The sequence below is a fragment of the Rhinichthys klamathensis genome, unplaced genomic scaffold (genome assembly GCF_029890125.1).
Source record: "Rhinichthys klamathensis goyatoka isolate OS25496 unplaced genomic scaffold, OSU_Roscu_1.1 h1tg000019l_1, whole genome shotgun sequence".
Classification (NCBI taxonomy): Eukaryota; Metazoa; Chordata; class Actinopteri; order Cypriniformes; family Leuciscidae; genus Rhinichthys; species Rhinichthys klamathensis.
The window spans coordinates 6,752,369-6,824,457 of NW_026606570.1; the positions used below are offsets into that span (position 1 = coordinate 6,752,369).

Sequence of the window (72,089 nt, forward strand, 5' to 3'; positions counted from 1 at the left end):
GTGGGAAGCATGATGGTGTTGTTTAGCTCTATGAGTTCAGCCAGGCGGTGAAAAGGATTATCAAGTTTCAGTCATGTGATTTCACACCCGCCATGGAATCTTTCCATCGGTGTGTTGTTGCTGTGCCAAAATACTGTAGGCTGTGCTAAAATGAGAACACAAAGGCCTGTGCTGCAAAACACGCTGATACACTTAGTTTGGCATCAGGTTTCATTCATGGGGTAGAATAACTCGCTTGCAATACAACATTCAAAAAGAGTTCAATTTGCGCATTCACCTCACTCCGAGTTCATGATCATTTGATTTTCGGAATTTGTTGGACAAAAATATGTAGGCTACTTTAATATAATGAAATAGACATACACAAAGTTCTTCTGGTGTGATATGTTGTATTTCTTGTGAGAATGTGATGTAGAGTGTTTCCAAAGATTCACACCTGTTTTATGTTGGTTACTTGTTCTGTGGTGAGAGAGAGATAATATCAACACCAACGGCTGTACCTGCTGCTTTGTGCATCTGGATGAAATAAAACTGCACTTTCAAAGAATGTTTTGATCAGGTATATGCTAAATATGCTTGATCTCTTCTAAAAGTTTTTGGCATGAAACAAAATAGCAGCATTAATTGGCCATTTTTTGCAGATTCAAGTCTTAAGTATAGAAAAGCTTGAATCAAGTCCTCGAATGAGACCTTAGGGCCTCAACTTATGTAAATAAATATCTCTTTTTTGTTTTATTAAGTATACCAAAAACAATTATGCAATATTACACCGTCTTTTAGATTTTTTATTATTCATATATTTATTATTGTGAATATAATATATTTGGTCTAATAATTTCTAGTTTGATTTCAATATCAAAGCTGGCTAAGATTTATTTTCCACACACATTTATTACTTCATTAATCACTGAACATATGAAAGACCAAAAAGAGCAGAAATGTCCAAGTCATCATCTCTGATTTGAGTAGGCTACAAGTATTGGTAATACTTGTTGGTGATAATAATAGTAATAATGGTAGCACTTTACAATAAGGTCTAATTTGTTAACAGTAGTCCATGCTTTAACTAAAATTAACTAACAATGAGCAATAAAACTTTACAGCATGTTAGTTAATAACAAATTTCTAGTTCAATGCGCATTATCTAATGTTAAAGGATACAACTTTTGATCTTAATAATGTATTAATAAATGTTGAGATTAACATAAATAACTGTTAACAAATGAAAACTTATTTACAGTGTTACCATAATGATCATAATTATAATGCTCCCTTGAGGAACACACACAGGACTTCTTGGTTTTGTCCACTATGACGACGTGTGTGTGTGTGTGTGTGTGTGTGTGTGTGTGTGTGTGTGTGTGTGTGTGTGTGTGTGTGTGTGTGTGTGTGTGTGTGTGTGTGTGTGTGTGTGTGTGTGTGTGTGTGTGTGTGTGTGTGTGTGTGTGTGTGTGTGTGTGTGTGTGTGTGTGTGTGTGTGTGTGTGTGTGTGTGTTTTTCTGGGCAGGTCTCAATATGGAGACAGTCCTCGAGGGCTGCTTAGTGATTTGTTGACTCAATGATTGCTGCATCCGCAGCCCCTCTCCCAGCGAAAGTTAGGCCAGAGCCCATTGCAGACAAGGAGCCCGAGCCCACCACAATCCCAGCCCCAGAGCTGATGCCTGAGCCAAACATCTTCCCGGAGCCTGAGCCCAGTGAAAAATCTGACCGTGAGCTGGCAAAATCGTGGCACTTGAGAGTGCAGGTGGAATATGAGGAGATGAGTGGAGTCCTGTCCCTTCTAAAAAGGCAGATGTAAAAGCACTGAACTCAGCACCCCTTATAAATTTGGAGGAGAGTGCTACTGGTTGCACTATGCCTGTTTCGTCACCCGGTACCATGCCTGTTGTGTCATGCACTGAATTATACCCTCCCACCTCCTCTCCCTGTTTCGCATCAGCTAGAGAGGCCCTTCCTGAGGTGTCTAAATGTCCCGCGTCAGCCAGAGAGGCCGTTCCAAACCTTTGTCAGCGAATCGTCCCTCTACCCCTTGCCTTTAGCTCAGTCGGCTTACCTTTCTGGCTCCACCTCAGTCCTCCGGCCCCCTGGCTTCACCTGGTCCACTCGTCCCCACGGCTCAGCCTTGGTCTCCAGGACCTTCTGTGTCGCACGGTCTCTTCAGCTCCACCTGGGTCTCCACCGCCATCAGCTCTTTCTCAGTATGTCGTCCCCCTGGTTCCGCCTGCCAAGTCTCCACCATGGCTCTTCCCTCCCTCGACTCCTACGTCCTGAGATTCCTGCTGGGGGTTCCGCCCTGGCTCCTTCTACCGTTGTCTCCTCCCTGGATTCTCCCGCGGTTGTCTCCACCCTGGCTCCTGTGGTTTTCCCGTGTTCCAGCCCTGCGTCCACCTCCTTAGCCCCCTCCCGCCCTCCCTCTGTTGGACTTTAATGTAGTAACATACATAGTTGTGTTTTTTTGAGATGGGGGAAATGTTACGGGTGATCTGGTCTTGTGTTTGCTTTGGGTGGATTTTGCACTTGTTTTGTGTCCTGTGTCTGAGTTCATTTCTATGTTTTTTCATAGCCTTGGTTTTATAATTAGTTGGTCCGTTCTCTTTTTACTATGTTGGTTGTTTTGTTCATGTTTTTGGAGATAGTTTGTTTTGTTACATTTTGAGTTTGTTAATAAATCGAATTCCTGCTGCGACTAAATCCACCCTTTTATTTTACCTGGCTGCAACCACTCACTGACACAGACATGAACTGGCTGTTTGTATGTGTTGATGGCTCTAGGTCATTCCTCTGCTCGGTGGCTCGAGCCCCGCTGTGTTGTCATTTGAATACAGATACACAGCCAGACAGCACATACTCAGCAGCTGCTGCAAACCAGGAAATTGTGGGCAGGACAAATGAAAGAGAAAATGAAAGCAGCCGACACAATGATACAGCTGAAATTCAGGTAAAGACACAAAACTGAACGGTTAAAATGAGTGTGTTCTTCAACAATGCTGTTAGTAGATGCTTGTCCTACTTTACAGAGACCGCATTATAATGTTACAAATGCATTCCAGGATAGAGCTAGAGATCGTGTGCTGTATAACAGCAGATGTCAATGTATTAACATGAACAGGCTATCACATTACAGAGTGAGGTCAACAGAGAACGCTCAGCACTGCTCTGTTTTGCCATGCATGTTATTTTAAGAGCACTTGATTGTTGTCTTTTATTTTAATTAGCATTTTGATCATTCTCACATGTGCTAGAATGTTAGGGTTAGGGTTAGTGCTTCGCCAATCGCACACGCTCAGTGTGAAATGTGAAGAAATTATGAAATGTGCATATGGGTCATTCTCCAATAGGCAAACGAGAGGCAGAATTTGAACACAAAAAATTGGTTTAATGCTATATTCAGTCAAATGTAAGCTTATTGGTAACACCACTCTAATAAAGTGTGACATGAAATTGTCAGAAATGTGTGAAAATTAATGAGTAAGAATAAACTTTAACTCTTCAGATAAACCATCACTGATCTTTACACACAAAAAGTAGTCAAAATTGAATTCCCCCTTTTCTTAAAGAGGTGATATCCATTTTTGTAACACCATTGACTTAAAGTTGGATGACACAACTTTTTCTTAAAATATAATAAATTATGTATTTTTAAAATGTAAAATTTGAATTAATTTAAGTGTACATCTTAAAATCTATGTTCGCTATATAACCACTGTGTTAAAAATGTCCTATTGTTGCAATTGCATTACGGGATAGCTCTTTGTTTAAATAGGAATATGTAGATTGTGTTAGTTAAATATCTATTTTAAAACATAAATGTATCTTTTAACAGTGCTCAAGGCAGTTTTACCTTACAAAATACAAATATGCATACATTTCATGATCTTTTATGGTGGTATTTAAAGTTTAAAAAGAGGGACGCCATTTGTCACAGCAAATGAAGAATGACCCATACAGTGATTTATTGTTATTAAGTATAAAGACAAAGAGAACTTCAAATATTTACATATCATTTACAATTTCACCTTTCTCTCCACAGGGTACAGTGACTGCCAATATCTAACCATTCAAAAATATGAAAGTCCATCAAATTCAGTAATACCAAAACCAATAACCACAAGTTATATTTCAATATGCATCTCTTGTTTTTAATCTTGCTCTTTCTGGAGTCACACTTTTGTGTCCAGTCTTCTGAAAGCAATAGTCCTGTTGGCAATAACATGGCCACAAACGGCCTTCCTTTTCCATGGAGTAAAATGCGCCTGCCAAACTACATAGTGCCTGTACATTATCATCTGCTTATTCATCCCAATCTCACCACATTGAGGTTCAATGGTTCTGTGAAGATTGAAATTGATGTAAAAAACAACACAAACTGGGTGGTGCTACACAGCAAGAACCTGAAGATCTTCACAGCCACGGTTCTGGATGAGCATGAGGCCCATCTGTCAGACAAGGTGCTCTCTGTGCTGGAATATCCTCCACATGAACAGATCGCCATCTTCTCCCCAAAGATTCTGACCTCTGGGGAAAAATACTTCCTGTATTTGGAATTTGGTGCACCATTAAGTGATGGGTTCTATGGATTTTATAAGAGTACATATAGGACAAAAGCAGGAGAGACAAGGTACAGTTCAAATTTCTGAAATGTAAAGTAAAGTTTCATAAATCATACATAGACATATTGCAAATAATTGCTAAATAATCAAACTACTTTTTCTCCCTTAAAGGGTCCTGGCATCCACCCACTTTGAGCCCACATCTGCCCGAATGGCATTGCCATGTTTTGATGAACCCACTTTCAAAGCTAATTACACTGTCAGAATAAGGAGGGGTCCATCACATATAGCTTTGTCTAACATGCCATTAGTAAGCTCATTTCATACATATACTTTACCAATGTACTCTTTATTTTACAGTATCCCTGTTACAAATCTTACATGTACTTACTATATTAACAATAGTAAATTATGCATTGGCCTAATTGCAAGAAACTAAACCAAATCCTAAACCTAATAATGTAGTAAGTACATGTAGTTCATTAATGTTACTCAGTTCTAAATGTATAATTACACTGTAACAATTAAGGACACCTTCAAATTAACCTATTTTGAAAAATGATTTAACAAATACAACATGGCCTATCCTTTTAAAATTTTGAAAATATCCTTATCTTTACTTTACAGGAACAAACTGTGGAAATCGGCAATGGTCTGTTTGAAGACCAATTTGAAGTGAGTGTGAAGATGAGTTCATACCTGTTGGCCTTCATTGTCTGCGACTTCAAATCTGTTAGTGGGATAACGGCAACTGGAATTAATGTAAGTAACTAAAACTTAGAGAGGGTTAAACAATATGAAGTGGAAACATGTGAACACAGCAACTTTGTATGAAGTTTTTATCACAGGCTCTCAGGTGAGACAATCATAATGAATCAGCTGTTTTGTCTTCTCCCAAAGATTTCTATCTATGCAGTTCCAGAGAAATGGCATCAGACGCACTATGCTCTTGAGGCTGCTTTGAGGCTTTTGGAGTTTTATGAACAATATTTCAACATACTCTATCCCCTGCCAAAACTGGGTGAGTACATCTTGCATTTTCCTTACCTTTTACTTCTAATGTTTCAGTGCATATGTTACTGTATATGATGTGCCTTTGGATATTTACATTGTTGTTTATTTTATGATGTGTGCCAGATCTGATAGCTATTCCAGATTTCCAGTCAGGTGCTATGGAGAACTGGGGTTTGACTACTTATAGGGAGACCTCTCTTCTGTATGACCCTGACATCTCATCAGCGTCCAATAAGCTCTGGGTTACCACAGTGATAGGACATGAGATAGCCCATCAGGTTGGATATAAAATATATTCTTAACTTCATCTGTTATTATCTTTCTTGAGCTAAAACAATAAATTACAGGAGTATTACATTTAAGTCCCTTTGCGTTTTTTTTTTCTCCAGTGGTTTGGAAACCTGGTGACTATGGAGTGGTGGAATGACATATGGTTGAATGAAGGCTTTGCACGATATATGGAATTTGTCTCTGTTGGGGCAGTATATCCAGAGCTTAAAATTGTATGTCAGAGCTTTAAATATTTCTCTATGTATATAATGTAATGGATAACGTAAAGTTGGGCAATTATTATTGCAAAATAAACCACAAGAAGTAATCAAGATTGTTTCACCCTGAGGTGGCTTATTTTGCAATGATGACCCGCTAACTGTACATTATCCATATTATTACACAGCTTTATAATTTTACCTATATCATCTTGAAGCTTCTGCCAAAAAAAAAAAAACTCATTATAACCAAGCTAACAGGGAACGTTCTCAGACCTTTAGCTACAGCCCGTTCTCATCCCAAGGCGTCATCTAACTGACGCTTTTGACCATGCGTCAACATGCCGACGCACATGGTACCCCTTAAGCGTCAATATGAGACGCGCCTCCTAGTGGTCTAACCCTAACCCTACCCCAGACCTAAACCTACCCATAACGGTCATCTAACTGACGCTAAAGGGTGCCATGTGCGTCGGATTTAGACGCATGGTCAAAAGCGTCAGTTAGATGACGCCCGAGGATGAGCGTCTCATATTGACGCTTAAAGGGTACCATGTGCGTCGGCATGTTGACGCATGGTCAAAAGTGTCAGTTAGATGACGCCTTGGGATGAGAATGTGTTGTCAGTTAACGTTCTTCCAGTAACATTAGTAGAATGTTTTTTCAAAGCTGTTTGCAACGAACAAATCAAACAAAAGTAATTTAAATAGCTCAACACAAGACATGTTTCAAGTGGTTCCTGAAATTCAACTGAAAAAGCAACTTCTGCAGTCTCAAAATTATTCAACCCCCTGAATAGAATCCCTCACAACAGCACAAATCTGCAACACAGGTGTTGTCTCAAGCACACCTGATGCAACTAATCAAGGGCTTCATTAGTTTCACCAGGCTTGCTTGAGCTAGAACACATGAAATATCTGAACTGGCTGGTTTGTTGAGTGTCACGTTTGACTGCATATTACAAATATGGCTAAGTCAAAAGAATGGTCCAAAAATTTTGAGAAGATGTCATCGCCCAGGGGCGTCGCTAGGCCCTTTTTAGGGGGGCCTAAACTTCTGCCTAGCCCCCCTAAAAATGTGGGATTAATGTAGGCTACACAAATTCGTGTTCGCTTCAGTCTTGTTATAATCAGATTCTGCGCGTTCTTCATCTTCAATCAGCAGCGGCGCTGAGCAGAGAGCACGTCAGAAACAGAGGACAGGGTGTGTGTGTGTGTGTGTGTGTGTGTGTGTGTGTGTGTGTGTGTGTGTGTGTGTGTGTGTGTGTGTGTGTGTGTGTGTGTGTGTGTGTGTGTGTGTGTTCATGTGTGTGTTCATCTGAGCCTCATTGGTCTGTCACTGCTCGTCAATGTCAGAATATTTGAGATGACCAATCAAATCAAAGTAGGCAGGCTTTATGTTCACAGACGCTGCTGAGCGCGAATTTTAACAGTGCGACTCGACGCGTACGGTCAAGTGCGAGATAAGATGTAAGTAGCTAAACTTAACATTTCATATTTTACTTTTTTTAGGTCATAATTGTTAAACGAATGACAAAAAATAATCAGGCAAACTAATATAGTTTTGTCTAATTTCGCCATTTTGAACTGAAAATAGGCCTATGTAACGTGACTCATGTAATGTAATAATTAGTTTACAAGAAACATTAACAAAGCCGTTTTCATCATGTTAGGCACAAGATTAATAATGAATGTGTGCATATTGAGAATATAATACAAATTGTAGCCTTTAGTAAATTAAAAAAGCCCAGCTTTAGGAGGGGAAGAGAAAGGGATGAAGAGACTGAGAAAAAAAGAAAGAGTGATGGAGATGAGAAGAGAGCAGGTTTTGACAAATAATCTGCCCACTGACATGGTTTTAAAGCTATTTCTTATCCTTTTTTTGGTCTTCAAACGTCTTGAAATGCACATATCAGAGAAATAAAAAATTTGAACCCCCTACCAACCTCAAATGTAGGACCTCTGTGATTATAAAGCCCTGTCTACGGCCCTGTATTAGGCATAAGATCAATAATAAATGTGTAGCCTACATATTGTGAATGCATTTAATAAACTTAATTACCTTTAGTAGCTTTCAGTAAATAAACGTGTCTGAGAAAATGATTCATAGGCAAAATCAACCTATCAGTTGACTTGACCCTATGTTTACTTTCTTCACTGACAGACAAAAATGAAAAGCCTATATCAGTCAAAGCTCAGCTTTAGGAGGGGAAGAGACAGGGCAAGATAAAAACAAAGAGAAAAAGAGTGTGATGCTGATGAGGAGAGAAAAATAATCAGCTGCCCACTATCCAAGTTTTTTGGCCTTCAGAACATCTTAAAATGCACATATGTAGATCAGAGAAATCAAAATTTTCTCGGGGAGACCCCGGACCCCCCTATTTGCCCTACCTCACATTTGGGACCACAGTTATTATAAAACCGTGCCTTTACATTGTAATGAAAAGGGTTAATAGTGATCTTTAGATCCTAAACTAAAGTGTTACCTTTTTATATATTTAAAAAAAAAATCATATTGGGGGCTTAGCCCCCCTAAAATGAAAATCCTAGTGACGCCCCCCTGTCATCGCCCTTCACAAACAAGGAACAGGATACAAAAAGATAGCGAAGGCACTAAATGTTCGTTGGAAGCATAGTTCGCAAGTTCAAAAGTTAAAGGACCAGTCGTTACACTACCTGGACAGGACAGAAAAAGGAAGCTATCAACGGCTGCAACCAGATTTCTGAGAAGGCAGATTCAGAAAAACCCTCGAGTGTAAAAGACCAACATCAAGACTTGATGGCAACAGGCACTGAGGTTTCAGCTTGCACAGTATTGCATACTAAACGCATGCGGTTTCCAAACCAGAACTCCAAGACATACACCACTACTAACCCAAAAGCGCAAGAAAAGTTGGCTCCAATTTGCTCAAAATCATATAAATAAGCCACAGAAGTTTTGGGATTCTGTTCTCTGGGGTGATGAAACTTTTTGGCCCTATGGATCAGCGGTATGTCTGGAGGAAGAAGAATGAAGCATATGCTGAAAAGACAGTTGAGCATGGTGGTGCTCGCCTGCTCGGTGATGCTCTGAGGCGGCTTTGTATCGTCTGGCACTGGAAACCTGCAGCGTGTGGAAGGCAATAGGATTAATTGAGGTATCAGGAAATGATGTCTGGTTATACATCTCGTTTGCAGAAGGTCATAACAGCAAGAGGGTGTTCTTCTACTTGGTACTAAAGATTCTTGCCATGAAGAGGTTGAATAATTTTGAGACAGTAGAAGTCATTAAAAGTTGCATTTTCAGTTGAATTTGGGGAAACAACTTGAAACATTTGTTGTTTTGAGCTATTTCAATTACTTTTGTATGATTTGTTCATTGCAAACAGCTGATAGTCTGTAAATTGTCCCAATTAACCTGATTTGCAATGGGGGTTGAATAATTTCGATTACCACTGTATCTGGTCTTTAATAGTGTTCTAACTTTATATACATCATTCATGGAAGGTTTCTTTCTGTAAGGTTTTAGTTGGACGTTCATCAAAAATAACATTCTCATAATGTTAGCAAAATGGTAAATGGAATGTTTCCTTAACGTTCGCATAACCAAGATAAAACTTTTTTCATAACTTAATATGAACATTAGCAAAATGTTCTTAGAACATAGTTTTTGTTAGCTGGGAATATACAAAACAATCCTACTTTGACCAAAGTGAATCAAGTATTCTAGAGCAGAGTAATAAATGAATACATAAATATCAACACTAATATTCTCTAGACTAGCTTGTTTTGAATAGGGTCTCACATGCTTTCTTTTACATGTTAGGAGGACCACTTCCTGGACACCTGCTTTGGAGCTATTGGACGGGATTCACTAAATTCTTCCAGGCCAATTTCCAGTTTAGCCGAGAACCCTACTCAGATAAAGGAAATGTTTGATACTGTGTCATATGACAAGGTTGGAAAATGTTAAACGTTAAAACATTATCACTATTGCAGGTGAAGATGAGTGCCAACTCTTTCATTTTTTTTTCAACTATTACTGAATATTTTAGGGAGCATGTATTCTCCATATGCTGAGGCATTTCTTGACAGATGAAGGCTTCCAGAGTGGCATAATTCGGTATCTTCGGAGGTTCAGGTACAGCAATGCCAGAAATGAAGATCTGTGGGACAGCCTTATTAAAGTATGTCACTTCTTCATCCACTGCCTTTTTCTGTCATACATTTAAAATGTAGCATCGAAACAAATACTCATTCTCTCTTCACGCTCTGTACAGACATGTTCTGAAGAGGAATTCACAGCAGGAGAACACTGTTACAGCAGTACTCAAGCTACTAAAAATGCGGTAAAGTGTCACATTATAAATAAAATATTAGATTTTTGCTATTTAACATTCACAGCACTCTGAATAGACACCACAAAAGACATGCTTCAAAATGTTTTCTTGCACCTTGATGGTGATGCTTAACAGTCTGAAAAACTCTTTGTTTAACTCTTTACATTGTAGTATCGTTTTGCTGGGGAGCACGTAGACCTGAAGGAAATGATGTATACTTGGACTCTACAAAAGGGCATACCACTGGTCACAGTGAAGCGGCAAAAAAGGAAACTTTATATTGGGCAAGAACGCTTCTTAAAGATTGTCCTGCCAGATGATCCCTCATGGCATTCACTTCAAGATGGGTAACAACACTACATAATCACATGTATACATTGTTTGTTTACAGTTCTCGCTGTCATTTGTGTTTTACAGTTATATGCCATAATTACAGGTAAAGGCAGTGAAATGTCTCTGATATGACTCTTCGTAACAGAAAACAATTCTTCTCCATAGCTATCTGTGGCACATCCCTTTGACATATAAAACAAGTCACTCTGACCATGAGATAAAGCACATTTTGTACACAAAATCAGGTAAGATTTGGTGAAAAATCATTCTCAAATGTATGTACGGTATATATATATATATAAACTGGGTCTAGTTGCCACATGAGGAATTTGTTAGTTACAGTAGTTGGATGTTGTACTTGGTGAAATCAAGTTCACCCGTACAGTCAATAACTTTTTCCACCAATCTCTCAAACCCAGATGTGTTGACGCTGGATGAGGACGTAGACTGGGTGAAGCTCAACACTGACATGAATGGATATTACATGGTTCATTATGATGAGGAGGGCTGGAACGCCCTGACGGAGCTTCTGAGAGTAAACCACACTGCTCTGAGCTTTAACGACAGAGCCAGTCTCATTCATAACGCCTTCCAGCTAGTCACGTGAGTTACTGTGCAGGTCCACTGCTCTCCTTATAAAGCACGTCTCATCACAGGGAAAACAAGAGGAGCATAATTGTATTATCCTATGAGCTCATTTGTAATGTTATTTATTTTCATAATTTCCAGCGCAGGACGACTGTCACTAGACAGAGCGTTAGATCTGATCAGCTACCTGAAGTCTGAGACCCACAATGTTCCTCTCCTGCAAGGGCTTGGCTATCTTCAATCATTCTACAAGCTGATAGAAAAGAGAAACATAGCTGACGTTACTCATAATCTGAAGGTATGACACAAACATTTCCTGGAGTCTAATTTCATTCCTCATTCCTCCACATATCCGTCAAAGAGTCTTTCATTTCAGTAAGGCAGCTTGCAGAACCACACGTTGAGTTCAAATGAGATCCTCTTCTGATCCTATCTGGTTTTGTCCTGCAGACGTACATCTTGCAGTATTTCAGAGATGTGATTGACAAGCAGTCGTGGAGTGATGACGGGACGGTCTCAGACCGGAGACTGCGTGAAGAGGTTCTTTCCCTTGCATGTGATTTTGGTTATCCACCGTGTTTGGAAAAGGCTAAACAGCTCTATGATAGCTGGGTGGAATCCAATGGTGCAATCAGGTGACTTGACAACACAGTATTTGTTTCTGCACTTATACCCTCTAAAAAAATATCACATTTTTATCATTTGAAATGATTATATAAGCAGATTTCTTAACACCTGACTAATGTTTTACATACAGCTTACCAACTGATGTGTCTGAGACGGTTTATATGATTGGAGCCCAGGATGACCGCGGTTGGGCCTACCTTCTGGAAAAGTATGGTGATTCCATGTGTGAGACAGAGAAAAGCAAGTTCCTCTCAGCTTTAGCAAGCAGCAAGGACTCTGAAAAACTATCAAGGTAGCCTACATTGTTATCGACGCATTTACACTAGAACCCCCACGGGTCGTTGTATACCGAAAACCGCCAGCGTGTAAAATGTACCCATGCACATGACTACTGTTTTTAATCTGGTTTTATTTTTAACAACAGGGAATTTTAAAGGGGTCATATAATGGTACATGCACTTTTACAAGTTGATTGTACTGAAATGTGTGTTGGCAGTGCCTGTAAACAACCATCATAAAATGATAAAAATCCATCCAGTGTTTTTGTTTTAATCTTCTTATATGTTTACCCCTGCCTCAAATTGAGCCGTTCGATTTTGTGACGTCACACGCTCGGAAGCCCCTCCCACGATTGTTGATTGACAGCAGCGTTTCAACACAGACCCGCCCTCGCTCGTGAGCGAGCTGTCTCAGTCATAGTCTGCGCAGACCGGCGCGGTCATTGTTGATATGCTGGAGCACTGTCTATGAGCAGAATGGCGTCTAAGCGATTGTGGTGTTCTGTTCTTGGGTGTAAAGGCCATTGCACACTGAGTCCGAAATTCGCGTCCGAAATTATCGCACGTTAAAAAATAAATACGACCTCACGTTATGTCAATCACGCTTGCACACCGCCTCCGAAACTTTCGTGCGTCATAAAAAAAATCGAACCGGGTTCGATTTTCTGCGTTTTTCGCATCCGTTGCAAGCCGTTTGAATGGTGTTTTGACAATTCACAGCCTCCGAATCACGAATACGAAAAAACGCATACGAAAATTTCGGACTCAGTGTGCAATGGCCTTAATAACGAACACAGCAGTCATTTTAATGTTCCTAAATCCGAACTGCTGAAGACGCAGTGGCTGAGTTTGTTTTCGAAGGGAATATTCCCCACGAGCCACGTCAATGCTTTCATGTTTGCGCGAATCATTTCACACCAGACTGCTTTATAAACGAGGGTCAGTATGAGCTGGTTTTGCTAAGAAGCTGCTCATGAAAAAAGGATCGGTACCAGATATTCGTGTTCCTGCTGAACCTCTAGAACAACTGAAGTGAGTGTAACGTTTTATTAAACTTTATATTAATATTTATATTAATCTTTGCAAATCGCTAGCTGCACGCTTCACAATGAATGCGTCTAAGGTTTACACTCAGGGTACATTACGGCATGTTTTCTATGTATGATGTTCTCAATATAATTCATAATCCCACGTTTATACTGAACAACGCGTTATGGTTATTGTGTTATTGTGTTACAAACGGTGTACACACAGAACAGAGAGGCGGAGTGAGCAAAGCTCATTATCATTTAAAATCATATGCACTGAAACGGCGTGCTGAAAACAGAGCTGTTTTTGACCAAGTAAAATAAGTGTTTTCTTACAATACTAATGAGAATTTTTAAGTAAAGTATATTACAAACTTTTAATTTAGACCCTAAAGAATCATACTAGCTTGTACAAAAATGGCATTATATGACCCCTTTAAATAACACAATTGTAGTAAAAGTAAATGACTGGGAGACTTTTTATTGAAAATCTGTTATGTACATTTGAAAAACAGCCATGGGTAAATTTTACCCTGTGGCGGTTCTAGTGTTAAAAAGTCATATGTATTCTGATTTTGTGTGTTAGGTTTAACATCACACAATGCCTTGTATTTCTCAATTTTTTTTCTGTAGATTATTACAGCTTGGAATGGATGGAACTGTAATAAAAACACAGAATTTACCCAGTCTCATATACATGGTGGCCAGAAATCCAATGGGTCATTTTCTAGCATGGGATTTTGTGAAGAAACACTGGAATGAACTAGTAGAAAAGTAGGTGCAATCCACTGCTTTTTATTTCGGTTATAAAGCTGTTAAATAGCACTAGTTGTGATTTGGTCATTATGTTGTTCATCATTATGAAGAGACTCGTATCTCATTATCAAAGGTTTCCGCTGGGATCTTTTGGAATCAGAAGCATCATTGTTGGCACTGTAACTCAGTTCTCGTCCACAGAGGAGCTGAGAGAGGTTGGTTGTTTACTTGTTGTTTAGAGGGAATGATCAGCTAGTTTTGATGGTTCATTTACAGTGTTTCTATTCATTTTTTGTGTGTTAAGGTTGAGGCTTTCTTCAAGTCCGTCACAGAGCAGGTATCTCAGCTGCGTGTCACACAGGTAGCCACAGAAAACTTGGAGAAGAACATTGTGTGGCTCAGAAGGAATCTGGAGACCATGAGGACTTGGCTTCAGCAAAGACTCAATTAAAACGTAAAAAGCAGATCAACATTTCAGACTAGTATTATATTAGTATAATGGTTTTGGTATATTAATCAGTGGATACTGATTAGCAACTCCATATGACTTTCCAAGTTTTCTATTATTTTGCCTTTTTTTAGATTGTATTTTAATTATATTGGGTAACGGCTTGAATAATGCATGATGTGTTTGCTTTTTCTAGTTTACTTTTTTAAACAGCTATGCAGTTTCAAACCACTAAGGGTTTTGCCTTTGTGTTTTTCTTTGCCTTTGATATGTCTCTTGACAGCTGTGCCACATTTTGTAACTAATGTTAATAGGAGACTGCCTATTAATTAGTGGCACAAAATCATACTTGAAGATGCTGAAAATGAATGAACTGAATAAGGTTTGAAACAAAAAAATAAAAATAAACACGTTTTATATATAAGGGATGATGTCTAGCTTAAAGCCTCTAGTCTAGCCTAAAAACAAAAATGTGTTCTTATGAAACATGACAATGATAGGAAATGGATTAAATGAAGTATATACATGAACATTTTTTTAAAGATGGCAGTCCATTTCATTTTAATTTAGGCCTACTAAAAAAAAAAACATTTAGGAGATTTATCACTTGACCTCCACTAAGCTTTTGTTATCATCACAATCACTTCCATACACCGCAAAATGATGTATCAGCAAGAATAATTAGATCAAATAACTGGTAAATAATTTGGAATTGATTCAATACACTATAGAACATCGCTACATTTTGCTTCAGATCAGCTTTGTCTGCCTTGTTATCTGTTATGCTCAAAACACTGTTGAACGTTGGTTAAGGTATATCGTGCAGACATTAAAGGGGTATTGAGCTGCATTTTTATTTTGTTTTAAATATAATGTTCTTTGAGGTCCAGTTATAATATTAGCAAGATTTTTACATAAAAAAAACCATCCTAATTTAAAAGTACAATTCTGTTTTCGCATCATCTTGGAGGGTCTGAACTTCTTCACCCGCACTACCCCCTCCCCGGTGCGGGTGTGTCAGTTTCCCTGAACCAGAGAGCGGCTCCCGGACTCCTCCTAGGACAGGTTCTGCGCTGGTGACCAACTTCTAAACAAAACAAACATCTTTTCTCAGACATGCAATGTGGAATGGGTTATCTCACCAAAAACATGACATATGGATGGACAAGACCAAGAGGGCAAAATTTGGGGCCTATCAGGAGCAGCCTGTACATTAGTTCAGTCAAGCACCCTTTCCAGCATGCTGAGCACTCGCTTTAAAGCACCTGTGTCACTCAAGGCCATGTGTGTGGGCGCTGTGGCGATCTCAGACTTTGTGGTCTGGGCACTGGGGATGCATGCTGCTGCGTTCACTGCAGTGTTTTCCACAATAGTTGTCTCTGCGTGGCTGACAGCAGCGGTCGCTACTTAAAAACGAGCAGTCAGGAAGAGAGTAAGAGTGTGGTTTCTTTGTTCTCAGCTCCCTTTGATGCTCATCATGGCTTCTTGCACCTCTGATGATGACCACTTGGTGATAGGCTTGCACCTACCCTTATGGGACAAAAATATATGGGAATATACTTCAAAATATAATGCAATATATTACATAATACATATCCATATATGGGAAACTATAGTACTTGTATTTTTCAATATATATCCATTGATCCATTGGCTATATATTAATCCATTTAAAATATTTATAAATTAAGACAAAAATAGCATTACATGTACACAAAGTTTTATCCTTTATTGTGTACATATATTGCACCTACATGCTCACATATAAATGTAAATGTACATTTCACACACACACACACATATATATATATACACACATTCACAGAATGAGTTACAACAGATTTCTAGTTCCCAGCATGCTTATAGGGCAAATGTTAAAATTAAGTGTAATTTAATGTGTTTTGCTCAATATTAATATAGGGGATATTTGTTAGTGTTTAATGTTCTATTATTTTGGAATTTAAAAGGTTTTCTGGTATGTGTGAGTTTTTGGGGTTACATTGTGCTGAAGAGTAGAGCCTGTGACAATTAGCCTAATACCTTCAAGACTATGTTTTTAAAAGTAATGGCTGTTCAATCCTCAGCACAGTGATAGTCTATTGGCTAAATACTTCAGTGCATGCAGGTGTGCTTGTGCTTTTGTTAACTAGTTTGAAAAATGTGAAACATTTACAATGTAAATAATAAAAAATAAGAAATATATTACATGATATCTTTCTCTATATATGTGAGTTTATGCAGCATGAGTAAATATATCTGCAATATTGCACATGCAAATCTGATCACATCTGTATATTATGAAGTGTATTACTGAATATAAAATTACATTATGATATATTATCACATTTTTTTTCAATGAAAAGTGGCTATTCCTTATGTATTATTCAGTATATTGTAATATATGTACACAATATATCATGCTGTATATTTTTTAAATCTGTTAAAGGGATAGTTCACTTTGAAATAAATTTTTAGTATGTTTTAGCTTACCTCAAGGGCATCCAAGATGTAGGTGTCTTTGTTTCCGCAGTAGTTTCAATTTTGATATTTTTAGGTCAAACCGTTCTTGTCTGTCAGTCATATAATGTCTGAGGCAACATCAGGGCAGTTTGATCATTTTCTTTACATCATACAACACTATCTGTCCTGATTAATCCTTTACCCTTCCCCAAGACTGGTGTAGACATCTTACTCAATTTTAAGCAGCACAACTGTTTTCAACACTGATAATAATCAGAAATGATTCTTGAGCAACAAATCAGCATATTAGAATACATTTCTGAAGGATCACTGAAAAAATGATGCTGAAAATTCAGCTTTGATCACAGAAAAAAAATACATTTTAATTATATTTACATTGAAAGGTATTTTAACTTGTAATAATATTTTGCAATATTACAGTTTTTTACCGTATTTTTGTATTAAATAAAAGCAGCCTTGCATGGTGAGCAAAAGAGACTTGTTTCAAAAAGGATGTCGATTAGCACTGCATTATTCATATACGGTAGGCCTACTTTATTGTCAATAAATAGCTTGAGACACAGTAACACTCAGACTGTAACATGCCAACACTCTCGTCTAATGTAGGCCTGTAGGATAGGCCTGAATGAAACAGACATTACACTAGTGTTAGCGTTACATAATGTTTAGATCGCCTCGTTTTGGATAAGAATAATGACAGGTCATACATAGACTATCTTGACTATCTCCTTGAATTTAATTCACATTGGCCTCTGCGTGAACACACTACGTCCCCCGCGTATTCGGCCAGATTAGCTGTAAACAGTAGCAGTCAATGGAATTTCCCCATAGAGAGCCAAGTAAATGTGTGAGTGAGGGCTCCTTTTACTGTCGCTAGGAGGCAATATTGCTTTACTTCAGTTCACACAATACACTCAAACCACCCATAATATAGGCTAGCTGTCAATGGTGTCTATAAAAAACATAAATAAATTAAATCATTCACATACAAAGTGTTTAAGGATTTTTAATAGAATTAGCCTATTTTTCCTTCCATTCTAGGCTAATCAAAAAAAGCCCGTACAATACCAATTGCATCAAGATGAACTAAATTGCAAATAGCCTAATAGCTTAATAATAAATAAAACCACATAATTACGAACCACGTAATTATTTGTATACCTATTTATCAATCTGGTGATATGGTGGCTTATCAGTATGGAATTGTCTGTTTTCACAGTAGGCCGTCCTCCTCAATAAACAGATAGGCAACTGCTGAAAACAATGACCCAACTATTTATAACGATTCCACTGCACAAATGTGCTGCACACTGCAAGCTCTTGAGAATACACCAGCCTATTGTAGTGTTTTTTCAGAGAGTGAAATAGTTTGCATGTGATTGTCCAAATTGCTGAACATTGACGCTATTACAGTTGTTCTTGTTGAGCATGGCAGTCTGTCTTAGCGCATGGAATCTGCAAACCATTTAAATCATCAGGAATATGGAGCTATTGGTATGAATTAATCTCTTTATAAATTTTTTATATGTAGATTTGATGTTATGTTTCATAGGCTAAGTTTTAATCAAATTTTTGTACATTTTTAATTCAACGATTTTTTTACTTTCTATATGTGTCTGTGTGATTATATGCGAAGCTGTCATTAATGAGGATAAAATGGATCAATATGCCAGCCAGCCAGTCAGTGGCTGTATTTCTTTAGGAGTGCAGCAGCAGTAGTGCTGCCTTAAAGGGAGAGTTCACCCAAAATAAAAATAAAAAATGTCATCATTTACTCGTGTCGTTCCAAACCTATATGACTTTCTTTCATTTGTGGAGCACTAAAAGAGATGTTAGGTGGCATGTTAGGTAATCAGAATCAGAAGAATCATAATTAGATTTATTTCCAAATCTTGGTGAAGCTTCCCAATCCCACACACTGTGTGTGACACACAGGGGGGAAAAAGAAAGAAAGAAAAACATGACACATAAAATAAAATAAGACAAGTGATAAATAGTGTGTTTGGAATTCCACATGTTTTTTTCTATATTCACTTTCCCCCCATATTTATCATTAAAGTCAATCGGGTTCGTAACAGCATGACGGAATGTCCATTTAATGGTGAACTGTCACTTTAAACGGTGCTGCTGAATGGGGAAGTAACACTCGTGTTGCTTGTTTCGCAGCAGTGATTGCCACTTTTAGCTTGTGTCCACTGTTATATCGAAAAACAATGTGCAGCGATGGCTCAATAAACCGCTGATCGATCATTTGACTGCTGTGAAGTGACAGAGCTGTAGATCAGGATAACAATGCTAAGCTAGCAACAGTTGATCTGATGCGTTCCTGCGTTGAGTGAATGTGTTACTCTTCACCTCTCTCGGGATTAAACATCCGCACTTTCAGCTGAAACAGGATTTGTTTTTACTTCAGAGCTACATTTAATCATGGATACTTTTGAAAGCGGTAAGGCTGCAGCTAATATGGACTCTTCATTTAGCTAAACGAAAGGTCGTGCACCTCAAAAAAAGTTATCGGCTAACATGCTACAGCTAGCCGCTTCGCTTTTTATGTATAATGCGATACAATTTCCTCAAGTACTGCTCTTGTATTCATGTTTTTATCATGGTCCTTGATTTGTCCAATTCAGAGTTAGTTATCGAGCTGGTTTGATTAAGTAGGCAAATGTAACATGCAAACTTCCAAGCTGGCTAACAGACAACATTTAAATAGCCATTGGTGCATCTGCGTCGACAGGTCATGACAGGATCTCTGATTAAATTAAATTGTATGTTTATGAGGGGAAGTGAATATAATCAGTAATTAGATCAGTAATTTATTTGTTTTGGTGACTGTCATTCACGCGATCTCTCACAATGTTCTGCTGTCAGCATCCACATTTGACTTTATATTCCCTTTAAGTCATCATCACTGATCTGATACTAGTCTATTACGTGCATCAAGACCTAAATCTCCAGAGTCCCAGGGTTCATGCTTTGCCCGAAATATTGTCCTAATCTTTGCAAGGTGACATTTGCTGCTTTGTGTTTTATGGTCTTGCACATGTGTAACACACAGACACAGGCCAGCTGGGTGTCACTTTTTACTACTGTCTTTGCTTATCTCCTAGTTTAGTTAGCCTAAAATAGTTTCTGTGTTGTCTGTCAATGGCAGCAAAAGCAAAAGCAAAAAAAAAAACTTGTTCTTGTTGACTTCCTGAATGAGATTTTGGCTGTTGAAAGTTTCGCTCACAAAAACTGTCAAGAGCATTTTTTTTACTCATTTTTAATGCTTTTGTTTAAAGCAGTTATTTTAGAAGCATCACGATTGTTTCATGGATTACAAGGCGCGCAATAAAAAAAAAAAAAAAAAAAAAAAACGAAATGTGATTAAAGTTACCATGTAATCAAATATCCTTATTTTTTATGGAATATTGCTCTGTGTTCTTTATTATAAAAACGATCTATCATTTATCAGTGTGTATAATGTATTATTATTATTATTATTATTCATTTGCTCATGTAATCTTTCATTAAAGTCAGCAGATAGTCTTTTCTTCCTTATTGTAACGGATATCCCAGTGAACCGGCTTTTCGAACAAGAAAAATGTAAGACGGACCATCATTTTGTCCAGTGGGAATTGATTTGGATGGCTGTTGTTTGCTATTGCTGTGACAGGTTGTCCCGCCCTCGTGCCAGTAAACACTAGAGAAGAGAAGAGATGTCAATGCAAGAGGAATTTATTTGATTAAAGATTGTGAGGTCACATGAAGACAAAAAAATGTGCATAGATAAATAATTCATAATGAACACTGCAATATTCCATAAACAATAATTGTCTATTTTATTTTCATGGTGAATCTAATCATCAAATTAATCATCAAATTAATAAACGTATTAATTTGATGGCGGATCCAGAAAGGTTCAAACGACCCATGCGAAAACAAGGATAAATATCTGAAAGGCTTTAAATGTAGGCCTAGTCACGCAATGCTGATGTTGTTAACATTAACAATTTGACAACAAAGTATAATTTGCACGGTTTGACGTGATATGATAATCGATCGTTAGATTTAATCAGTGCGATTTACTGCAATGCTTTTTTCCCTTAGTTGGTCAGAACAAAAGTGGATGTTACTTACTTGTTCAGATGACATTTTAGGATGAAAATTCTTATGTTGGTCATACTTCCAAAAAGAATAATCTGTGATTCTGAATGCCAGTATCCACACCGGCGCGGCGACTGACAGCCTCACTCTCTCCTCAAACATTGTGTTCATCCGCGCTGTGCCGTGTCGAAGTACAACTCATGTAAAGTTGATAATTCCGCGAATTACTGCAATTGCAGATTTCGAACAGAGATGGCGACAAAGAGGAAAAACTGCGGACTGCAGCTTTAATTACTTTTGCTCAACTTTTTGAGGACTTCTTTTTAACTTGCATTAGTTTGCCTATAATATAAGGGTATATTACATGACAATGATGTTTAAAAAAACAGAAAAGTTTTTCCTTTGCTGTTTTTGAAAAGTTTCGCGTAAAGGCGACAACGTTGTCAAAACGCTCACCGTTCACACGGATCCGTGAAAATGACTAAAAACACTGCATTATGCATGCCAGGCCAATGTCACTTTGTAAGGAAACACTAAGCACACAATACTACGCATTCTTCTACAGAGCGGTGAATACAAACAGTAAATCTATACTTTGCCGGAGAAGTGTAAATTCTCTTGGGCAGCCCAAATAAAGTCCACCATTGTTGTTTTGGTTGTCAAGTTCTCGCGTATGCCTTTGACTGAACGTGTAATACGCATGCGCATGATGTCACCGTTTTAAACATTTTTTGCACTTTGAAACGCATTTTCGAAAGTTTCTGTTTTCAGGCCTCCAAACGCTGTTGTCTGAACAGCCAATGCATAAAAAGGTGTCAGTTTTAGTTGAAAACAGGATTGTGTAAATGCCTCCTTAGTTTATGCTGTAGTATCAAAATTGCTATCAAGAATTGTGAAATTTCACTAGCCTCTAAAATGTTGGTATCATAGCAGCCTTATTTCCTGTAAAATATACCTAACTTGATGTATATCGCTATCGTGAAAACAAAATTACTCGTATAAGGTTTTGGTCAACTCTTAATCATGTTATATAATCGTGATAACAATATTGACCAAAATAATTGTAATTATGATTTGTGCTCTAATCGTGCAGCCATACCCTCCAGCAACCTGTCATTTACATGAGATCACAGCAACAACTCATTGATCTTATCAATTCCAGATGGACAAAATCATTTGAGAAGTCATTTCACTCAGATATGCGTCACAGCAGGAAAGGAAAGACGATGTCAACTTCCACTCCATGCCGACTTTAACTGACATAGGTTAATTATGGCATCTTAAAGCAGATAGTCTTGAAAAAATAGGCAGCATTTTAATAACATATGCAAAATATATGATTAATTTATGAAATATGATCTTGATATGTTTCTGTGAGATTTATTAACTTAAGGAACTGTAGCAAGTGTTTGCTTATGTGCTTATGACTGAATAGTCACAAACTCTGAACTGTGCTAAACGATAAATCAGGCATGTTGTTGTTAAAAAAAAGTTGAAATTCAGGCCACTTAAAGAACAAGAGTCTTTGTGCAGCAGACCTGAGTTTGACCTCAGGTCAGTAGGTAGGACACATTTTAGTGGTTTCAAGCAATGTGTTAAACAGTAATTTGATTACTGTTAACTTAGAGCCTTGATTTGTTATTGAATTCATTTAGTCTAATCCTCTGTGAAAGGAGTAAAAGAGGAACACTGCGGTGGTCACTTTATTTTCTGTCAGGGTATTGACAAATCATATGCAGACAATAGTTTAGCAACACTGAATTGAGTATGATGTGCATTGGTGACAGCCTGTGGTCATGGCTGGAAGTATTTACTGAACCGAATCTTACCGATGATCTTAAAATGAAAGAAAAGCACATTTTCATGCATCTCTGTGCATACAAAAATGCACAGAGATGCATGAAAATGAGCTTTTCTTTCATCTTTAGTTTCACTTTCATTTGTTTTCTTCCTTTTGCACTCTGACTTAAACCACTTGTGTAGGCTGACTACAAAATCACTCAAGTTTTCAGAAAAGCTCTTGGTTATTTTAGACGGCATCGCTCTTGTAAACAGGAAGCCACTTCCAACAACCGTGCTTTTGTATTCACTTATGTTTTTATGTTGCTACTCTAACCTACAGAAAGAGCTCCCCTGCCAAGGAACATGATTGAGAACAGCATGTTTGAGGAAGAGCCAGATGTGGTGGATTTGGCGAAGGAGTCCACTTCCTACCCCATCGACTCAGATGATGTAGTCTATGAACCCCGCAGCTCGCGACTTTTAGTCCGAGGCCTTGGGGAAAACGACCTGGACGAAGACGAGGAAGACTACGAATCCTCCGCCCGTCTTCTTGGCATGTCCTTCATGAACCGTAGTTCCAACCAGCGCAGCGCTGCCTCATCCTACACCCGCCACCAGCCTTCTGGATTGTGCTCGATGCCTTCAGCTAAGACTACGGTGGTAGGTGTTCTCCTCCTGGTTGTGGTGGTCTCCGTATTCATGGTCATTTACTTCGTTCCAGGCTGCACTTTCACCAGAAAGGGGTGCCAAAAGACAAATTCAACCATGGAGAAAATCTATCCAATTTCTACAAGTGATGAACTTTTCCCATGGACAGAGTTGAGGTTACCATCCAGTGTGCATCCAGTGCATTACAATATTTCACTCCATCCCGACCTGAAGAATATGACCTTTCAAGGCAGTGTGTCAATCAAAGTGGAAGTGTTAAATGAAACAAAGATTATTGTCCTGCACAGTTCTGATATGAACATAACCAAGGCCACTTTCCAAGATAAAGTGGTCCACTTCCTGGAGTACAAACCTTGGCAGCAGATCGCCATCAAATTTCCAGAAGATCTTAAGAAGGGGCTATATGTTTTGAACATTGACTACACAGCAAACTTCTCCAACAGCTATGATGGCTTCTACAACAGCTCCTATGTCGACACAAATGGTACAAAAAGGTATTTGCAGTCCAATTCACCTTTGTGTAACTTTCTGAATATTTAGGATACATTTGAATGAACTAGTCTGCTTAAGTGTGTACATTTACTTCTACTTAGTTCTATATCTTTATGCCTCTCAAACACTTCTTTTAATTCACTCCATCTTTCTTCTAGAGTTTTGGCCGCTACTCAGTTTGAGCCCTTGGCAGCCCGCAAGGCTTTCCCTTGTTTTGACGAGCCAGCTTTTAAATCAACTTTTCTAATTAAGATTACCAGAGAATCCAAGTATATCAGTCTTTCAAACATGCCAAAGGTAGTTTTGTTTGTTTGTTTGTTGACTGTTTTTCCCCTTTAAATGAAATCTTTAAATTGCTGTGTATTGTGTGTGCTCTTGAATATGTGGTTTATGAGGACACAAATGTGTATAATGACATGGGTATTACAACGTAAACATGGTTTATGAGGACACTTCCTGTGTCCTTGTAAACAAAATGGCTTAAAAACATACTGAATGTTTTAATGCAGTAAGTTTTCGGTGATGGGTAGGTTTAGATATAGGGTTAGTATAAGGGGATAGTTTGTACAGTATAAAAACCATTACGCCTATGAAGAGTCCACGTAAACCACATATACAAGTGTGTGTGTGTTTGTGTATACACTACCGTTCAAAAGTTTGTGTTTGTTTTTGTTTAAAAAAAAAAAAAAAAAACTTTTATTCAGCAAGGATGCATTAAATTGATCAGAAGTGATAGTAAAGGTAAATAGTAATAGTAAAGGTAGATAGTAAAGTAAATTCTATGATGTTAGAAAAAAAAAAAAATATATATTTAAATTTATGCTGTTCTTACCATTACTTTTTTTTATTCATAAAAGGATCCTGAATTTTTTTATCACAGTTTACACAAAAATATCAAGCAGCACAACAGTTCACATCATTGATAATAATATAGTAATCGTTTCTTGAGCATCAAATCAGCATATGATACTAGATTTCTGAAGGATCATGTGACACTGAAGACTGGAGTAATTGCTGGTGAAATTCAGCTTTGCCATCACAGGAATAAATTACATTTTAAAATATATTACAATAGACGATGGCTATTTCAAATTGTAATAATATTTCACACTACTGTTTTTACATTACCGTTTTTTTACCCTCACATTACTGTTTTTGTATTTTTGTTCACACATGTTCTTACATTCAGTCTTGGTGAGCATAATAGAGTTATTTCAAAAACATAAAATATTTCTGATCCCAAACTTTAGAACAGTATTGTGTATATAATATTTGTTTTATAAAACCATTTTCTTATTTTTCTTTTGATAATTTTATAGTTTTGTAATTGTATTGTCCATACATTTTTGTTTTAATTTTTTTAAGGTCAAAACCACGGATTTTAAAAATGGCCTTCTAGAAGACGAGTTTAAGGAAAGTGATACAATGAGCACTTACCTGGTTGCATTTATTGTGGCTGAATTTAGTAGTTACAGCACGAATGTCTCTAATACTACGGTATGTATTCTTCTCAAAATCGTTGTCTTGTGTTGAAAATATTCTGGAAACATATTGCATTACGGTATAGGTTTTGTTTGTTTTCTTCAAATGTTGTGCAGGTGTCTGTGTATGCCGTTCCAGACAAAAAGGAACAAGTGCATTATGCTCTGGACGCCGCTGCAAAACTGTTGGAGTTCTACAATAATTTCTTTGAGATTGACTACCCATTAAGCAAGTTAGGTAAGACACCATTCCTTACAAAAACTCTTCAAACGGGGATTATTAGATTCCTAGAATAGCTGAATGTACACACTAATGTAATTTTATGAATAACAAACTTAAAAATGTTTAGTTGTGTTGCCTTACATGACCACGTTTTCTTTCGAAAATCAATAGATTTAGTGGCCATTCCTGACTTCCTCGCTGGAGCCATGGAGAACTGGGGACTAATCACATTCCGTGAGACAACTTTGCTAGTAGGGAATAATTCCTCCCCTCTAGACAAGCAACTGGTGACTTCTGTCATTGCTCATGAACTTGCCCACCAGGTAATTCACTTTATAAATAAAGAAACATTCTCATGACAGGGTAATAGTCACGTTCAAATGGTTTATAACTATTACTGGTAAAAGCAGACATTTGGCATTATCAGGACCCACAAATATTGCCCCATTGCATTGTTATACATTATATATATATATATATACACACACACACACACACACACACACATATATATATATATATATACAGGGCTCCAGACTAACTTTTCCACTGGTTGCACTGGTGCTACCAACTTTCTCAGTTGGTCGCACCAGCATATGATTTGGTCGCACCTTTTTTTTTTTTTTTTTTTTCATGCCATGGGATTAATCAATGCATGCTGATGAATAGTGGTTTTAATGGACCAAGGCTAGCAAAGGCTTTCTGGGTTGCAGCAGAAATACCTGTAATATATTAATTATCATTGCCAAATTTCAGGATTTTCATGGATTTTGGACAGTAATTTTAATCTGTAATTTTAAGCATTTTACATTTGAATTATATACAATCTATCTATTTACATTTGAATCATATTCTATCTATCTATCTATCTTTCTATCTTTTAAAAATCATTAAACATTCAAATGTATGCATTACATTTTAAAAGATTAGAGTATTATAATAAACTGATACAGATTTTTCGTTATCAAAGTTTATAGTTGTAACAAAAAGCAGAAATCTCACACTCCTTACCTTCTGCATTTTATAATAATTTCCTTTTCCTCTGTCGAGCGATCATGAGAGTAATCGCTCGACAGAGGAAAATATAACCGCTGAAAAGGGGCTCTGTGTTTCGTGAGACCATTTTTATCATTTTTATATGCCTTAATTCGTGAATTCGTAATTGGCGCGTTTCACCATCAGTGTGCAATGCGCGTGACGTCTACGTTCCTCAATAAATAAACTGCACGTGTCTTGCGGAAGAACATTGTAGACGGAACTTCTCTCCGTTAATGTCTATGGCGAGTCACGCAGGCACTGGGCTACTCCGCAGCCGAGACGACCCCGGGATAAAATAGTCCGAATATAAACACTTATTATAGGCGTACCGTAGTGATTCAGAATAAGTCAAAAACACGGTTTGGAAAATGGATTCATGATGTAGCCTACTCGTTCATTTTGAACATAAGTTACGGACTGCAGCAGCTGATACAACGGCGTTCTGTTGCTCAAGCGTCCACTCGCACAAATGCGACCACATAACATTTTAACTCGCACATTCTCAAAAAATGGTCGCATATGCGACCAATTTGGTCGCAGTCTGGAACCCTGATATATATATATATATATATATATATGTGTGTGTGTATATATATATATATATATATATATATATATATATATATATATATATATATATATATATATTAGGGCTGTCAAATGATTAATCGTGATTAATCACATCCAAAATAAAAGTTTTTTTTACATAATATATGTGGGTGCACTGTGCATAATTATTTTATATATATAAATACACACACATGCTTGTATATATTTAAGAAATATTTTCATGTATATACTGTATATAGATTTATATATAATTTATATTATATATAAATAGAAATATTTTATATATAAATAATATTTTTTTCTTAAATATACATGCATGTGTGTGTATTTATATATATATATAGAAAATAATTATACACAGTGCACCCACATATATTATGTAAAAAAAACGTTTATTTTGGATGTGATTAATCATTTGACAGCCCTAATATATATATATATATATACATTATATAAATGTATACATTATACACAGTACACACACACACATATTGTGTAAACACAAACTTTTATTTTGGATGCGATTAATCGTTGCCCAGCACTAATAGTAATATAAAATACAAATGATCAATCGTAAATGAATTCTTTCAATTCTAATAAAAAGAAAAGGCGAGTCAGACATGCTGTTCATTATGTTGTTTTTCTCTTCAGTGGTTTGGAAATCTGGTGACTATGAGATGGTGGAATGATCTTTGGCTGAATGAAGGATTTGCAACCTACATGCAGTACATGTCGATTAAAAATGTGTTCCCAGACCTTGACATAGTAAGTTTTAGACTAAATTAGGAGAAATACCCTTTAGCTCTTTCCGTACGTTATTTTTTGTTGTTTGAATGTGTCTATATTTAATCTTGTGTCTTTCATTTCCAGGGCACTGAATTCTTAAATGTTCGATTTAAAGCACTAGCCAAAGATGCATTGAACTCGTCCCACCCAGTGTCTACTGTCGTGAGCACCCCAGAGCAGGTTGAAGAGATGTTTGACTCTGTGTCTTATGAGAAGGTATATCATACATTACCTATTACTTGTGAAGTGTGCCAGTTTTCAAAAACAGCGTTAATTAAGCCATTGTAATCATTTTCATTGATTGTTATTGATTGTTTATCTATTCTCATAACTTGTTTCTTGATCATGCAAGGGTGCTTCAATACTGCTGATGCTCAATGCAACCCTCACAAATGGGGAGTTTCGAAAAGGAGTGATTGAGTACTTACTAAAGTATAACCGATCAAACACAGAAAGTAAAGATTTATGGAACAGTCTTTCTCAGGTCAGACCTTTTTTTACTAGATTGAATTTAAAATGTCTGAACAGTGATTGCTTTTCAATATTTACGATAACAAAGCAAATAGTTTTTTGTTTTTTTTAGTGTCATGCATACAGTTACTATACTTAATGAAAAAGCAACTGAGCTAATATCTGAGCCATGTTTTTATTAGCGTACACTGACATCCATGTTCTCCATAGGTGAGCAAACAAAATTTAAGTGTATCTGAGATGATGAACACTTGGACTGTTCATAAGGGCTTTCCTCTGGTCACAGTGAAGAGGAATGGCACTCAAGTGACATTGTCGCAAGAACATTTCCTTCTGAATGCTGAAAACAGCACAGACTACAGGTAGAGGATTTTAACAGTAAAACATATATCTACAAATGTTTTGTAATGAATAAGGGCGAGATTAGATCCGTTTGCTGTTGGTTAGTAATATTCTTTAGGCTCTTTTTGCTACTTTAGGTACCATATGTTCCGGAGAATAAGTTGCACTTGACTATCAGTCGCACCGGGTCAAAATTCTGTCATCATTTACTCATTACTCACTCGTGTCATTCAAATTCTGTAAGACTTTCATTTATCTTTAGAACACAACTGAAGATCTTTTTAATAAAATCTTAGCCAGTTATGTACCCTCCATTGACAGCTACCACTTTGACACTTCAAAAAGTTAAGAGATTGTAAACCTAATCCAAATGAATTGAGTGGTTTTGAGTCAGAATTTGCGGAGACACGATCACTTTATATGATGAACAGATTTAATTTAGGCTTTTATTCCCATTTAAACATTGATCAGTGAACATAAACAGAAGCTCAACTGAACCTGCTTGACAAACGAGAACAAACCTCTTGAAGCTCAAACGTGCTGCGTAACACGAGAATGAACCTCATTGGTTCTTGAGGAAGCTCAAACGTGCTGCGTAACACAAGAATGAACCTCATTGGTTCTTGCGGAGCTCAAACGTGCTGCGTAACACAAGAATGAACCTCATTGGTTCTTGAGGAAGCTCAAACGTGCTGCATAACATGAGAATGAACCTCAGTGGTTCTTGAGGAAGCTCAAACGTGCTGCGTAACACGAGAATGAACCTCATTGGTTCTTAAGGAAGCTCAAACGTGCTGCGTGACACGAGAATGAACCTCATTGGTTCTTAAGGAAGCTCAAACGTGCTGCGTAACACGAGAATGAACCTCATTGGTTCTTAAGGAAGCTCAAACGTGCTGCGTGACACGAGAATGAACCTCATTGGTTCTTAAGGAAGCTCAAACGTGCTGCGTGACACGAGAATGAACCTCATTGGTTCTTAAGGAAGCTCAAACGTGCTGCGTGACACGAGAATGAACCTCATTGGTTCTTAAGGAAGCTCAAACGTGCTGCGTGACACGAGAATGAACCTCATTGGTTCTTAAGGAAGCTCAAACGTGCTGCGTGACACGAGAATGAACCTCATTGGTTCTTAAGGAAGCTCAAACGTGCTGCGTAACACGAGAATGAACCTCATTGGTTCTTAAGGAAGCTCAAACGTGCTGCGTGACACGAGAATGAACCTCATTGGTTCTTAAGGAAGCTCAAACGTGCTGCGTGACACGAGAATGAACCTCATTGGTTCTTAAGGAAGCTCAAACGTGCTGCGTGACACGAGAATGAACCTCATTGGTTCTTAAGGAAGCTCAAACGTGCTGCGTGACACGAGAATGAACCTCATTGGTTCTTAAGGAAGCTCAAACGTGCTGCGTAACACGAGAATGAACCTCATTGGTTCTTAAGGAAGCTCAAACGTGCTGCGTAACACGAGAATGAACCTCATTGGTTCTTAAGGAAGCTCAAACGTGCTGCGTGACACGAGAATGAACCTTATTGGTTCTTGCTCACACGTCAAGCGAACATGCTTGAGCTTCCGTTTACTTCAACTGATGTGTGAGTTGATGAATGTTTATATGTGAATAAAAGACTAAATTCAATTTGTTCATCATATAAAGCGATCGAGTCTCTTCGACCTCTCAATTCATATGGATTAGGACAATCATATGGACATATGGAGATTTTACGATCTCTTTTAAGAACTTTTTGAAGCGTCAAAGTGGTAGTTGCGTGGCTGTCAATTGAGAGACAGAAATCACTCAGATTTTATTACAAATAATCTTTATTTGTGGTTTGGAATGAAATGAGGGTGAGTAAATGTGACAGAATTTATTTTTTTGGGTGAACTAACCCTTTAAAAGAATAAACAAAGATCGCATCGGTTTATAGTTCATTTTTTTGTTATTACTCTTAGAAATACCAGTACATAAAACGGAACGTTTACAAACATAGTGGCAGTAAAGACATTTATAAAGATTTCTATTTCAAATACTAACTGTTCTTTTGGACGTTTTATTCACAAAGAAAATGTATCGTGATTTCCACACAAAAATTAAGCACCTCAACTGTTTTAACATGGATAATAATAAGAAATGTTTCTTGAGCTGTAAATCAGCATATTAGAATGACTTGTGAATGATCGTGTGACACTGAAGACTGGAGCACAGCTGTGGCCAAAAGTATTGTCAGTGACAATGTTTTCTGCTTTAGTTGTTGTGGTGTTTATTAACATTGTTTCTAGATTATTGTGCAGAGTGATCGATGCATCAGCACATGGGAAAGTGTGAACAAGTCCTAGTCATGTGAAATCACTCCTATGAAAGCCTTATTATCATTATTTTCCAGTATACCATAGAAACATGAAAATATAAACTACAAATACTGAAGTATAACTTCTATTATATTAGTATAATTTATGTCGCTGCCAATATTTTTGGCCACGGGTGTAATGGCTACTGAAAATTCATCTTTGACATCACAGGAATAAATTACGTTTTAAAATATATTAAAATAGAAAGCAGTTATTTTAAATTATAATAATATTTTTAGGGCTGTGCAAAGATTAATTGCGACTAATCGCATCCAAAATAAAAGTTTGTGTTTACATAATATATGTGTGTGTGCTATGTATAATTATTTTGTATATATAAATACATATGCACGCATGTATATATTTAAGAATTATTTGCACGTAAATACTGTGTATATATAAATACATAATCTATATTATATATAAATATTTTATATATGAATAACAGATTTTCTTAAATATATACATGCATGTGTGTGTATTTATATATACAAAATAATTATACACAGCACACACAAATATATTATGTAAACACAAACTTTTATTTTGGATGCGATTAATCGCAATTAATCTTTGCACAGCCCTAAATATTTTACAATAATTCTGTTTTTACTGTATTTTTTTGATCAAATAAATGCAACCTTGTTGAGCATAAGAGACTTTCAAAAACATTTCAAAGTCTTACCGAACTTTGAACTGTAGTGTATGGCATGAGATAGAATAGTATTGTTTGTATTAAGGTTCCAGAGGTTTAAATGATCTATTAAAACAGCAAGCTTTACTTGATGTCCGCCTCTCTTAATGTTTAATGTTAATTGATCGACTTTTGTGTTCCATATAGCACCTTGTGGCATGTTCCCCTGACATACGTGAACGACAGCTGTAGTGTTCTCAGCTCCTGCAAGCAAGTGTTTCATCTCAAGGACAAAACAGGTGAGCATTGTCCTCAGGACCGAGTGTACGGACACAGACAGATTATTCCAACCACTGGAGATGATAATATATTGTTTGTTGCTTTAAATCTTTTCCAGCCATATTAAAGCTTCCAGGTGAGGTGAAGTGGTTGAAGTTCAACTTCAGGAGTGATGGCTTCTACATAGTGCATTATGATATGGAGGGATGGAAGGCCTTGATTGATGCTTTGAATGGGAACATAAATGTCCTCCCCTGTGAAGACAGAGCAGCTCTCATCAATAACATCTTTGCTCTCTCCAGGTAGATTTGATTTTAAATGAAAGGTTAAAGGTATTAGACAAGATTTAAAGAGCTGATGCTACAGGATTCCTACAATCAAGGAAAACCTGACATTATCAGGAAATCATTCATTTATTATTATTTACCAATAGTTTTTATTGTTGTGATTCAGCTATAAAATATTGTTATTTGATAATACTGCTATTTGCAATTGCAGTTTCACAAAAAAATAATACACAATTTTTAAATAGTTTAAAAATGTTTTAAATAATTATTCCATCGTGAACATCTGGAGAAAGAAACACAATGATTGGTGTGGGAACTGAGTGTTGTACATTTGAGAATATGTCATAGTGATGTGATAATACTGTAATACCCATCAAAACCAGCATGCAATATTTATATATGTTTTAATATTTTTTTCAAGAATATTTTCTGCAGTGTAAAATTAAATGATTTGTCCTTTTTTATTTTTTGCATTCATTCATCAAAATACAAGAATATAGTTGAAATATTATTACAATTTAAAAAATTGTCTTATAAATATCTCGTTATGCTATATTATCACCAAATATGGGATTCAATCTTTTTGTCAACTTTCAGTTAGGACAGGTATTGTATTTATATTTTAAACTGACTGATTGTAGGCCTCATTGATCTGAGCTTATATTGGTCAAAAATAACCATCCATTGAAAATGAATTGGGGGGAGATCGAAATTTTGTGTTCAGGAGCATGTTCACCATGTTCATGTTAACATATTTGCTTATGTACTCGCAAAGATAAAAGCCTCGGACCTGTGCATGCTTGGATACATGCGCGCGCACACACACACACATTCATGTACACAAACAAACTATTAAGAGAATTACAGGCTCTCTTTTTCAGAGAGATCAATGAGGTCTACGATCAATCAGTTTCAAAAATATATATATGTTTATTTTTGGGATGGTTAATTATGCTTCATGTTTCCTCCAGATTGGGAAGGGTGTCCTTCAGGCAGGTCTTAAACCTAATGGATTACATCAGAAACGAGAACGAGACGGCTCCTCTGATTGAAGCTCTCTTCCAGCTTGATCAGATTTACAGATTGCTGGACAAAAGATCAGAATTGAACTTGGTGTCTAGAATGACGGTAGGAAACAACGTTCATCTGCAACATTTATGTAGCTGTTGTATTCAAATGTCTCTCTTTATTTTATCTTAGGACAATGTATTTAGTTCTAAAAGTTGTTTGACTTCAATCGTTGCAGGGTTACATCGACTCCCATTTTGGAAGTTTGATGGAGAGTCAGTCATGGGAACTGGAAACTTCCGTGTCGAAGATGACGCTTCGGTCCGCCCTGCTGGAGATGGCATGTTCCCTCAACAGACTCAACTGCACAACACAGGCCAAACATCTGTTTGATCAGTGGGTCCATTCCAACAAGACTTCTCCGTAAGTTTGAGTAGTGATTGACCCGCTACCCTTTACTGAATTATTTGAATTGCTCTTCGTTAACTGATAACTAGTCTTGTGATTTGCACAAAAAAAAGAGTCATTATTGTTAGTTCTGCAAAGAGAAGGAAAGAGATATTGTCTAAAGCTCTTGACTCTTGTGCTCCTAACTGCAGTTTTTTTCTCTTGTTATATGCTGTGTTGTATTAGGATTCCCAGTGATCTCATGAGAACAGTCTTCAAAGTTGCTGCCCAAACAGATGACGGATGGGATGTGCTTCTAAACACATATAAACACTCCATCTATGACGCAGAGAAGCACAAGACACTGGAAGGTTTGGCCAGCACTCAGGATGTACGGAAAATCCTTTGGTAAGGCTGGACGACATGTTCTGTTGGGAGGGAAAATCTTTCGAGCTGTCAACACATGCAATATTGAATTTCACTTGGTTTTCCATTTTAGGATTCTGAAGAAAAGTCTTGATGGAAGTGAGATTCAAACTCAAGACTTTCCTCTGGTGATCCACACGATTTGCAGGAACTTTGCTGGCTACCTCTACGCATGGGATTTTGTGAAGGAGAACTGGGAAAAAATCACTCAAAAGTGAGTGGTGAACTTTTCATATTTAAAGAATCAAAAAACAACTGGAGGAGGGGGGTTACTTAAATATTTGTTTTTAGCAACATTTTGAATCCACACACATTTAATGTAAATATTACACCTTTTAGTCTTTACATGCATGTGCATACACTGATTGTGCATAGTAAAGGTAAATAAAACAAAATAAAGAAAAAGGGAAATTTTTTTTAATGAAAACACCATGTAAACAATGTTCGTCCAGACGAACAACGATGTTCTAAAACGGAAACGTTTTTCCTTTGCGTTTTGTTGCGTACAGATATTGTCAAACTAATGTTGTCAAAACGATCCCCGTTCACATGGATCTGTGAAATTAACTAAACTAAAGTTGCTGTATTATTAATGCCAGGCCAGTAGTTGACAATGTCACTTTGTAAAGAAACAAATTCATATTTTTGTTGTTTACATGGGGAGGATAACAGTACCATTTTCAAAACATGCACTTTGAAACTAGTTTTCAAAAGCTTGTGTTTTCAGGCACCCAAAACGCATAAAAAGTTTTCCGTTTTTAGTTGAAAACGGTGTTGTGTAAACGGCCCCTTAGTGGAGAAAGGTCATAAATGTTTTAAGGCCAATATAGAAACCAAGATTTTTATAATGAGGTGGTTTTGCAAATGTATCAATTAGTTCATTGTACGTTAAAGCATTCAATGTGTAATTTAATGTGTAATTTAATGTTTTCCCTTTTCCATTTTCTTTATGCAAGGTTTCCTCTGGGATCTTTCCCCATTCAGAGCATCATCATGTCCGCAACCAGTCAATTTTCCACAAAAACTCATCTCATGGAGGTCTGTTCATTCAAAAAAAAAAAAAAAAAGATCATATATATTAGTTAAAATTAAAAAGTCCAATTTTAATTCATGTTTTTGTACTGAATTATTTTTCACCCTTCTTGTCCAGGCCCAGAACTTCTTCAGTTCTCTTGGGGCGAAAGGTTCTCAGATGAGGATCGTGCAGGAGGCCACTGAGACCATTAAGCAGAACATGCGATGGATGGAGAATAACTTGAACACGCTCCAGCACTGGTTGTAGTGTGAGGAGGAGACTGCTCCTCTCTTGTGCCTCTCACTTCCTCAGGTGATGTCACCGGGCACATGCAGGTGTGAGTGATATAACCGATATTACAGCCAGAGCCATACATGTACAAACGTTAGGTCAAACTCAAGACAGAAGAGCAGATTTACTGGGATGTAAAGGGCCGTTTAAAAACATCTCTTTTCAGGGCGTCTTATTTTCCACTGAACTGTGACCCTAGCCAGAAGCTTACTAGATATCTGCCTGAAAACATTTAGCCTTTAATACTAGCTATGTAAATGAACAAGTCTGGATATTAAGCGTAAAGCAGATGTATTTTCTTTCTTCCTTTAAGTTCTGAGTGAAATGAAAGCGTAAAGTCAGCGGCATATGATTTCCTGTGTCATAACTTTAGTAATGCTGCTTGGAAAAGGTTGGCGTGTTTTCTTTTTGTGGTTCGTTTTTCGAGGGCCCCAACTCGGTATATGTATGGCTCTGGCCTCGAGCACTATTTGCACTATACACAAATTCACCTCGCTCAGGGCAAATCTGGTTGTTGTTTAAATATCATGATGCATTTAATCCCTTTTACTTAATGTCGGTGGCTACAGACCAAAACCTCCCATCAGTATCTCTTAAATATGCCCTTATCACGCAATGCCAAAAACAATAGTTGCCTAGTGAAATACTGAAATCATGTGACAAGAGATGTGTCACAACAAGCCCCTTTCTTCTAAGTATATAAGTTTTATTTATGTATGTGCCGCTGATGTTTTTAATCATTTGCAAAGTCTGCAATGCTTGTTATCCAGCACTGTGTAAATGTTATTGCCTGACAAATGTTCCAACTTTCATCCTTTGCACAAGATTTATTTTAAAGTTTAATTTTAGAGTTGAGTGTGTATATTATGTATTGTTTGTGCAGGCTTGCCTATAGGTAAAAGAGAGTTTGTTTGTCATTGGAAAGATTAAGTTAGCATTTCTAAAACATAAGTGTGGATTTTATTTTGGGTTTTGCCATGATGAAGCTGAAATATTTTAGTTTTGTTGTAAAATATAAAAGAGGCAAAGAAAATGTAAACTCACACTCGTTTTACCCATATGATTTGACTCAGATATATATATATATATATTTGTTAGCAAGTTTGGTAAGTCTTTGTGTACAGAGCTTTAGTTAAGGGTAATTTGCTATTGTCAAATTGCTACAAGACAAAAAAAGGCCTCTAAAGTCACATCACTGATGGAGAGTTGTTAGATTTTTCACTCCTTGCTCATCTTAACTGGTTGCTACTGATTTTTTTTTTTTTTTACTCTTCAACGATTTAAGGTTTTTGTGTGTGTTTCTTCACATATTTTCCTCGCCGATTTTCTAGCTATTCAGGAATTGTTTTGGCAGAATGTTTAAAATGCGTTTAGTTTGTCAAAAAATATGGAGTCAAAACAATATCACAATCTCGCACAAATGCATTTGTCAAGATGCACATTTATGCATTTAATTTATTACATTTTGTAAACTCATAATACAGGCCACAAATACACACACACAATTTAGCTTTATTTTAATGAACAAAATCTACTGGGATAGTACCATCAGATGATGATGTGTGTGAATATTTGTGCATTTTTATGCATGCATTTCTAATATCGTTTTAGCTCCATACAGATTTTTAGTTCTTTCCATGTGTGAGTGTGAAAATCTGTGCTCACTGTGAGTAAATTAATACTTCCAGGTTTTTGTTTATAGCTCATAAAATGTCATATATGACTGGTACATTGTAATACAGCTGGTACATTGTTATTATTTCGTTTGTAGTAGTTGTTTTGCCCTTGCTCAGCAGCTTTATTCATATATTTGTGATAGAAGTGAATGATAGTCTTTAAAGGAAGGACAACGGCAGCATTGTTACACTGTAATGGACACTTCTAATGTTAGTTTGGAGCGTTACAGTTATCGATGAATGTATTCATGTTTGTTACTATGGATCGGTTTAAACACAAACATTTTGATTGTAATTCCCATGTATCTGAATTCATCTGGATTTATAATATGGTCAATTAAACACAATGAAGTGTTGAATCAGTTTTCTGAAATTATTTAGATGTCACCGTTTCAGCTGTCATAATTTAGGATTCATATAAACCTGGTGAATCCTGTGATGTCCCTCATGAGGTGTTTTGTGTTATTGGCTGCCATTCACAAAATAAGTATCCATGTAATATTTTTTTCCGTGTGTTTGTGTCAGGCTGCTTAATAGAAATGCTATTTTGGCAAGATTCCAGATGTTAAACGGTTAAACTTGACAGTTTAAAGGAGAAATATGCTTGCTTGTGAAACATTTGCTGTGTTAAATGACTTGAAAACCTTCTAATGCCTGAAGAAACAATAGATTTATTTGTTTGACCAGGATTGAAAGGGGAAAGTGTCTTATTTTATGTTGTTAAACAGCTTCACACTGGGTTTGGATTCTAACGTTTTTAAGATGTTGCTTAATGAAAAACCACTGACCCATCTTTATAAAAGACAAAAAATAAAATTAAAATAAAAATGTGTGCACAAATTCCACAAGTTTTCTGTCTAGATATTCAGTAGATGGCAGTGTTCTCTTGTTCTTTTTTCCAAACATTTATGTGCAAGAACACATAATGTGAAATAAATAAGTACTGTAAATGAAAAACATAAATGCATACTGTATGCTCCATATAATGTTTATTTGTTTAAAATATTAAATGTATATTATAGTGATATGATTTTTGTTGGAGCTGATGTTTGTTAAATGAAGTAACAACTGGGTGAATACGGGAGCTTTCAGAATTCCAGGTTTTATTTTGGTGTTTGCAGGAAGAGTTTTGCTAGTGTTATTTTAAGACTTAAAGTAGAGCACAATAGCTTAGTTGTAAAATGTTTCGCATGCCATAATTAAGTGTTTGACCTATTATTTACAGGAAATAAATCATCATTTGAGGTCACGAGAAACAATTTATCACTAGAGTGTTGGCATGCTTTCTTAGTTATCTCGCCTTTGGGTTTGCTTTTAATAAAGTTGCTTATAAATATGCAATTTTGGAGGCCTTGTTTCCAGAATACAATAGTGTATTGGGGCTTTTTTTTTTTTGGTTAGGCTAGTGGCTTCACTATTTTACTTTTTGTTATATGCTGGCCACAAGGTCAACTGCAACTTCATTGATGAGACTGGCTCTTTCCCCTGAAGATGACACTCCATTTGTGGTTTTTGGGGATTTAAACATCCACTAGCAAACCACAAGTGACTTACAGTTATCTTCTGGCCTCAACGGACCTCTAACAATAATGCAATGTATAATATATAGCCCTCTGTCTGTAGGGAATACCAATATGGCTGCTCGAACACTTCCGGTGGCTTCACCGTCTGCTGGCAGTAAACAATATTGGGCAACGCTTTAGATTACAGCCCGGAAAGTACTGCATAATTAAGACAAATTAACAGCGCAACTTTTGGTAATTATAGTGTACCTATAAAGTACTTACATGTAAGTATAAGGGAACAATATATAACGTTGTGGGAATAAAGGGGTAACAACCAGGAGGATTAATAAATTATTTATACTGCAAGTAATATAGAACTAAGGGGTACTTATTCTACTATTATGATACAGAAATCTTACATTTAACCCTCTGGGGTCCTTCATTTCAGAGTCACACTCAGGACCTTCGGGTCCAAATGGGCCGGAAGGGTGGGATTAATATTTATTTTTAAAAAATCATCTTTTTTTTTTTTTACTTGTTTTTTATAATATTTTTTCTTTTCTTTTTTGGTGTTTTGAGATAATTTCAAAAATAAAAATGATTTATAATTAATATTAATGCAATAATTATGACCCATTTTTTCCCCATTGAATATAATAGAAAATAAAAAAATATATATAAAAAAATATTTTTTTTAAAGCTGTATTTCATTTTAGAGTCAAGCCTAGGCCTCATGAAAGCAATTTTTGAAATGAGATGGATGCCATCTGGTGGTTTTGCACTCTTGATGTTTTATAGATTCACCCCTTCACTGTTGTGTGCTTTTTTCTGGATCGTGGCTGATTTGTAGATTGTACGCACAAAAAAACTCTGTATTTTCCCATTTTTGCCAATTTCCCATTCATTTCCTATGTGGGTCCATTTGGACCCGAAGGTCCTGAGTGTGATTATTTTTTTTACAACCACTTAGACTATTCAAATCCTGTCCCCAATTTTTGTGGGTGTTCATATACCAAGTACCAACAAAGTCACCAAATTTCGGACCATTCCGATAAAGCTATGATTTAAAAAAAAAAAATTTTATTTAAATGCTTCGGGTCCATTTGGGCCGAAGGACCCCAGAGGGTTAATTAAGCGAGCACATACACTGCGTACATTTTTGTAATAATAGTGTACCAATACATACTGTATAGACTTTTAAAAAAATACATATCTGTGCATTTATACAGTAATATATTTTTAACAAAAGTACACTGACAACTAAAACTATTGCAACTTTTGCTTGCATACTGGGGAAATATACTCTTTTTCCATGTAGTTATAGGGTAAGTGTGACATTACGGGCTGTAAATTAAAGTGATGCTTGTTACCCTCTTGTTCCATGTTACAGGCTAAGTACAATGAAAATACATTACATACACACAATCTAATATCACTGACTCTGAAACCTTTGTTTGTTAATTTGTAATTGCCAGCTATAAGCAAACAGTTGAAAAGAAACAAATAGGTTATGGGGACAGAATGACAGAGAAAGCAGAGATGAGGTAAGGAATTAAAGGTCAGTAAGGCCTATGAGTAACCCTTTATGGTAACACTTTAGGGGTGTGCATAAGACTGACATGACACGTCATGAATATGAAGGAGGTTTTATGCATGTTTATGACAACTGTCATTAAAGCTGCAGTCCGTAGCTTTTTTGGGGTTAAAAATTATCCAAAATACATATTTGAGAAAATACATAACCAGCCAGTGTTCAAAACTCTCTGCTTGCCTTAGCTCGATTCAAAGCGGTAAACTTGTAATAATGTTTTTAATTCCAGTGGTACTGGTGGATTTCCGCGGGAGATTCGAGCATGTCTTTGCGTCATTACGTCACATCTGTACACATAAAGAAGGAGTCTCGGCTAGTATAAGCTATATTGCGTGTGAGGATGTTGGAAGTGGAGATTTATAGCCTTTTCTCACAGCACTTGATATAATTAAACTTATCAATTTGATGGCGGATCCAGAAAGGTTCAAACGACAATCACCAGTGACAACAGATTCGCCCGCTGTAAAATGCAAAAGACTTCGTTCGGACTTCGGAGTGGCTACAGAAAAAAAGAGACTGCAACCGGACCCATGCGAAAACAAGGATACATATCGGAAGGACATTACACGCAATGCTGACATTGTTAACATTAACAATTTGAGAACAAAGTATAATTTGCACGGTTTTGCGTGATATGATAAGTGATTTTTAGATTTAATCAGCGCGATTTACTGCAATGTCAGAACCAGAACAAAAGTGGATGTTTCTTACTTGTTCAGATGACATTTTCCGGTGATACTATTATGTTGGTCATACTTCCAAAAAGAATAATCTGTGATTCTGAATGCCAGTATCCACACCGGCGCAGCGACTGACAGCCTCACTCTCTCCTCAAACATTGTGTTCATCCGTGCTGTGCCGTGTCGAAGTACAACTCACGTAAAGTTGATAATTCCGCGAATAACGGCAATTGCAGATTTCGAACAGAGATGGCGACAAAGAGGACAAACTGCGGACTGCAGCTTTAAGAAACCACTTAGCTTTATGGGTTAACATTACATTAAACTGTCAGGTGGTTGGGCTGTCATGAGGCCATTATAACATTTTAATGACAAATTCAATTTGTACCACAGTAGCTGAGGTCAAGAAAAATATTCATGACACAGGTACTGATATTGATACTAACTATTTTCCTTAATCTTCTTAAAGCGCAAAGGAGCAACTGTGTTTAAAGTGCTGGAAAAGAGAGTGTCAATAGTTTCTGTTGCAACACCAAGTTCTTCTAAGCTATCAGGTATGCTGAGGAGATTAAACTGATCAGGAAGATTATTTATAAAGCAATGTTTAGTGCTAGAAGTGATAGTTCTACTATGTAACAGGGAGTCGGCTTTGCAGCCTTGGCTAAATGAAGTATACACGAGACTATAATGATCTGAGATGTCATCGCTCTGCTGTAGAATACATGGATTCAATGTGACTATATTAGATCTAAACTATGATTACGGCAATGATTGGTTCCTGACACGTGTTGTCTAACTCCAAAAGAGAATGTCTCTAAATGCCAATCCCAATATGTCTCTTTCAGTATCTACATGGATATTAAAATCTCCATCAATTAAGACTTTATCTGCAGCCAGTACTAACTCTGATAGAAAATCAGCAAATTCTTTGATACAGTCTGTATAGTGCCCTAGTGGCCTGATCAAAATACAGTAGCCAGTACAAAATGTCAAATGGAATTTAATACTTACACTAGATAGCATTACATAAAGCTTCAAAAGAATTGTACTTGAAACTAGACCTCTGAGTAATACTGAAAATATTACTTAAAGTAATGTAATTATCTGGTTTTAGCCAGGTTTCTGTCAAACACAGCACATCTAGTTTAAAATCTGTGATCATATAATTTACAATAAGTGCTTTTGTAGAAAGGGATCTGATATTCAGCAAACTGAGCTTTATCATTTGTTCACACATATTATGTCTGTTTTTTATTGTTGAACATCAATTCATATTTTAAAGGTTTTTTTTGTATTCTTTTGTATTTATAAAGTTCAGGGAACAGACACGGTCTCTATATGATGATATCTAGGTGAAAGAGTCTCTATGTTTTGGGATTTCTCTGACTTCTGTGATATGAGGCGGCTAGCAGACGGTCGGTTTAGCCAGTCTGTCTGCTTACTAATCTGGGCCCCAGTTAGTCAAATTTCAACTCTGAGACTATATACCATATTACTAGCGAGAAGAGCGATACCACCCCAGGAGGGATGAATACTATATTTTTTTTCAACAGGTCAAGTTTGCCCTAAAACTTTTCCAATTCTATAAACCTATTAATGCCACTTAATGTATTAATATATATTTGCCCTCTGTAATCATAGTTTGTGTGAAAAGGAACAAAAGTTGTTGTTATTTTAATGCCTCTAGTGTTCATTTCAACTGGAAATGGCAACGTTTTGCAGAAATAGCATGGGTTAACAAAATTTACATGACAGACCATATATAGTCATCTTTACTGTTTATGAAAAAGCAAATGTGATCACAGAAATTTCTAGGTTGTATCTTTATCTGATGGAATGCAGAACATATCGTCTCATTGGCCATTATCTCGTCAAAAGTGAGAACTGTCAAGCAAAGATAATATCAAGAACAGCCACGTTTCCTCAAGTACAGCTATTGTGTTTTAAAAAGTAGATAAGCATTACATATATAAATATCAATTGCCTACACTAATACACAATAGCTACAAATACATTGACATTTTATTTGTATGTTATGCAAAAGAGAGGTTTTGGAACACTGTTCCATGCAATGGCTTTTTTTAGGGTCAAATAAATGCATGTTGCATAAGAGCTTTGTATATGAGATCTTTGGTAACTCATTCTGGAGATTTTCATCTTCAGATATGTACTGTTATCTGATGTAAAAGTTTTTTTATATCCTGTTGCTGCTGTTGGCGCCACACAATGAATATCACATGATAGATTGTTAGTGTGGTTTGCAGACTGGGAGTTCAGCATCAGGACATGAGAAAAAGACTAAATTCCTTTTTATCATCTGCAGCAATGCGATCAGCTTCAGACCTCACATCTCCTCTACACTAAAGTTCGGTAACACTTTATTTTAAGGTGACTTAGTTACACGTTACCACATGTTCTTACTATCAAGCGTAGCGTCAGTTCTGGCAGGTCACGTTAGTCAAGCTCGCATCAGCTGACTCTCAGCTGATCCACGTCTAACTATAGGAATACGACGCCTATCACTCTATACATTATGTAAGCTCCTTCAGTATTATCAGTAGCAATCGTGTTTCTCAGGAGCTAATTACCGTCCTCCACCCCCAGCTCCTCCTCTCGCCCAGTCAGGATTTGGCATTCTGATTCCCCTTGAATCAGAAAAAATGCTCAAATTATGTTGTACTTTAAAATCTTGAATTAATGATATGTGCTGCATGTTGGTTCTGGTTCTGTTCTGTTTACCCTAAGGGGGGTTATTGCTGCTCTCCCTGCTCTTGTCCATTCTAGGCTGCATGGATGCACAGCACAGGGAGTTCTCGCCCAGAAGGGAAGCATACCGCCAATCCAAACTGTATGCTATTGTCAATCGTATTTGACGATAGTGGTCCTGACAGAAATAGTAATAATAGTAAATTATGCATAATTACAAGTAACCAACCCAAAACCAAACCCTAACCGTAACCGTAACTATATAGAAAGTAAATGTAGTTAACTAATACTACTCAGTAGGCTACTTATTTGAGTAATGTAGCTACGTCACCTTAAAATAAAGTGTAACCTAAAGTTCTATTTATAACAACCTGACATACTGGTTAGGGGAACATTAAGTAATGTATAACAGAAATTATGATGATCTGTAGGAAATTTGGGGAATTTTTTAAAAAGTATTTTTAATGTTTCTATTGTATTTATGTACAATGTACACATAACTGTGTAATATAAACATATTTGTTAACTGACAACAATTTTTGTTTCAAAGTTTAACAGTTCACTTATTCATATACATTCAAAATTAAAATATATGAATCAGTTTCCTGACTTTTTTAACTTTAAATATACCTAAATATCTGTTAATGTAATAATATTTTATTAAAGTTATTATGAAGTGTTCCATCATTTTTATTGAAATAAATCTATAATAAAGATGGGTAAATGTCTATATTCCAAAAGAGACAGACTGAAAATTTTTATGTAAAAATATATATATTTATTAAAATGTATAAAATGTATAGACAAAGACAAAGCTGTTACAGATTATGAAAACATTGAAATAATGCAGGCTATCTCATAATACATTCTCATTTAAATGTTAAAAAAGAAAAGAAAAAGAAAAGTAAAAAGGTGCTCATTGCCCTCAATGTTTAAAAATAGAACAATGTCCCTTAGCTATTTATAGGTGTGGCATTTTCTTTGAGCAAATAAACATCATGTGAACCATTTAAGGGAAATTTATAATTGAGTTAAATTAAGTTCAATTGCCTCTGAATTCTTATTTGTTCCACTCTGTGTGGTTTCCTCTTCCTGAACTTCCATGGTGCAAACATCCAGAGGCTGTTGATCTTTCTTTTTCATTGCAACTATTATTTCCTCTTTCTTCAGCTGTGATTCTACGTCTTTCACTTGCATCTGCTCTTGTTTTTTCCTTTGTTTGTCGATTCTCTCCTCTTTCTTCATCTTCCAGAAGTATATCAGGTTTTTCTCAGGATAGGTGACTTTAGCAAGAGGCAGTTTATGAATGTTTTTTGTCTCCGTAGTGATCAGAAGGAAAGTGAGGGCAGAAAGACAGAAGGGCCAGGTGCATGCTGGGAGTCCAAACTGTCGAAATACCATATAAATCCGTTTAAAATCACACACATTTGTGTACAAATTTTATGTTTTGGGTTTATAATACTTACAGTAGACATCACATTTGCAATTGCCGAGCCGAGATATGCACAGAAGAATGCTACGGGAAAACGATTGTAAGTTTAGTGATTTGCCCATAATTATAGGAAATTGTTGTTACATAATCAGGAAGGAAAGGAAATATCTGATATGAACCTACCACAGGCCACAGCCAGAAGATGTGTCTGCCATGTGAGAGCGTAGAACATCCCACCAATGGCAATGCAGGCCAAAACACAGTTATAACCCCACAAGCCAAAGTAGATGTTCTGGAACGGTGCAGCAAGAGCAAGACCTGAAAGTTACGTTAAAGTTACACCTTAATCGTCAATCTTAAAATATCTTAATGCGGATGATATTTAATATGAAACATTATAATACACTTGGGATCTCTTACCTGACACCATACCAACTGCTGATCCAATAGTTGCATGTGCTAATGTTATGGGTGAGGAGATGAACAAGGCCATCATAAATATCCCTCCTGTCCAAGCATTGTCACACCCATATACCTGTCCAATACCCACAGGGATTGAGCTGAAAAGCTGTAAAAAAAATATATAAATATATTATATATTATATATAGATGATATTTAATATAGGCTATAATATTTTACTGCAGCAACAGGTATTTTAAACATTGATATTAATAAGAACCACTATCAATAGTTGAACACCAATAATAAATGAGCACCAAATGTGCATATTAGACTAATTGCTGACAATCCAGCTTTGCTATCACAGAAAAAATATATTCAAATAGAAAACAGTTCTTTTAAATAGTAATAATATTTCACAATATTACTGTTTTTACTGTATCTTTCATCAAATAAATTCTTAGCCTTAGAACTTTAAACTTGACATTAAATTTGAGCAGAAAATCTGGAATTTCCTGCTAGATTTAATTCCATAATGTCAGTTACAGTGTCTCATGATAAACCTGCTCTCTTTAGTGTCATGTGATATCAATCTAGAAGATTCCTAAACAGAACTGTTGCACAATCTCCCTTTCTTGTTCCGGGGGAGTGATGCAACTTTGGGACAGCTTTCCCTTCTTTGATTTTGGCCTCATTTAAACTTTTGAGCTCTTACCTTTGCATAATCCAGCTCAGACCATGTCATGTTATGCAAGGATGTGCGTGGCTGGATGAGAATCTGCGGGAAGTGATGATTGTAGTGGCCTGTGGCCACCATATGGAGGCACACTAGTATGTTAAAAGGAAGGGTAAAAACTGGCAGATCCCACCGACTGTTGATGGAAGCCAAGGCACTGGACACTATGGGACTGGAGAAAACAACACTGCTAGAATTCTATAATTCAGCACAGAGTCTAAACTGGTGGTTCTCAACTGTTGGGTTGTGACCCAAATATCGGTCACTACTAGGTAAAAAAAAAAATCTTTAAAAAAAACTACAAAACAATGATAAATTCTATTGTGTATAGTTTGTAACACCAATACACTTTTAATAGGGAGGAAAAATGCTTCCAATGTCTTGGAGGTGTTTAAGGGTCTGTGTTCAATCAGATTCATGCGTCACTTGGAAGCTAGGCAGATATAGATCATTTGCATGACACTTTCTGTGCCATGCCGTCATCCTCAAAATTTAAGAAAACTTTGCAGAGTAAAAGAGATATCAATAAATTGTTTGTTTTTAATGACATGTTTGTTCACTGTTGTATGATCAATCATTTTGGTATTGTGTTGGATCACCACTAGATGTCTAAAATAAAAAGCACAATTGGGTAACACTTTACAATAAGGTTCATTAGTTAACCTGTATTAACTAACATGAACTAACAATGATCAATACATTTGTTACAGTATTAGTTCATCTTTGTTAACGTTAGTTAATAAAAATACAGATGCTCATTGTTTGTTTATGTTAGTTCACAGTGCATTAACTAATGTTAACAAATACAACCTTTGATTTTAATAATGTATTAGTAAACTGAAATTAATATTAACTCAAATTAAAAAAAAATGCTGTAGAAGTGTTGTTCCTTCTTAGTTCATGTTAACTAAGGTAGCTAGCTAATGTTAACTACTAAAAATACATCTTCCCTGTGTAAAATGTCATGAATATTTATATTTGAAAAATATTTATTTAAATACAATCAGATAAGTCCACTAAGATTTTGTTCTAACATAACCCTGTTCAGAAAATGTTTAAATTTTTTAACATTCTTCTGTTACCATGTGAGAGAACATCAGTACCTCAATCATATGACAGACTTCAACTGATGGAACATTCCGTTTGTGTGTGTCACAGTTATCTGCCTTTGAAGGATCGAAATTCCTTGCATTTTAGACCCTGTCCCAAATAACACCCTAAACACTCGCGGTCTTCCTCCGTGTCCGCACATTTGTGACGTAACGCCACTTTGATTGTCAGGTAGAAGTCTGTTATGGAGCTCACTGAACATTATACACTTAATGACTGAGGATCACAGACTTTCGAGTTATTCTGGACACAACAAAATTGTTGCAAGGAGATGCATGACAAATAAAATCAATTTGTGCTCTAAAAATGTTTTGATATCCACCGACTAGATGTATTCATAGTCAGAAGCTAAAAAAAATCTGTACCCATCATACACTACATGATTGTTGCTGACCAAATTTCTGCAGACTGGATCTGACTGCAAATTGAGTGTGCAATAGTTGTGTAGTGTATCCCAGCCTTTAGTCATTTCCTTTTTTGATACAAGCCGTAAATGAACTGAAGAACAAAGAGATGAACTCACCATGCCATTGACATGAAGATATTGGGAAGAAGCAGCCACCAGTACCAATCTTCTGCGTTTGAGAAAACCGCCATCAGAAGACCAACCAAGATGCCGTTATATCCATACAGGCCGGCTGCGATAGCTCCTCTGAGGGAAATATCAAATATTGATTATAATTCTGAAACCACGCTCAAACATTTAGAGCATCAAAATGTAAATGCACTATAAGTCATCGCCTAAATACCTGTTCTGACAGAGGATGAGTGCAGAAATTGTAGCAAACAGAGTGCCAACAAAACCATTGAGTGCCCACCATCTGTTCTGAAGGATCAGTCCAGCAAAGATGATCAGACCACTGAGAGGGTTGTTCACAAACATCACCTGAGCTGCTCCACGCAGCACCCAGTCCACAATCTGGAGCAAGATAAATTGCCCTGCACAGCGTAAACATGTGAGAATACAAGTGGGTATAAAGAAAATCGCCAAAAAGGTTTGCATAGAAGATGGAACACAAAACTGTATTTACATTGTCCTAATCCTTACATTGTCCTTAAGTAATAAAATAATGACTTTTCTAGTATAACTTGCTACTAATATCCATATCTGTGTAATATGCATATTTGTGGTTAGGTATTAAAGGTCAAATTGGAAAACACGTTTGTTTGTCTCTTGCTTAGTAAGTGTGCATTGTTGGGTGTGGATCACTCATTATACAACTAAAGAAAGTAGTTAGTACATTAACTAGATGAGCACATCTAGCAGATTCCCACAGATGTAAAAGTACCAGAACAGTTTAATAACGACACAAAGTGTTACAATATGACAGTTGTTCAGTCATCTTTGTGGTGAAAGAAACAAAAATGTTAAGTTGAGTTAGAAAAAGGCTTTTCCCTGGTTGAATACGATCATTGATGATTTTCTAAATTACTTTTGTGCAAACAATCTCCTACTAACTATTCACTAGCAGAAATAATGTTGTTGTTTTTCCTTCTTTCTAAATTTGGCTCCTTATTGAGATCTAAACTACTGTAGCTTACTCTTGTACCTTTCATCCATTCACCAAACGCAGCCATGTCTCCAGTAATGTAAGAGAGCCATTTGGTGAGCTTTGCTTTAAACTTCTGATGTGAAATTGGCCTCTCGGGTCCCAGCGGCAGCTGTTTCTTCTCCTCTGTAGTTTCATGGACTGGATTTGCCATGAGTGGTTGCAGGTCCTGTAAATATCAAAGGATTTCATTGATATAAAAAGGATTGCTGATGAAAAAAAGGCTGAGGATTCATATTCTTTGCAGGGGATTGTTTACATTCTGACTCGAGCATGACCGGATTTTCCTTTACAAAAGACAAAAACAGGAAACATGTCACCTTTGTGTTTTGAGCACTGGAACAATGTGAAGTAGAAGTTCTGCAGAGATGTAGGCCAGCCTTCAAATAAAGAATTAAATATTATTAATGTATTTATTATTTCATTTTTCATTATTTTATAGATACCATCATCATACTAATTTAGAGAGAGAGAGATAGAGAGAGCGAGAGAGAGGAGAGAGAGAGAGAGAGAGAGAGAGAGAGAGAGAGAGAGAGAGAGAGAGAGAGAGAGAGAGAGAGAGAGAGAGAGAGAGAGAGAGAGAGAGAGAGAGAGAGAGAGCAGTTCTACCTTAGTTAGTTGTGTTCCAGGCATATATGAAGCCAGTTGAAGCCAACTAAGTCAACGCTCGGATGGTCCATAAAGCCACTACTCTGATGGTTTTATAGTGCTGGGCTGCATGTGCTGCTCCACCTCTATTCATAGCGCTGATGCAAATGAGTGATAAAGCCTCCTCGCATTCCTTACATTGACACTGACAGGTTATGATGTATTGGCTTATGTCAAGTTGTCAGAACAAAGATATCTCAAACAATGTCATATTATGAATGTCACATTAAAAATGTCATAATTGAGCAAGTGACACTTAATGACAGTTGTCATAAACATGCATGAAACCTTCATATCCATGAGTTTCATGTCATGATTATGAAGGTGTAATGTCAGTCTTGCACCCCTTCAAGTAAAGTGTTACCTTTTTTTTTTATTATGCAGACAAACACAAATTCGTCTCAATATTTAATAAGCAGATCACATAGAACAAATATGGATTAACACATACTTGAGGTAAATCGTAGCTTGATAATCAGCTTAGTTGGAATAAAACAAAAGGTTGTTGTTCAGGCCACTGGTTGTTATATTTATTAGCTGCTCAAGTGCATTTGTGAGACATAACTGTCAAACAGGAGTCCAGCTGCTCAGCTCTCTTCATGTTGGAGTTATATTAGTACTACCATTCAAAAGTTTGGAGTTGGTAAGTTTTGTTATTGTTTTTAAAAGAAGTCCCTTATTCTCACAAAGGCTGCATATATTTGATTTTTTTTTAAATACAGTAAAAACAACAAAAAATTTGAAATTTTGTTTTCCATTTCTCTCACATGATCCTTCAGAAATCTTTCTAATATGCTTATTTGTTGTTCAAGAAACATTTCTTACTATTATTAATAAAAATGATTGTGCTGTTTAATATTTTTGTAGAAGCCATGATACATTTTTCAGGATTCTTTGATTATTAAAGTTCTGAAATAATATAAATTATTTATAATTTTGATCAATTTAATGCATCCTTGCTAATTAAAAGTATTTTTCATAAAGGATGCATTACTGAACACAAACTTTTGAATGGTAGTGTATCTGATACATTTCTCCAGCGGTCATACATTAAATACTCAAAATAGTCTCAGTTACTCTTGTAACCTTGGTTCCCTGATGGAGGGAACGAGACATTGTGTTGAGACTGACACTGGAGGGCTGCTCTTGGGAGCCCCAAACACCTCTGAGGAAACTCCTGCCTGTAGAAACACAAGATCCAACCAAGGGTTGAAAGTGCAACGACAAATCGGCCACTCGATATGTGCCTCGGCACCATGTCCATCTCATGACTCGAACTGAAGCCAGTGCTGAGGCGGTCAAATATACATCATCCGAGTCGCATCACCATGGCCGAAGATGTCATATGCCCCAGGAGCCTCTAAAAATATTTCAGTGGTACCACTGTCTTGCGCTTGAAGAGGTTCAACAGTTCAGCACTAACTGAGTACGTTCTTGTGAAAGACGTGTTGTCATGGCAATCAAGTCCAACTCCACACCGAGAAAAGAGATTCTCTGCACAGGGGAGAGCTTGCTCATTTCCCAGTTGACCCAAAGTCCCAGCCAGGCTAGGAGCTTGAGGACAAAGTCCCTGTGCACACAGAACAACTCTCGAGTGTGGTCCTCCCAGGATTAGCTAGGATTAGGATTAGTGGGTTGTCGAGGTAGTTGAGGATATGAAGGCCCACTTCCCTCAAAGCCTCTGCGACTTTTGTGAAGACGCGAGGAAACAGGGACAACCCGAAAGGGAGGACCTTGTACTGATACCCTGCCCAGTGGATAGGTCAGCGGCCTCTCCTCCTTCCCTGGGTCATCCATCCCAGGGCCTTATGAAGGATGAGCGGTGCCACTTATTACCTCTGGACCCTAGTGCAGATCTCTCAATGCTTTGGCCTGGTAGACCTGCAGGATGGCCATAGCCAGTGAAGTCTTACAGGAGAATGTTTACAGGAGACAGGAAAGCGCGCATTGTGCCACGGTAGATCGACTTGAAAAACCACGCTCAAAAATGTCCAGACGTGTGTCGTGGGCTTTAGAAACAGGTTGTAGTAATCTTGTTAAAATGTTAGGAAATAATTATGTTTTGTTATCCTATTTATACTTAATATTATTATTATTATTACATTTCTTCTAAGACTGAATTTTTTCAACTCTAACTCCTCCTACCTGGAGCTTTAATGCTACAAGCACCAAATACCAACCTTAAGACCTTAAGAAGTTTGTTGTTATACAGTATTGTAACGCATTGGACTTACAGTGTTTCTATAAATGATGATCAAATATCCTAAACATCCCATAGGCTTACACTGGCTGAGCAATACTAATGCTGTCCTATAGAGGGGGCCACAGGATAATACATCTTTGAAATCCACTCTTTTACTCTCCTGCTGCGTCCCAATTCGCCTACTTATAGGGTGCTTCTCAATATCCCTCCTCGTCTCCTCGTCTCCTCGCTCCTCCGTCCTCCATCCTATGACCCGGAAACCGATCGAGCTCAGCCATCTTGAAGGACATCTCAATTCTCTTATTGCACCGCGAGGAGGCGAGGATCGAGGAGTGAGGAGGCTTCCAGAGGAGCTATGAGCGAGGATGCACAGTTGTATGCTTTGCGGAAGTGTTTTATCGACTAAACGTGACGCACGTATAAATTCTCCTCCCCCTTCACGTCGGTCACAATCATTTTAATTTATACTTTACCATTGCAGTTTATATAAAGCACACATCTCACATATTTCAACAGGGTATCTTGCTTTATTATTATTTATTACAAATTTCTTAAATAGCCAAACTTCAACAACATAAGGGCAGATCCTTTGAGCGCTGCTGATGACGCAGTGAAATGACGCTCGAGTGGTCAAGTATTCCAAAGTATTAAAAAAACTTTCCTTCGATTCCTCCGTCCTCCTTTTCTTTCCTTGCAGCCTTCCCTCGCGTCCTACAGGGGGTGGAGCTGAGACGCAAAGAATAGAAGCGAGGAAAGGAAACGAGGATGCACAAATAAGAAATGAGAAGCACCCATAGACGAATCCGGCGAAACTACCGGAAGTAAGCGGGCGCCATAACCATAGACAGTATAAGAAGTGGACAGAGCCATCTCATTGGAATTCAGTTGAGACAGTTGAAGCCCATTTTTAGCGATTTTTGAGCACTTCCGTTCCTGACGCGCAGACTCAACCCGACTCAAACTAAGCTTGATGACGTGAGCAACCTGTCTGACAGAAGTTAATCTTCTAGTAGCTGTGCGTGAAAATTGCCAACGTTAATCTTGCAGAGACGGGGAACTTGAGCAAAGAGTTCTTTGGAGTGAGTGAGCAGGAGTAAGTATTCCGTTGCTTTTATGGACTCATTATCAATGGGCTTCTCCCTTGACGGGACGTCCCCTCGATTGCCTGCGAGCTTCTCCTCCTGTCTGTACGGTAATTTCTGTACAGCGCGACAGAGAGTCGAGTGGTTATGACGCAATCGTTAGCCTATTTTTACTAAATCTGTTTCTACGGGGCCATAGTGTAACATAGAAGGTAATGGAGCCCTTTATACATTGTCGTGTTTCTTTAGAAATAAATAATGGACAAATGGAGTCTTTAAACGCCTCAGATGTAAAGTTATTCGCTGTCAAAGTGACGCAAAAATGAATGGGAGTCAATGGAAATGCTAACGCAAGTGAAGTTCTGCTACAACATGGCGGCACCCGGCCGGCTTCAACTTCCGGTCGATGGATTACCCCCTTGGCCATAACTGAGCTGTTGCTGGGTAGCGTTGCGCCATTGCCCCCTATTGTTTTAGTTGCAACTTGCGTCCACTGGAATAAACAGCCCACGATTTACGACTGTCACTAACGTTACAACTTTTATAATGTTGAGTGGGAAAACATGTTCCGTTTTAAATTGTTTCAATGGCGGCAGTAAAATTTCAATTTGGAAGAGAAAACATTGTGAGCTACATAAAATACCCCGGGTCGACTGCCCCTGTCTGTTGTTAATGTTTGATTTGCTTGACTGTGACAGAATTTTTTTTTAAATACAAAATTAAATTAAATGCAGTTTTTGTTATAATAACAATTATTTAATGACATAAGTAAAAAATATAAAAAATATGTAATATAGTGCTCAGCAAAATCTCTCTAGCTATTTTTTTCTATTCAATTAACATGCTATGGTCATTTAATGGCTTTCCTGAGCTAAATGTAACGTTATGTGACATAATTGTCCTCCTGCTGTTATATTGACCTCTTTCCATGGTTTAAAAACACTAATTGGTCGATATTATCTATACTTTCTAGCTGTACCTTACCCTTGCCTTTTGCAATGTGAAAATGAGACAAATAATGGACACAAATGAAAAACATGAATTCGTTTATTTGATGTCATTCATTTATTTATTGTTGCCAAATGGACAGATCTTTTTATAATTTCCTCGTTAGCTAACGTTAGCCTAGCTAGCTTGCCAAGCTATTTTCATAAATAATCTGTAAGATCGTTTGTACCTTCATCTGTGACTGGAGGCCACTGTCTAACATCATCAACCCAACAAGTCATTCTGCCTGGCTGTAGCTGTCATCGAGGGTTCGTTATCACGGAGGTTTGTTTACATACCGGTAACAGCCACTGATCTATATAATGACTGGATAGCTCATGACGTTCTAAACTGCCACAAAGCCCGTCTACGGAAAGCCTGGCCACTCCCTATTAAGTCCTATTGTACCGACTTTTTGGTTGTAGTTCCACCAGAGTTCCACTGGGGGCAATAGTCCGAGTGCAAAATGAATGGGAGTCTATGGGGCTAAACGGCTAAATTGGTCTTTTTCACCCGATTGTCATTGATAAATTTTAGATTTGAATGTAGTTTTTGCAAGTTTTTGGTCATTTAGCCATTTAGGATTTAGGATTTAGGATTGGGCATTTAGGGATTTAGGATTGGGCATTTAATCATTTAGCCATTTAGGATTGGGCATTTGAGGATTGAGGATTGAGGAGTGTATGCAAATAAGGAGGCGTGGCCCAAATACTGGAGGCTGGGTTTGAAATGGCTGGTGCAGATGCACCTTATGGACAGCCGAGGGAGCTCCAGTCAGTCCAGTGCTAAGGAGCACACTGTAATGAAACCAAACAGAGCGAGTGAGCAGGTCTGGAGCGAGGACTGTACTTTATAATGTGATAACTTCAACTTAATGACAGCGTTGTATAGGGGTACTGGAACGGTACATGTATTCCTATTGAACCGAAACGGTAGCCTACGGGCGTCACGGTTCGGTGCACGAATTTACACGGAGAATACACGGTATAAAAATAAATAAAACTCTAAATAGCGATACATTTCGCTCTATTCACGTTTGGTGTGAACGCAGCATAATAAACAGGCTGCGACGTAAAGGTTGCAATGTTGGAGTGTGTGCTGCAAAGTTCAAACTGCAAAGTGTGTATATTTGTCTACACTCGCAATAAAATACAACATTGTGCTTTTGTCACACTCTAAAATCTTGTCAAACTGTAACCTACAACTGTCACCCAACCAAAATCACACACACACACACACACACACACACACACACTCTCTCTCTCTCACACACACACACACACACACACACACTCTCTCTCTCTCTCTCTCTCTCTCTCTCTCTCTCTCTCTCTCTCTCTCTCACACACACAAACACACACACTCTCCCTCTCTCTCTCTCTCACACACACACACACACACACACACCTAGTTCGTTCGCGCCCACGCCTCCCCCTCTCTCTCTCGCGCGCACACACACACTCCAGCATTGCAACCTTGACGTCGCAGCCTGTTTATTATGCTGCGTTCACACCAAACGCGAGTAGAGCGAAATGTATCGCTATTTAGAGTTTTATTTATTTTTATACCGTGTATTCTCCGTGTAAACTCGTGCACCGAACCGTGACGCCCGTAGGCTACCGTTTCGGTTCAATAGGAATACATGTACCGTTCCAGTACCCCTATACAACGCTGTCATTAAGTTGAAGTTATCACATTATAAAGTACAGTCCTCGCTCCAGACCTGCTCACTCGCTCTGTTTGGTTTCATTACAGTGTGCTCCTTAGCTCCTTGAAGAGATGTCTTATCGATCACAAGTTCAGTATGGCGTACCACAAGGCTCAGTACTAGGACCGCTGCTGTTCACTCTGTACATGCTACCATTAGGAGATATCATTAGGAAACATGGAGTTAGCTTTCACTATTATGCCGATGATACTCAGCTGTATATTTCTTCACGCCCCGACGAAACTTACCAATTCACAAAATTAACGGAATGCATAGCTGATATAAAACATTGGATGACTAGTAATTTCCTACTACTAAATTCTGAAAAGACAGAGATTCTAATTATTGGACAAAAAACTTCCACACGTAATAACCCAGAATACTGTCTAACACTTAATGGCTGCTCTGTCAAGTCTTCGTCGTCGGTTAGGAACCTGGGTGTGCTATTTGATACCAACCTTTCTTTTGAAAGCCACGTGTCTAGTATCTGTAAAACTGCATTTTTCCATCTTAAAAATATATCTAAATTACGCCATATGCTCTCATTGGGAAATGCGGAACAATTAGTCCATGCGTTCATGACCTCAAGGCTAGATTATTGTAATGCTCTACTGGGTGGTTGCCCTGCACGCTTAATAAACAAACTACAGCTAGTTCAAAACGCCGCAGCTCGAGTTCTTACCAGAACCAGGAAATATGACCATATTAGCCCGGTTCTGTCAACACTGCATTGGCTCCCTATTAAACATCGTATAAATTTTAAAATATTGTTGATTACCTACAAAGCACTAAATGGTTTAGCTCCGCAGTACTTTCAGTGCCAAAATTCCGGCCAGTTGATAATACCTAGAATATCTAAATCGACTGCTGGCGGTAGATCCTTTTCCTATTTAGCACCAAAACTTTGGAACAGTCTTCCTACCATTGTCCGGGAAGCAGACACACTCTGTCAGTTCAAAGCTAGACTAAAAACACATCTCTTTGACCTAGCATACACATAATACATTATAGACTTCTATAAATTCAATGTTAGGCTGCATAGATTAGGTCAGCCGGAACTGGGAACACTTCCCTTAAATCTTGATGTACTCGCTACATCATAAGAAGAATGGCATCTACGCTAATATTAGTGTCTTTGTTTATCCCGAGGTTTTCCCGCAGCCTGCCGGATCCAGGCCGTGTCCAGATCTGACGAAGGAGATTCGCCTGGACCCGATGACAATGCAGTGCTGAAGTATCCACTATCCTCTCCCTATGGAGGATCCCTTTCCCACTCTACAGATAAAGCGCTGTGAATTCCGGCTCGCGTACCCCGAAGTGATAAAATAAAACAAAATTCTGTATCAAAATTTATAGGCAAGAAAGTAGTTTGTTTAGGCTGGGTTGTATGAATTACAAACCTGTGCACATATTTTAAAAAGCACATAACTATAGAATTCTGAATGAGCATGTGAACGCCATCAGCGTTAATCACAGGTTTGCGTTTAAAGTCTGATCATTTCGACGGAGGTGAATCAATCAAAGTTAACTTTAGCTGGAAGTAACATTATTCAAGAACCGCTATAACGCCAAAACAATCTGTTACCTTAAATTATATGTTTATCTCTGTAAAGCTGCTTTGAAACAATTCATTGTTAAAAGCGCTATATAAATGAAGATGACTTGACTTGACTTAGCACTGGACTGACTGGAGCTACCTCTGCTGTCCATAAGGTGCATCTGCACCAGCCATTTCAAACCCAGCCTCCAGTATTTGGGCCACGCCTCCTTATTTGCATACACTCCTCAATCCTCAATCCTCAAATGCCCAATCCTAAATGGCTAAATGATTAAATGCCCAATCCTAAATCCCTAAATGCCCAATCCTAAATCCTAAATGGCTAAATGACCAAATGCCCAATCCTAAATACCAAATGCCCTATCCTAAATACCAAATGCCCAATCCTAAATACCAAATGCCCAATCCTAAATACCAAATGCCCAATCCTAAATACCAAATTCATTTTTCGACTTAGACTTTTAGTTTTCGACTTAGACTTTTAGTTTTCGACTTAGACTTTTAGTTTCAAACTTAGACTTTTGGTTTTCGTTTAAGACTTTTAGTTTTAGACTTTTAGTTGTCAATCTGACCCAATAATCCCTCCATAGATGGCATCGTGGCATCCGAAGCGGGACCACACATGTATTTACCTGTGTCAGTTGTGTAGTAGATGCCTCGAGAGAAAAGAAAGTGCAGAACGCAAAAGCATAGCGTCGCTGCCCGATGAAACTCACGTATGTCCAAAACGGTTACTTTTCAGGAAGTGAAAAAAACACGTAATTTCAAAAGCAGTTGAACGTAGCGTTGTCATACTTGGTACGACAACTTTAAATGTAACCATATTCTTGCCAGTGTAATGATATAATCCACATTTGACCAAAATTGAGTTTAAATGGACATACGTGCATATTTTACAGTAACGGTGGTCGATACGCGTTTTTCCGATCATTAATTAGAATGACCCATGCAGTCGCGTTTCATATTGACAGACGAATAGGCTACGCTCAGTTTATTAAATAGCCTACGTCTCAGTTTATTAATACGCTCAGTTTATTATATGTCTCTTGCAAACTATGAAGGGACAATCAGAATCAATACACTGACATGGCAATGATAGACTGATACTATGAGGGGGAAGCACAGGCGGAGCACTGCTACTTGGGCGCAGAGATCAGCTATCAAGCAACACCTGAAATAAAGCTTGCAAATTTGTTGATGAAAACATTTATTAAAATGAAGATACAATTTATACAAAACGAAATTTTCAAGCAAAAATAATATTCGAAGATCGCTGGGTATTATTTGATTATTAGCATGTGAGCAAAGCGGAGCGGTGTGACGCTTATAAGTTAAAAAACTTAAACATACGTTAACGTTTCATATTTATGTTTAAATAATACAATGTTATTTTTTTTTATTTCATCTATGTTGATTATATGAAAACGGAACCGCATGAGATGAGTAGGCTAAGATAGGATCATAAGATGACCAATTAGGCCTATATCGGAAAACATTTGGAATGGGTCAGATTTTGATCTACTAAGTTTTGTTTTGTAGAAAGCCTTTCCTTAAATTTTATTTCGTTTTGTATAAATTGTATCTTCATTTTAATCAATGTTTCATCAACAAATTTGCCTGGATTAATAAATAAGCACTTCATATGAAGTGTGCATTTCTCTCTATAGGCGCGTTCACTACTGCGAAGATGGCGAGTCTGCATCGTCAACTTTATCAACAATTCAAATGTTTCATGCATAATCATTACCTTCGCCGGTTCTTTGTGGCAAGCTTTATTTCAGGTGTTGCGTGATATCTCTGTGCCCAAGTAGCAGTAACCTCGGTTCCCTGAAAGGCAGGGAACGAGACATTTACGTCGATGACGTAGTATGGGAACTCCTCCCCTTCTTCACTTCTGCTGAAATCTTATGGGCTAACGCCAGCTGGAGACAGCTGGCCAATTGACGCAAAATATGCAAATACTGACACGCCTGCTGGCAGTATAAATTGCATACGCATGTCAATTGCATCAGAATACGACTGAACGCTCGAATGAACAAGCGACACGGCGTTCGACGTAAATGTCTCGTTCCCTGCCTTTCAGGGAAACGAGGTTACGAAAGTAACCGGAGACGTTCCCTTTCAAAGCGGTCACTTCGACATTTACGTCGATGACGTAGTATGGGAACTGTGTCAAATCCCGCCGTGGAGCAGAGAACCCACCCACTCGAGAATGACAGAACCCTCATCCCAGGGACGTGCACAGGAATTTTGTGGGGCAGTTGCTCTGACCTGAAAAAAGGGCACTACCCCCAAAACTCACGGGCTATATGAAGGAATATATTCAGTTGAATTTTGCCCATACAAATTGCCTTATCTGATCGTGTTTATTTCCAAACGCAATGCCTCATATTATGGTCTTATTATTATTTATAAAGATTGCAAACGTCAAAGATGACAGGTTTATGATATACAACTTTGTAAACAGTATACAAAATGTATTAACAATATGTTAAATGTCACCAAAATACACATGAGAAAAAGAGTTCCTCATATTATTGTTTATTGTTTTTTAATTATTATTATTATTATTTTTTTTTTTTAAATAAATAATCTGGATTGAATTGACAGATGGGGAAAAACTCGCTTCTAATAAAATAAAATAAAACGCTTAGATTTCGGAAAAAATACAATCCTTTTTTAACCTTTTGGCTTCCCGTACATTCAATTGTGCTTTTTGCTAATCTGGGCAACTACGCATGATTTGTAGTATGATTGCGTAAAGGGAACAGGAATTCCGGTAAGGAACAGAATCGACTGCTACACCCAGTGCCGATCCTGACCTCCCCCTAGGGCCCTAAGCAAAATTCTGCTAAGGGGCCCTCTGATGTCGTGAGCTATGTAAACCATTTGCCATTGCCACAGTCACACCTGACACTTCAGCACTCCCATCCTCCCCCCTTTAAACAAAACAGTCAAATAATAAGTACAACAATATAGAACAGAATGAGGTTCAAACACACAATATTTATTGAATAGAGTATTTTCTATAGAATGTTAAGATAATAAGTGAATATTATTAAGTAAGTGAATATTAACGTAAACATAAATAAGAAGAAAATAATAAATAATAACCCTGAGCTTTGGCTTTTGGGATTAACTTTGGTTCTTTCTACAGCCTGGGCATTTTCGGCATCAGTATGATTTTTTTTTTTTTTTTTTATTATGCATGTTGAAGCAATTCTTGATTTATGGTTATTATTTACTGAGGGATGTGCATCCATTTTGACCAGTATGTCCAGCTAATCAACATTTTTAATTCAATATAGCCTATAAATCAATAGTCAATCAATGTAAAATTGTCAATACATTGCTTTCTATCTTGCATAATTAGTGCAGTTGTTTAGAGTTTGTAACTACACTGAGACTTGATAATCAGTGTCTTGTTTTAAAAGTATAATGTGTACTTTGATTGGGAGTGGCATCATTCACGTGCATGTATTGTACAGTATGTCTGGTCTCCACATATTTCTGCTTGAAAAATGCGAGTTTCATTTCGGCAACGCGCATATGAACGCATGATAACACACGCGACGCGGTTATGTTTTCCGAGCTGCAGTAAAAAACACCGTTGCACTTTGTCGTTTATCAAAATCAAACGTAATAAATAATTGTATTTTACTCTCACTTTTGTCAGCCACAAAGTGATGCAAGAGATGCACTGCCTGCCCAGCTAGGTTAGCAAGACCGAAAAACATCAAACTTTGCTGACATCAAACTTAGAGAGGAGAGAACACAAGTTTACCTGATTGTTGTTCCCGCAATTCACTCTCATGGTTTTTTTCTTCTTCCTCTTTTCGTGACCAGAAGGATAGTTTCGCTTCATTTTGTCGTAGATGTTGTAGCTACACATTTGACGGCGCGCTATGACTATGACACGAGATGGAGGCGTGGCCTTAAGTAATTTGCGTGGCCCTACGCCGGTCGCGTGCAGTCTATGGTCGCGTGCAGCGTTTGCCCTTCATACTGACTTTCACTTTCGGTGCCCGAATGGAAGTGAATGAGGCTTTGCGATTATTATTTTTTTTTTTAATCTAGGCCTACGTGAAATTCTGCATCCATTGTACGATTTAATTTTTTTCTCGGAAGGGCAACTTGAGTGAGAAGGGCAACTTGAGTGAGAAGGGCATATGGGCAGTTGCCCGGGCAACCTGAGCAACCCTGTGCACGTCCCTGCCTCATCCAATAGCTGCGCTACTAGAAATACTAGCCCCTGATAGGGCGAAGCGAGCCAATAGCGCGCTTTCTAAACCTCATCAAAATTTGCATATTCCCAAGCAAATGAATAGAGGGAAGTCTCGCACTGAATCATTCAGGGCAGAACAACACAAGTAATAACAAGTGTAATACATGTCAGCAGCGAAGCGGCGACTGTTGCATAAGCATAATACATAAATCAAGCATTCATGCACAACCTGAAGGCTCAGCTCACCGAAAGCACTTGAGACGCAACAGAAGGTACATCCAACTTATAAAATCTGGCGAATGTATTCTGAGAAGACCAGCCAGCAGCGAGACACAAGTCCCTTATAGACATACCTCTGGACCAGGCCCACGAAGAGGCGATCGCCCTCGTCGAATGAGCCTTAATGTTGAGGGGACAGACCACCCCCTGGCAATCATAAGCCAAGGCAATAGCATCCACAATCCAGTGAGCAAGCCTCTGTTTCGAAACTCCACGTCCCTTGTTGCAACCGCCAAAGCATACAAATAGCTGATCCGATTGACGAAAAGCGGCTGAGCGAGTCATAAACATCCGTAAAGCCCTGACTGGGCAAACAGCGCTCTGAGCATCGGTATCACGCGAGACTGATAACTCAGAAGACAATGCAGGCAGTAAAACAACCTGCGCTTTGAACGGAGTATTGAGTGACTTCGGAACGTACCCCTGTCTTGGCCGAAGAGTGACATTACAATCCCCTGGTCCAAAACGAATGCAGTCCTCGTGAACCGAGAACGTTTGCAGGTCCCCCACACGTTTCGCTGAAGCAAGAGCGAGAAGCAAAGCAGTTTTCAGGGAAAGCTCCTTGATCGCAATCGAAGCCAGTGGCTCAAACGGTGGAAGAGACAGAGCCCTCAACACTAGGGCTAAATCCCACGGCGGCACAGAAGGCGGCCGTGACGGACATAATCTCCTAGCTCCCCTGAGAAAACTGATCACCAATGCATGTTTACCGATCGACTGTCCTTCGATCGGGGGGCGGAACGCAGAAATAGCAGCCACATACACCTTCAGAGTGGACGGTAAACTCCCATTATCCATCCTGTGCTGAAGGAAGCGTAGAATATGCGACACGGCGCAATTACCCGGGTCAATACTGATATCCTGACACCATTTAGAGAAAACTTCCCATTTCAATCTGTATAAACGCCTAGTGGATGGGGCGCGCGCCTCAGCGATAGTGCTCATCGCTCGAGAGTGCAGAGCGTCCCGCTCATTCAGAGTCCCCGCAGCGGCCATGCATGAAGGTTCCACAGCCCGGGGTTGGGGTGCCATACCGTGCCGTTCGCCTGCGATAACAGGTCTCTCCTGAGCGGAATTTCCCACGGGGAGTCCACCAGTAATTCCATCATGTCCGCGAACCAGGGCTGATTCGGCCAGTTCGGGGCTACGAGAATCACAGACGCTTTCTCCTCCCTGATTTTGCATAACACTGTGGGCAGAATCTTCACCGGAGGAAAGGCGTAAAGTCTGGCTCTCGGCCAGCGCGAAGTCAAGGCGTCGTTCGTCCGTCCCAAGGGGGAACGAGACAGCGAGAAGAACGCCTGGCAGTGCGCGTTCTCGCTCGAGGCGAACAGATCGACCTCCGCCCTCCCGAACCGATCCCAGATCATCTGCACCGATCCCGGGTGAAGCCTCCACTCTCCATGAGGAATCCCATTCCTCGAGAGCATATCCGCCCCGCGATTCAAAACACCGGGAATATGCGCTGCTCTCACGGATAGAAAGTGCCGGTCTGCCCACAGCAGGAGACTCGCCGCCTGCTCGAATAGGAGTCTGGAGCGCACGCCTCCCTGGCGATTTATGTATGAGACCACCGACGTGTTGTCGGTCCGAATCAGTACATGCTGACGCTCTAACTGTGACCGGAAGGCTTCGAGGGCTAAGGATACCGCCATCAATTCCAAGCGGTTTATATGCCACGTTCGCTGCGACTCCGTCCATAAGCCTGAGGCAGTCGCGCCCATGCACACTGCTCCCCAGCCTGAGGTTGATGCATCCGTCAAGACTGCGGTGCGATGCGCCACGGTGCCCATCGGAACCCTTGAACTGAATAACGCTGGGTTTTTCCACGGTACCAAAGTGCGAATGCAGCTGCGGGTGACCGTGATGCGCCTGAGTCCGGACGACCACGCCCCCTGAGGGACTCGGAGCTTCAACCAGATTTGAAGAGGGCGGATATGCAACAGCCCCAGATGACACACTGGGGAGGCTGCCGCCAACAGACCTAACAGCCTCTGAAATTCCTTTAGTGGCACAGACCTGCCCGGTCTGAAACGGTCCAGAGACAATGTCAGAGACCTTATGCGCTCTTGAGAGAGATGGGCTCGCATCGTTATAGAGTTCAAGCACACTCCCAGAAATGTTGTGGTCTGACTCGGTGTGAACACGCTTTTCTGTTCGTTTACACGCATCCCCAGCGAGTCCAGGTGACGAAGTAGTATTTCCACATGACCGATTAGCACCTCTCGCGAGTGGGCTAGAATCAACCAATCGTCCAGATAATTTAGGATGCGCATTCCGCTCGACCTGAGGGGAGAAAGTGCCGCGTCCACACACTTCGAAAAGGTGCGGGGGGCCAGAGCCAGTCCGAACGGGAGTACTGAGTACTGATAAGCTGTGCCCTCGAACGCGAACCTCAGAAAGCGCCTGTGACGCGCTGCTATCTGGATATGAAAGTACGCGTCCTTTAAATCCACTGAAGCGAACCAATCCCCGGGACGAACTTGCGCCAGAATCTGCTTCAAAGTTGTCATTTTGAACGCGCGCTTGTGAAGTGCTCGATTTATGGGTCTCAGGTCCAGGATCGGACGGAGACCCCCCCCGTCTCTTGGGTACCACAAAGTAGCGGCTGTAGAAACCGCTCTCCCTCTCGATCGGGGGAACCGGTTCTATCGCTCCTTTCTCGAGCAAACTGAGAACTTCTTGTCTCAGAACGGGAACGTTTTGGGGCAAAGTTAATGACGGGATCACGCCGTTGAAACGGGGTGGTCTGCGTCTGAACTGAAGCGAATACCCGTGTCGAATTAAGCCCAACACCCACGGTGAAATGCCTGGAATTGATTCCCACGCACCTAGAAAATGACTCAGAGTGCGAGCTCGAACTGCGGTCATAGCCGCCCCCAGTGTAGTGTTTAGACTGGAGCCGCACTCCCGCGAGGCTGATAGCCCTGGTGGGAGTGCGGCTCGCAGTGGGCTGAGTGTAGTGCTGGCGATCTCGTGCCCATGAGATGCCATTATAGTCATCGAGTGTGACCCTGCGCTGTCTCGTGAAAGGGCGGGTGACACAATGTGAGGTGTAAGAGGAAGAAAAAGCTCTTTTTGTGAAGGGACACATGCTTTTATTAATTTTTTGTTTGAACAAACAACATTCACACATATGCCGTCGTCGCTCGACTGAACATGAGGGACACGATGCATAAGAACACGGCGCTTGGAGTCCGGTCCTCCTTCGCGCTCTCTCTTCCTCTTGGCCGCTCCGTCAGGAAGAAGGCTTTGACGCGGAGGGGGGCGCGCTGACCTTCCCTCGGCGCGGGCTCCTTCTCTGGCCCTGGCTCTTTCTCCCGGGTCCCTGCCACTGCCTGCCCCGGGAAGCGCGAGCATCCGGCTCGGTGCGCGCCGCAGCCGATTGTCTCACCGAGCTCTGGGGCTGGCCCCGGCTAGCCGATGACGAGCGCGAACGCTGACGAGCTGGGGGCGCTCGACGCGGGATCACGTGGCTCATAGCTTTAGCGCGTTTCTGGGTCTCCGAGAAACGCTCCATGACAGCCTCCACCGCGTTCCCAAAGAGACCGGCTGGGGTGATGGGAGCATTAAGCAGGGTTTTCCGGTCGGAATCCTTGACATCAGACAGTGTCAGCCACAGGTGCCTGTGGAGGACGACCAGAAAACCCATGGAGCGACCGATGGCTTGCGCTGAGCGTTTAGTGGCCATCAGTGCAAGGTCCGTAGCTGAGCGGAGATCCCGGATGACGTCAGCGTCAACAGAGGCAACGCCATCCAGGGACTTAAGCAACTTCGCCTGGAACACCTGTAGAATAGCCATGGCGTGGAGAGCTGATACTGCCTCTCCCGCCGCTCCGTACGCCTTATCCGCTTGGTGGGCCGTGAACCTGCAGGGCTTGGACGGCAGGCTGCGGTCCGCGCCCAGTGCAGACGTCGATGGGCACAGGTGAGTGGCGACGGTCTCCTCGACGGGCGGCATGCGCACGTAACCGTGGGCTACCGCCTCGTCTACATGTGCGAACAAGGACTGAGTGGCAGAGTGGGTGCGCGCCGACTGGGGCGCAGCCCACGCCTTAACCACGTGTTCGTGGACGTCCGGGAAGAACGGGGTTCCCCTCTTCGACGCGGCCTGGCGGCGGCTCGACTGAAGGAACCACGTGTCCAACTTGCTCTTAGCTGGCTCATCCGGTGCGTCCCACGAAAGGTCCAACTCGGCGACGGCCTTAGTAAGGACCCTAAAGAGCTCCTCCTGGAGGTCAGGGCTCCCTTGCTCGGGAGGTGCGGCCTGCTGGGATCCCCAGTCCTTCTCCGACGCTGAGAGGGACATGGCGTCCTCTTCCTCGCTAGCTCCAAAGGAGATGAAATCCGCGACGTCGCGGGGGGGGGGGCGGAAGCTAGCGTCCGAGAAGCTGACGGCGTCGAGCTCCCTTTCCCTGGGGGTGGGTGGGCCCACCAGCGGCTCGCTGGCGGCAGTGGGCCCAATCCCTGCAGCTGCTCGAGCCGTTTCTCTCCTGGCCTTAAGGGCGCGCACTGGCATGTCCGCGCAGTGGGCGCACACTAGGTCGTCCGACAGGGCCGTCTCGGCGTGGGCCAGGCCCATGCAAGCAACGCAGAACAAATGGGTGTCGGGCGCCACAATAGGCCCCGAGCACAAGTTACAGATGGATGCCATCGGATGCCAAAGACAGTGAGGTATCTTTAGATGCACCTTCGACGATGGCGAGATTTGTAGAATATCTTCCAATTCGAAGCACACGTCGATTTGAGCGTGAAGAAAAGGATTCTGATGCAATTGACGTGCGTATGCAATTTATACTGCCAGCAGGCGTGTCAGTATTTGCATATTTTGCGTCAATTGGCCAGCTGTCTCCAGCTGGCGTTAGCCCATAAGATTTCAGCAGAAGTGAAGAAGGGGAGGAGTTCCCATACTACGTCATCGACGTAAATGTCGAAGTGACCGCCTTGAAAGGGAACTTCACGAGACCGGCGAGATGCATCCACAGGGTGGGAGATACGCGGCGTGATTGACAGCTTTGACACCAAATGGATATACGTGAAAATCAGATGACATGATTTCACAACTTTTCATTGGTCATTTAGATAATGTGAAGCATCCTGTATACGGAAATGAACCTGGACATTATATCCGTCAAAAAATCTCAAAATCGGCAAAATGGACATACGCGGTTTTCATCGGACAGCGACGATAGACATAATAAATACATAGCCGCCCTATTGGCCGCTTTGGGACGTTGCTGCGATAGTTTTCTTATTGTGGAAAAAGCATTTTCTGTGATTGACCCGATTTTAGCAATAACAAAGATAACTGATGGATCCTTTATCTATGGTAATACGATATGGTACAACTACAGTGCAGTGCAAATAGTAAATATAAGATAAAGTGAGAAGTAATAGTAAATAGTTTAGTCAATAAAATAAACAAACAAACAGTACAGCAAATAAAATAGTAATAAAAAGGCTATATAAAATATAGGCTATATAAAATAAAATGACACAACCCTGTCTATTTTTCAGTTGTATTGATCAGTAAGAGACATTATAACAGTTTAAGTAGCCTAAAAGGTATAAGAAGAGTTATACAAGACAATAAATAAAGTAAACGATTCAGACACAGCAGGATACAACGTTAAAATAGCCACAATATAAAGTTATGAAACTTCACTTTGCCGTCAGCCAAAACGATTTGCCAGGGAACAAGATTCATGAGACCAAAGATCGCCCGTTAGATATACACAAGACGAATTATATGTCATGTTTGACCACAAACGTCAGAAGCACCGAGGAAAGGCTGTTCCAGGCGGGGTGCAGAGCGCTGAGACCCCGGTAAAGGCTTGGATATCACAACTCCGAAAACGTCAGATCAAATTTTTAAATAAGCGCTATCTTTATAAATAAACCACAGATTTGAGCTTTCAACAACTACATTGTCGACTGAAAAACTATTAAAACTACATTTCGTGACACAATAACAGTAGTATTTTTAAATTTCGCGGCTTCTCTAGTCTGTCTATGCGCGTAAGCACCAAAGTGACTGAAGGATTGCCGTAAAGCAGGTTTCTGGTCGTACGATGTGTATGACGTCATTGACATTTTAAAAGACTTTTTAAAGCAAATAAGTGACTCTAAAAAATCTAACACCCAGCAATGTGTAATTTCTTTGCATCTTCTTTCGAATACAACATTCGAATTACTAGACAAAAAATTATATCCTGAGAAAATTGGATTTTTAGGGGTATTGCTCCATAGACCTCCATTCATTCTGCACTCCGCCTGTGAGCGCCCTCATATGGACCCAGAGTGGAACTGCAACAGTTCAGAACCCGGAAGTTTAATGTGAGTGGGAGTTCTCCCCATATTAGGCCGTTTCTCAATATGCGTTCTTGTCTGTACTTGTGTTCTTGTGGACTTGTGAAACGTCATCAGTCACTGCCCAAGTACTGTTCCAATTCAAAGTTCACATCTAGCCAAGTCCATTTCAAATCCCCGGATGTGTTCTTGATCCGCCCAGTTTACCGAGGATGCATCGAGAGGTGACTTGTGCGGACTTGAGACAGCCAGGTATCCCAGAATGCATCTCGCACCAACCAGCAAGCGTCAATAGCAGAGGAGAAAACCCGCGTATTATCAAAATACTACTGTTATTGTGTCATGAAATGTAATTTTAAGAGTGTTTCAGGCGAGAATGTGGTTGTTTAAAACTCAAATCTGTGGTTTGTTTATAAAGATAGCGCCTATTTGAAAAATGTCTCTGACGTTTTCGGAGTTGTGACATCCAGGCGTTCACCGCGGGTGTTCAACGCTCATCAACCCCGACTGGAACAGCTTTTCCTCGGCTAGTTCTTGACGTTTGCCGCTGGCTCTGATGTCTCTAGTCTAGTGGATAAACTTGACGTATAATTCGTCTTGTGTATAAGTCGATCTTTGGTCTCATTAATCTATTGTTTGTTCCTTGGCAAAAAATCGTTTTGGCTGAGGGCAAAGTGAAGTTTCATAACTTTATATATTTAGGCTATTTAACTTTAACTTTGTAGCCTATTAGAGAGCTTACTTATGTTTGAATTGTTTGCCTTATTTATCATTGTAGATATTATTGATCATTAAAACTGACATTTAACAAAAAGAGACAGGATTGTGTAATTTTATTTTATATACTTTAAAATATATATATTTTTACATTTATTTTAACATTCTCTTCACTATGTCCAATAAAATAAAATGACACAACCCTGTCTCTGTTTGTTAAATGTCAATAAAAATAAATAATGTTTCATATTTTTAAAATGAAAACAAAAAGATCATGTTAAATATATGCAGTGAAGATAATACGCGTTGCCTGAACCACATGGTCATAGGCTACTATGTTTAAGATTTTTAAATTAAAAGAGGCAGGGTGGTGTTTTATAACATATTTCGTTTTATTGTTGACGAAAAGAGGCAGCAGAGTTTTAGCATATTTCGTTTTATTCTTGCCTAAAATATACATAAAGATAACCGGAGTAGCCAGAGCGTGCTGAGTGACGCGATCAAGAACGCACTGTTCCATTTGCAGAATAACTGGACTCGCGTCCTCTCGTCCTCGGGAGTTCGTTCTCCTGAGTCGAACTTGGCAAGTCCGAACTACCAAGGACGCAAGTCCGAAGTTTGCGTACTTGGTATTGAGAAACGGCCCTCTTTCTCTGACTGCCACCAGGCAGTGAAGCCACCGGAAGTGTTCGAGCGGCCATCTTATGATTCCCTACCAGCAGAGGGCTCCAACGGCCGTTATACAGAGATAGGTAGCTCCATAGACAGTAAAAGAAATGGACAGAGCGATCTCATTGGAACTCAGTTGAGACAGTTGAAGCCCACTTTTAGCGATTTTTGAGAACTTCCGTTCCTGACGTGCAGACTCAGACCGACTCAAACTAAGCTTGATGACGTGAGCAACCTGTCTGACAGACGTTAATCTTCTAGTAGCTGTGCGTGAAAACTGCCAACGTTAATCTTGCAGAGACGGGGAACTTGAGCAAAGAGTTCTTTGGCGTGAGTGAGCAGGAGTAAGTATTCCGTTGCTTTTATGGACTCATTATCTATGGGCTTCTCCCTTGACGGGACGTCCCCCCGATTGCCTGCGAGCTTCTCCTCCTGTCTGTACGGTCATTTCTTTACAGCGCGACAGAGAGTCGAGGGGTTATGACGCAATCGTTAGCCTATTTTTACTAAATCTGTTTCTACGGGGCCATAGTGTAACATAGAAGGTAATGGAGCCCTTTATACATTGTCGTGTTTCTTTAGAAATAATGGACAAATGGAGTCTTTAAACGCCTCAGATGTAAAGTTATTCGCTGTCAAAGTGACGCAAAAATGAATGGGAGTCAATGGAAATGCTAACGCAAGTGAAGTTCTGCTACAACATGGCGGCACCCGGCCGGCTTCAACTTCCGGTCGATGGATTACCCCCTTGGGTAGCTCCGACGGCACTTTTAAGATGACCCGCTGCGCATCAACAAGTGTAAAACGAAGATCACAAAAGGATCTTGAAAAACTGCTCACAGGTTGTATTTTAAGCCCATATATAGTAATTTATATGCACAATTGTAGCTATTTCCGTGTTGTTTAAAAAAAATGTATAGCCTATAAGCCTACTATGCATTCTTTCACAGACGTATTCAAGTTTAAACCCAATAAACGTATTATTCAATGCATTACTTCTTATAAATTTAATTAAATGCATATATATTTAATAGTTTCATGTCAATCCGTGTTCAGATTGACCACGAACCATGCGCTGTCACTTTAATTCAGCGCCTGCAGCACAAACGGGCATCCGCGTGCAGTGAAAGCTCCAACCTGTTGACATGGGTGTGGTAAAAAAAATATGCAAGTGCTGCAAACGGAGTAGGCCTATGTGTAAACCCCTTATTTACACTGCACACATCTGCGGCGCATTATGGCTCCGACAATGTTTTATTCCTACCTTCACGCGGTGTCAACTCACACCAGGAGCATTTCCACGTGATTTGCCGATTTGTGGGCGCGATCAGCTCCGGTAGCCGTGTCGCAGCTGTAAACGCGCCGCAGACGTGTGCAGTGTAAATAAGGTGTAAGGTGAAACAGGTGTACATTAACCCATACAATTTATATTATGCATTTCCTGGACATGTTCTTGCTAACTAATCAAATACTTGAACAGACTAATGATCTATCTGTAAAACACAATCAGAAAGAGCTAAATTTTAAGTTCACAATTCACATATAGCCTACTTAATTTTTAGTAAGCAGGAATAATTTCCGACTTTAAACAAATACCCATTTAAATGCTTAGGATGTTTGCGTTGTAAGACTGTTCAGGGAGACAAGATTTAAAGACGGTGTCTCATTATGCAATGTTTTCTCAGTCAAATCATACAATTTCCTATTGATTCAATAGAGGGTATGCGCATGACGTCACCGTCGGCCGGAGTGAATGCGGTCACGCCCACAAGTGGCAAAAAGACTGAGCGGCAGCATTTGTTTTCAGCGTGAATGCCGTGAAAATCACACAAAACACATCTAAAACTGGAAAGAGCTTTGCGATTGACTGTACAACTAGATTTGACCAGAAATCTGAGGTACTGTATATTTTTACAGACTGCAAAAAGCTACAGAACAGACTATATTCTGCATAATTGGATGTTTTTAAATAAACACTGACAAAAAACTATACAAGTTTTAGGGCTGGACGATATTATGATATACAGGATAACATTAATGTAAGTGATCACTCGGATTTAGACCTATCTATATTGTATTTATATAAAACGTTTACAGGCAAATTGTCTTCATTTATTTCCCCGGCGTCGAAATCAGGCACATATAAATGTCAGGAAACACGATTCCTGGCTGCATGTCAATATCCATGGATCACTGGATCTTTGATAAGTTGTAAGGAACACTATATCGAGTCCAACTTTAAGTTTAAACTGATAATAGTTTGTTTTACTCGCGTTTTCGCAGTTTCCCCTATTAACTCCAGTCACGCAGCAGCTCTTCTGCCACTCAGTCCGGCTGAGGGGGGCGTGTTCCGGCGGGGAAGTGACGTTAATGCATTCCCTCTATAGAACGCGTGAGCTCACTAGGGAATCACAATATGGCGGCGCGGTGGCTTCACTGTTTATGACGTCATGAGCTATCCAGTCATTCTATGGCCCAATCCCAAATGGCACACTTCATGTGCACTTTCGGTCTTGTGGACTTACAATGGCTGCCGCGTGCGCGTGTCCGTTAAGTCCGTGAGACCGTAGTGTGTCCCATTTGTCATTTTTAGATCTCAGAAGGGTGCTCGCGAGCGCCCCCTCTGCGGTCGATTTGCGCCCTTGATGCGCACTTTTGCCGAGCCCGTGCTGATGCGGACTCCACAGCAGACTTCTTCCCGACAGTCAAAGCGGCATTACCTTACGAAAGTGCGGACTCAGAGGAAGACCGCGAGTGCTTAGGGTTCCATTTGGGACAGGGCCTAAATAGAT

General features: G+C 39.1%; 3 protein-coding genes across 3 annotated transcripts; 2 read left to right on the forward strand and 1 right to left on the reverse strand.

Moving 5' to 3' along the window:
* The first annotated feature begins 2,775 nt into the window (after positions 1-2,775).
* Positions 2,776-14,659, forward strand: erap2 (endoplasmic reticulum aminopeptidase 2). Its single transcript, XM_056237537.1, has 19 exons — positions 2,776-2,938; positions 4,031-4,618; positions 4,722-4,860; positions 5,178-5,312; positions 5,451-5,571; positions 5,688-5,842; positions 5,954-6,067; positions 9,857-9,988; positions 10,086-10,217; positions 10,311-10,379; positions 10,542-10,717; positions 10,869-10,948; positions 11,123-11,306; positions 11,433-11,589; positions 11,742-11,926; positions 12,049-12,210; positions 13,858-13,998; positions 14,114-14,195; positions 14,285-14,659. Exons 2-19 carry the CDS (start codon positions 4,125-4,127, stop codon positions 14,429-14,431), a joined length of 2,805 nt encoding a protein of 934 aa, XP_056093512.1. The 5' UTR covers positions 2,776-2,938; positions 4,031-4,124; the 3' UTR covers positions 14,432-14,659.
* Positions 14,660-18,323: 3,664 nt separating this feature from the next.
* lnpep (leucyl/cystinyl aminopeptidase) lies at positions 18,324-37,865 on the forward strand. Its single transcript, XM_056237549.1, has 18 exons — positions 18,324-18,403; positions 23,121-23,943; positions 24,100-24,238; positions 25,307-25,438; positions 25,540-25,660; positions 25,817-25,968; positions 27,905-28,018; positions 28,124-28,255; positions 28,392-28,523; positions 28,721-28,872; positions 32,041-32,132; positions 32,231-32,414; positions 33,371-33,527; positions 33,646-33,830; positions 34,041-34,202; positions 34,294-34,434; positions 35,177-35,258; positions 35,371-37,865. Exons 1-18 carry the CDS (start codon positions 18,358-18,360, stop codon positions 35,500-35,502), a joined length of 3,078 nt encoding a protein of 1,025 aa, XP_056093524.1. The 5' UTR covers positions 18,324-18,357; the 3' UTR covers positions 35,503-37,865.
* A 6,644-nt stretch (positions 37,866-44,509) lies between these two features.
* slc14a2 (solute carrier family 14 member 2) lies at positions 44,510-49,629 on the reverse strand. The gene is made up of 10 exons (XM_056237562.1): positions 49,522-49,629; positions 49,233-49,292; positions 48,913-49,081; positions 48,112-48,301; positions 47,886-48,014; positions 46,232-46,424; positions 45,537-45,684; positions 45,300-45,434; positions 45,151-45,200; positions 44,510-45,070 (listed from the first exon to the last, which is right to left on the reverse strand). The coding sequence occupies exons 1-10, from the start codon at positions 49,543-49,545 to the stop codon at positions 44,705-44,707; spliced, it is 1,464 nt and encodes a 487-aa protein (XP_056093537.1). The 5' UTR covers positions 49,546-49,629; the 3' UTR covers positions 44,510-44,704.
* Positions 49,630-72,089: the final 22,460 nt, after the last annotated feature.

Excerpts from the sequence above, each read along its gene's own strand:
- erap2 (XM_056237537.1), top strand. The coding sequence starts at position 4,125 with ATGCATCTCTTGTTTTTAATCTTGCTCTTTCTGGAGTCACACTTTTGT. Across the intron at positions 10,718-10,868 it reads TGGCATTCACTTCAAGATGG|CTATCTGTGGCACATCCCTT; the intron begins GTAACAACACTA and ends TCTTCTCCATAG. Across the intron at positions 14,196-14,284 it reads CCACAGAGGAGCTGAGAGAG|GTTGAGGCTTTCTTCAAGTC; the intron begins GTTGGTTGTTTA and ends TTGTGTGTTAAG.
- lnpep (XM_056237549.1), top strand. The coding sequence starts at position 18,358 with ATGGAATCTGCAAACCATTTAAATCATCAGGAATATGGAGCTATTG. Across the intron at positions 28,873-32,040 it reads GAAAACAGCACAGACTACAG|CACCTTGTGGCATGTTCCCC; the intron begins GTAGAGGATTTT and ends TGTTCCATATAG. Across the intron at positions 34,203-34,293 it reads GATGTACGGAAAATCCTTTG|GATTCTGAAGAAAAGTCTTG; the intron begins GTAAGGCTGGAC and ends TTTCCATTTTAG.
- slc14a2 (XM_056237562.1), bottom strand. The coding sequence starts at position 49,545 with ATGCCTGGAACACAACTAACTAAG. Across the intron at positions 49,293-49,521 it reads CTGGAACACAACTAACTAAG|GCTGGCCTACATCTCTGCAG; the intron begins GTAGAACTGCTC and ends CTTTATTTGAAG. Across the intron at positions 45,201-45,299 it reads TCTTCTGGCTGTGGCCTGTG|CATTCTTCTGTGCATATCTC; the intron begins GTAGGTTCATAT and ends GTTTTCCCGTAG.